The sequence below is a fragment of the Rosa chinensis genome, chromosome 3 (genome assembly GCF_002994745.2).
Source record: "Rosa chinensis cultivar Old Blush chromosome 3, RchiOBHm-V2, whole genome shotgun sequence".
Lineage (NCBI taxonomy): Eukaryota > Viridiplantae > Streptophyta > Magnoliopsida > Rosales > Rosaceae > Rosa > Rosa chinensis.
Genome location: NC_037090.1, coordinates 46,857,864 through 46,926,560, shown reverse-complemented (window position 1 = coordinate 46,926,560; position 68,697 = coordinate 46,857,864). Strand labels below are relative to the sequence as shown.

At 37.5% G+C, this 68,697-nt stretch overlaps 1 protein-coding gene across 3 annotated transcripts; it reads left to right on the top strand.

Annotated features, from left to right (window-relative positions):
- The first annotated feature begins 27,628 nt into the window (after positions 1 to 27,628).
- Positions 27,629 to 35,926, top strand: LOC112191718. 3 transcript variants are annotated; one of them, XM_040516065.1, is made up of 10 exons: positions 27,629 to 27,776; positions 28,130 to 28,358; positions 28,539 to 28,666; positions 28,760 to 28,905; positions 29,952 to 30,017; positions 30,094 to 30,186; positions 32,302 to 32,463; positions 33,194 to 33,285; positions 33,670 to 33,827; positions 34,620 to 35,926. In XM_040516065.1, exons 1-10 carry the CDS (start codon positions 27,689 to 27,691, stop codon positions 34,919 to 34,921), a joined length of 1,464 nt encoding a protein of 487 aa, XP_040371999.1. In that variant the 5' UTR covers positions 27,629 to 27,688; the 3' UTR covers positions 34,922 to 35,926. The 3 variants fall into 3 exon arrangements, with proteins under 3 accessions (XP_040371999.1, XP_024186888.1, XP_040372000.1); XM_024331120.2 differs by having other exon boundaries at positions 28,509 to 28,666; positions 34,620 to 35,925; XM_040516066.1 differs by lacking the exon at positions 28,130 to 28,358 and having other exon boundaries at positions 28,534 to 28,666; positions 34,620 to 35,925.
- Positions 35,927 to 68,697: the final 32,771 nt, after the last annotated feature.

The window sequence follows — 68,697 nt, the reverse complement described above, 5'->3', positions numbered from 1 at the left end:
ATACCACCTTATGAAGGCGATGCAAGAAACCAGAATAATCTTTTCTGACTTCTTTGTCAAGGTGTTCCATCGTGCTTTACCCAGGATGTCGATATGCATTTCTTATTAATTCAAGGAGGTCCCTTGCACTTTGACCATCATACAATCTAGCTATACCCTTATCATCTTTGTGCTCAAAGACACTTCCCAAATTAGGACCCATCTTAGTATTTCAATATAAAGTGAAATTCGAACACTTTGGATAATCCCTTTGTGTTTCTAGCGTGCACTATGTTAAATAAAGATTTCATCCTCTCATTAGCGGTAGTCATAAAAAATGAATGTGTCATGAGTTTTTGATGAATTCATTGTACTTGAGAAAAAAGATCAACATATGTATATGAAATCATTTTCATACAATAAGGATAGTTATATTCATATTATGTTCTAATATAAAATTTAATCATACCCCACTACAGCAATCAAATCGAAGAAAGAAAGGACCATATCTCGTTCACTCCAATCCACCTCTGGCTACAATATATGCATCTTTAATAGGTCTTTCAATGCCATAAAGTCATTCATCCTTAGGGTATTTATTGTTGCATCATCTCTTGGCATCGGAAAGTCCTTAAAACTGTGCGTGCCGATATTGATAATTTTGACTTTGCCTAATGAAACAACGTAGTTTTCGGTTTGGTCTAAATTATGACAAAGGCCATGCTCAGGCACGTATATTATGGCTTTTAAAAGGTGCCTACATCAATAAGTCATAGATTATTTTTTTTCTTCTCCTCATACATAAATTTCTAATACAAAACTTTAGAATTGATTTGGTGATGACAAGATCTTACAGTATCAAATTGCTACGGTAGGGGAGCAGAAGATCATCGCGTCTCATCTTCTTTTGAATATCTAATTTTTTTTACCCAATCATCTAGAAGATAATCAAATCAATCATAACACAAAATCCAACTCTCTATTGCATCCCAGTAAGTGGCAAACCACATTTTCAATATTGCCTCATTATGTAAATCATCAGTTGCGGAAAATAATTTCTTTACTACTTCTTCTTCTGATTTCAAAAATCGAACCTCCCTCTCTTCACCATATTCAAAGACTATTTTCCCATTAAATAAGGTTTGAGATGGTCCATCACAGAGGAATTCATATATGGTAATATTTGCACCTATAAGCTGCGAACGAAATTTCAGTCAGAGAAAACTGAAATAGATTCATAATACTCGCAAACACAGAAGAGAAAACTCAAGTGAAAAGTCAAAACTGTTTAATAATTGCATATCGTATTCTTGTTGAGTCTATCCTTGATTTTCTCTTTGGTATCAGTTAAAAATTGTCTCTGACGCTGCATATAATTTTTATCATCAGCCATGTGTGTTGTTATCATCAAACAACACAAAGTAGTAGAGATTAGTTTTTGCAACCCTCAAATTAAGATGAATACACACAGTACTAGTTAAAAAATTTGTATCAAGCAAAAAATGAGGTTAATTATAAGGCAACTAATCAATACAGGCAGACAAATTAATATGCCCTAGAATTAAACAATTACCAACACATCAATGGAAAATCTTATTTCAAGAAACACATAGGACAAAAAAGCTAAAGGTGAACTTATAAAACAAACAACCTTGAAAGTCATCCTTCTTTTCTACCTTCAGATCCAAATCCACAACTTTCTCTTTTCCTTTGTTATGCAAAGATGGAGTATTATTATATTAATACAAAACCAGTAAATTCAATGAAATGGGAGAAGATATGTGGGTACAAGAAAGCACAAAAGCAACAAACTGACCAGCCATTGTAGAATAACAAACAGATCTAGGAACATATACATACAGACACACACACACACACACATACTTATATGCAGACAAAAAAAATATTTAAATTAATAAATTTATAGCGATCACATTCAGTCTTCTTGTCGAGGTTGAGCTCAATTTCCTCCTTAGCTTGGTTTAGAAAAAGGATCAATCACTACTCTTCACTTTCTTCTTTTCATGTATCAAAGCATTAACAACTCCATAAGTAACTTCTACACAATACTTACTGCATAAAAAACCATATTCCTACAACCATTTCTGAAACAAATAAACAAGCACCCCACACATGCATCACAACAGGTCAAGATCAGAACAAATTTAACAGAGCATAATCACAAGTAGTAGCTAAATTATTTAATCAGAATCAAAGCATTTAAATACAAACTCAGTTTCATTGATAACTCAGTGAACCATTTCTGAAACAAAAAACAAGCACCCCACACATGCATCACAACAGGTCAAGATCAGAACAAATTTAATAGATCATAATCAAAAGTAGTAGCTAAATTATTTAATCAGAATCAAAGCATTTAAATACAAACTCAGTTTCATTGATAACTTAGTGAACCATTTCTGAAACAAACAAAAAAAGCACCCCACACATGCATCACAACAGGTCAAGATCAGAACAAATTTAACAGATCATAATCAAAAGTAGTAGCTAAATTATTTAATCAGAATCAAAGCATTTAAATACAAACTTGGTTTCACTGATAACTCAGATTTTATCTATATGAAGAAACACTTAAATAGTTGATTAGCTTTAGTGTGTTCATACAATTGCAAACTTTAATTTGAAATCAAAGTTCATTTAATGTTTGCTACAAGGACAATTAGAATTGATCTGTTATCACATTATACAGAAACTTGATTGGTAAACAGTGGCCAGTTTCTTGATTGTTGGTTAAAGTTAGCAGTTTACATATTGGTTTTCAAATTATTGTAGATAAGCATTAGAAGTTCAACTAATATGCGTTTTTCAATATAGTTATGGCTTATGATATGAGGTATAGAAGAGTGAAAAGATTGTTACAGCAACATGATGCTGAAAGTTTTGATAGTGAAGCAGAAATACAAGGAATCCACAATGGTCAAAACTTTGGTGCCATAGTAGCTGAAACTAAAAATATTGGTTTTAGTGTACAGGAAATGCATCAAGCTGAATCAAGGAGATCAAGAGAAGGTAAGCAGATATTATGAAATTTTCAAATTTCATCTAACTAAATATTTTTACCTGAATCTATTTATTGTTTACAGTAGTTCTGTCTGCAATGACAAAGAAGAATTACAAATTTGAACATTTGAACAAATGATTTCGAAGTGATCAACAAAATCATACTTTAATGGTGGATCAAAGTTCAGTTAGTTATGCAAATTCAAATATCAATAATACATGTATAATATAGAGGTTTCAGTACTGATTTCATGTTTAAAAACGTTGGATAGTTTGTATATAAGCTTTGTTCATTCGTTCTGATTTTTGTTGCAGCAACACTAGATCATTTTGAGGGAAACATTTTATCTGAAATGTTACAAACTGATTAGATAAGAGGTCCAATCTTTCCAATTAATGATAATTTGAAATTTAAACAGTTTAACTAATTTTTATGACCAGTAGTACTAATCTTTGTGGAATTTTACGTTCAGGACAACGTTTGCATGCAATTGGTCAGGCATCATATCAAAAACGTAGAGAAGGTTATTTATCCAAAATTTTAGCTATCATTTTGATAAAACAATATGCGTAAAAAGTTATTTATCAAATGTAATATTATTGTTGTAGGATTGACTGTGAGATATCAAGATTTAGGTGATAACATACATGTATGTGATCATTGCAATGCAAATTTTTGGTGTGGAGAAGCTATTAAACAATCATCTTCAAATGCACCTCTTATTTATACAAATTGTTGCAAAAAAAATGCCAAATCAAACTTGAACAGTTGAAACCAGCTCCAAATTTTCTTGAAAAAATATTAGATCAGAATAATGGCTCAGATAGTAAGCTTTTTAGAGAAAATATTAGAGCTTATAATTTACTGTTTTGTTTTACATCAATGGGAGTAACAATTGATAAAAATATCAATATTGGATCAGGTCCTTATGTTTTTAAAATCAGTGGTCAAATACATCATGTAATAGGTTCTATACTACCTTCTGATAGAGAATGTCCCAAATATGCCCAATTGTATATATATAATGCAAAAAATGAAATTTCAAATCATATTAATGCTATTGATCCTACCCATATTAACACAAATATTAAGCCAGATATTGTAGAAAGACTTATTAAAATGTCTGACGAACATAATAAATTAGTAAAAGAATTTCAAACAGTGAGAGATAAATTTGAAACTCATTCTTTACCTTCGTTAAATATGACTATACTTGATCGTGAACCTACTAATAGTAATGTATAATACCCCGAAAATTCATATTAATTTTCAATGACTTTCTGGAAATTATTTTGTGGTTGTGAGCACAAGTACGAAGTTAGGAGATGATGTGGAATTATTTTCAGACGATTAATTTTTAGAAAATATCATTTAGGAGGTCGCGAAAGTTGACTTTTTATTCATTGGGTTTCTCCGAAAACTTCCTTCACGAAAGTTGTAGAGTGTGTCGATACAAGTTCGTGGACTTACGGAACACGAAAATCAGAGCTCGTATGAAAAAGTTATGGCTTTCTGAAAAAGTTTCCATTTTTGTATAAAGCCCTAAACTTTTCTGAAATTGCAAAAAAAAAAACCAGATTTCCAAATTTGGAAACCGGTCTCTCTTTCTCTTACCCCGAGCCTGAATCTTCCTCTCCACTTCGCCGGTCAATTTCTTTGATGTACGGCCACCATAGGACGTCAATCAACTTGGGTTCTCTTCGTCTCGTCCTCATCTACAAGTTTGTGGAAGAATTGCATCAAAATTTGAGCTGTGGAGGGCGTGGCACGGCTGGGAAGCTCTGCAGCGGCGCTGCAAATCGCTTTCATCGGAACTCTCAAGTCCGGCCACCATAGCCGGTGATTCTTGAGGGCTTTTGGAGCCCAGAGGACGTAGATGCATTTCCCCAGGGTGGCTGGCAACGATTCAAAGTGTGGAGGTTGAATTTTGGAATTGAAATTCTAGGGTTTCACCTGATTTCTGGGCTTTCGAGGTAAATTCTGGCCATATGGCTTTGATTCAGACTTTGTGCAGGTTATGAATATTAATGGGTATGTTGAGAGGAAGAGTTTAGCATAGGTCTCATCGCTCAATTTAGAGGTCAGCGGCGGCGTTTTTCGGCCACATCCGGCCACCTCTGGGGCAATTTCTGCTCTTCATTGTGATCTACTCATCAATACGAGCATTTCGATACATAGTTTGTAATTTTCAGAAATTGTATGAGCAAGTTATGAATTTTAGTGTTTTAGGGTTTTCGGTTCGATCAATTTTCAAACCGTGAGGATTTTCAGCTTTAGACTTTTAATTTTGATATATTGATCATATAAGTATTTTGGAGAGCTCAGGTGGTCTCGGATATAGTTTCGTCTCGATTGGCATTACTTCGAGATTTTAGTGCAAACGGGGTTCGAACTTTAATCTTTTTCGATTCATGTACTGAGTGAAGATCGTATTATACTTAGGTGATTGACGGGGAGCATTTGAGGCCTTATCCGCTGTAAGAGAAGACGCAGCGGGAGTTAGAAGTGAGTAAATCTCACATGGTTCATTTACGAACAAATTTACTTAATATTCGGAATAAATTGGTAATTGTAAATCGTTTTCGGAAATGAATATTTGTTTAAATAATATGAACTCGATTTACTACGGTTCATAGGACTGCGGTTCACAGGTATGGAAAATGAATTTTTATTATAACAATGAATTTCTCGGTTTTTGGTGCATGCGAACTATAGTTGGTATTAGTGGCATTCCTGTATATATATATATATATATATTTACGTGAAATATATATGTTGATGGAGTGACATTGTGATGTGTGTATGAACTGTGAATTATTCATAATGTTGATTTCTGCGTTTACTCTTTATGGAAATACGTTATATCTTGGAATTGTTGATTTTGTTGTGTTGAAAGAGTAATCGCATTTTGGTAACATTGAGTCATGTGGACTTTTAAATGTTCAGTCTGAGGACCTTATGTCACATTAGTGATCGAGGACATTATTATCGTAAGGCTGAACCTCGGCCGAGGTGACAGGTTACGATTTAGTTAGAGGTCTAGTCTGTCTGCCATAGTATGACATGAGATGTAGCATGTGGTTACTTATGACTCATGAATACGCATTTTTGAAAGAGAGTTTCAAGTGGTTTCTTTCTTTTATTGTCCAAGAGGGACTTGATTTTCATATTATGGGTGAGTGGAAATAATATGATTTTTATCACTTTAATGATGTATATTACCTTATGGGGTAAGGATGTCGAGTTTTGAAAACGAGTCATGTTGTGAGATCATTTATTTGGAGTTGATAGGTGATCATCGACTTTAGCTTGAGTTGTTTGACTTCTTTATCTATTTTCCGTTTCATTCTAATTGTTTGATTTTAAATGTAATCTCCTGAACTAAACTATATGCAGGGATTACTATAATTTTGGTTTGTATACTGTTGGTGATTTCCTGAACTCAATTTCTATGAAGGGATTACCGGTTTTCATTTAGAATGATTTGATTTGTCACAGTTGTGACATGTGTGTTCCTAAAAAGAAAAGGAAAAGGATTTTTTTGTTGGAATTAATCATTGTGTTGATTTATTGTTCTTGAGTCGGAAAGGTGTTTTTGGGGTCATTTAGGTTTACTCACACGAGCTTGCAAAAGCTTACTGGGTTTGTTGTTTCAACCCGGTGCACTATTCCATGGTGTAGGGTTTATTGTGCAGGTCAGAGCAACAGTCATCGAAGCTGAGGGTTGGTTGTTGTTGTAGCTTGGACGTTGAAGTGTACGTTAGTTGTATTCTTCCAATGTGTAGTGAATGTATTTACTTATTGAATTGTCGTTCAGTTTAATTTGTAAACTTTTTGAACATTAATATGTGACTCTAAAGAACGAGTCCGTATTTGATGTTAGTGAGCTCGGTTTGTTTTATCGCTTAATTTAAATGAAGAATTTTCTATGTGTTTTCTTGTGCTTGTTAAGTTATCGCATTTCGGATTCGAATTTCTTTATTCGAAATTCAGGACGTGACAAGTAAATAATATGAACGACCAATAAGTGAAGAAATAGATGGTTTAATAGTTGGTGACATTGGAGAATATGATTCAAATAAAGATATATGTTGAGACTAATATTGACTATATTTTTAGTGCATTTCTCTCTACATTTTGCTTAGTTATTTCCTTAACAATGTCATTTCTAACTTATTTTGTGTTTTTAGGTAATTTTGAGTCTGGAAATGGAAGGCAAGGAGTAAAGAGTGCAGAAATGAGAAGAAATGGAGAAATGGAGTTTTCCCAGTTCTTCCAGGAAAAGGAATCTCAGTTGAAGTGTCACGCCCCTGATTTTATACACAATAAATCGATATATAAGCCCATAATTATATATGCGTGAAATGTTCAGCCATCAATACAAAATACTTAGAAACTTATTCCCTTTTAACCCAAGTACATATTGATGCCCTGAACCCACAAATTCTATATTGACTCGCCCCACAGAGTCACACAGCGCACAAGTTTACGAATTAAATTGTCAACAACAAAATAAAACGTAAATACTCCTCAGAGCTCACTACAAACGGAAGTCTCTATAACGGTAAGGTCACAAAATTAACGCTACCTCAGCATCAGCCACGATCAACCTGACCTGCAGAAATAACCCCTACACCGTTGGAATTGTGTACCGGGTTGCCACACAACAAACCCGGTAAGCTTTTGCAAGCCCGTATGAGTAACTCAAAACAACTCACACCAATTCACGGGATGAAAGCCCGCACAACTCACGCCAAACACGAGGAAAACCTTTCAACTCGAGAATAAGGAAAACATACCATATTTTCCCAAAACAGTACATTCTTTTCCCAAAAGAAACAATAAAGGTCACACCGTGACCAAATCATATAAATTGAAACTCTGACAATTTATTATGATAAACAAGTCCTCCAGGACATTTAAAAGAAAGAATCCCCGAAACTCCCTTTTAAAACACGTTCTCAAATCAACACAAGTCACCCCGTGACAAAATCATAATAATTGAAACTCTGACAATTAAATATGATAAACAAGTCCTCCCAGGACATTTAAAAGAAAGAATCCCCGAAACTCCCTTTTAAAAACACGCACTCATGAGCATCAGATAGCTCCCCGCTACCCCCCATGATGTACCAACAACAAATCAGTCCAACCTAGACACACAACACAACAACACAGATTTACCACGAAGCCACCAATACATGAATACATATGTATATATATATATATATATCCCATAATATATATACACACACACATAGTCAATCACTCAGAAATGCCACCAATACATGAATACATATGTATATATATATATATATATCCCATAATATATATATATATATATATGCACACACGTAATCAGTCACTCAGAAGTGCCACAATACATCTATAGTCACAGTTAATTCCATAACTAAAAGACAACATGGTAACTAGACTCATAACGCAGATAAATCATTGGTCACCATCTGCAACCTATCACCGTCTGTGACTCTTGGTTTTCATACCCTGTCTGGTCTTAGAACCAACCGTTGGTCACCATCTACGACCCATGCTTTTCAGACCCCATCTGGTCTCAAGTCAACGTCAAGTAAGTCACACCTGACCTAAAAACGTTACGACCATCTAGTTCTGGCTTTCCCCATCCCTGCTCACCATCTGTGACCCTTGGTACAAGGACCAATACATTTAAAATGAGTCACGCTTGACTCCAAAATGTAACATCAAACTCAATACTTTTCAAACAATAGAAAACATCTTTTTCCACTATATTGTTTATATGAAAAGTCCCATTCAACAATAATATGAACCTATCATGCATATTATTCATCACACATCATCCACAAGAATATATATATTTCACGTAAATATATATATACGTAGTCATTCGCTCAGGAATGCCTACTAATACCAACTATAGTTTGCAGTTAAATAATTAACGCCAAAACGATAATGGTAAATCTGTTCATTAATGAACCTTGTGAGATTACTCACCTCAAAACTCCCGCTGCGCCTTCACACCACTAGACTGCTTACAGAACGTCCTCTGTCAAGCACCTAAGGAAGTACAGCCTTGATTCAGTCAATGAAACACAAGGAATAACATTCGAAAACCCTAAATCGAACCAAAATTCCCAAAGTAACGCCAATCGAGGCAAAACCACATCCGAGACCACCCAATGTCTCCGGAATACTTCCACGATCGATATATCAAATTCACAAGTCAATCGGACGCTCAATTCCTCACGGATCGAATCATCGAACGGTCCGAAACCGTAAAAATCACAACATATTCATACAATCTCCAAAAATTACAAACAATATATCGAAATGCTCGTATCGACGAGTAGATCGAACTTAGGAACAGAAACTATCCCTGAGGTGGCCGGAAACCGCCGGAAAACACTACCACCGTGGCGGCACCGCCGCCGGACCAAAGTCAGAATTTGACAAAACTCCCAACACCAAAGTTCTTCATCTCAACCCCAATTTCAACTTTCATAACTACAACAAAGTCCAAATATGAACCAATCGATCGAATTTTACCTTAGAACAAAACGGCTCGATTGAAACCCTAGAATTTCAATTCCAAAATTCGACCTCCACGAGTTGAATCGATGCAAGCCATCTTGTGGGAAGCATCAACGTCCTCCAAGCTCCAAAAGCCCTCAAGAATCACCGGCAAAGGTGGCCGGAATCTCCGACTCTGATCAAGGCGATTTCATCCCCGAAGCGGCCACTTCCAGTCGATGTAGCTCCCTCCACAGCTCGAATCTCTCTTCAATCCTTCCACAGACCTCAAGAGGGGGAGACGAGCAAAACCCACTCTTGAATCGAAGCAAACGGTGGCCGGAGGAGCGAGAACGACGCCGGCGAAGTGGAGGCCGCGCGCGGGCTCAGGAGAGGGCTGGGTTTCCGTTTTTGGAAATCTGGCCTTCTTTGCAATTTCCGGAAAATTTCGTCCTTTTATACCAAAATGGACAGTTTTTCCGAAGCCCATAACTTCTTCATACGAACTCCGATTATCGCGTTCCACATGTCCACGAACTCGTATCGACGCGCTTTACAACTTTCGTGAAAGAAGTTTTTGGAGAATCTCAATGTATCAAAAGTCAACCTTGAAACACCCCCCCCCCCCCCCCCCAATTCCACACTTTACGAATAAAAATTCGTCCAAAACACTTCCGCTCCGTCCACGAGCCACGAAACCGTCCGATACCCACAATTTAAATTTCGGAAAATAAATACGAATTTCCGGGGCATCACATGAAGTAGGAATCCTAACTCAACTAGGAAAGCGCTCGGAAAAATGCTGCTCGGAAATGAAGAAATGATAGAGTCCCAGTTGGACTAGGAAACCTGATTAGACTAGGAGTCCTGATGCTGCCAGGAGACCTGGTGAGACTAGGAGATGCTGTGTCTTGAAGATGACTTAAGATAGTTCAAGAATGTTCTAAATACTACTACAAAAATTGAATCAGACGACGCATTATAGTTTTTCGTCGTGTGATAGATTTTTATTTTTTTAGACGTTGTTTTTTAAAAATCTGTCGTCTGATATAGAATTATAGATTAGTTCAGAAGAAGTATAAGGATAGAACCGTTCTATGACCCTAAAAAAAATTAAGCGGCAACTTTTCCACCATGTCATGTGGTGCCAAACCCTAAATTTTCCCCAACATGTATTAATCATACGACAAGAAACAATAAAAATGTGGTCTGATTAATCTGTTTGACAGAAAGGAGGGAGATTTTCCACCACAATTTTTCTCCAACTTCCGAGGGAGGGAAATCCAAATATTAGGAGACAACCCCCAAATTTAAATGGCTGCATTCAGACCACTTTCTTACACAAATCTGTTGTGTGAATCCTTTTCCAAATTGATAGGTCCTCACAAATCCGGCTGAAACCCTAACACTTGGAGCAAAAAACATAACAAAATAGCAAAACCCTCTCTCGACAGCTAGCGCCTCCTTCAATCTTGACTCGTCTCTGTCGACAGACCTAAAAACAAAAGCCAAAATAGGAAACGCAACACAAATCCTAACTCGTCTCCTTTCTTGGTCGCCTCACTGTCGACATACCCAAACCAGAACCAAAATCCTCACTTGATCTCTACCCGAAACCTCACTGTCCTGAACCCTCGTTCTTCTCTCTATCTCGACAGACCCATACCAAAACGAAAATCCTCACTCTCTAGCCAAAACCTCACTCTCCCAAACCCTCATTCTTCTCTCTAGCCAACCTCATCTCTCTGCGAATTGGATTGAGCCGAATCCCTTGGAGCAAAGCACCGTTGGCCAGTTCAGCCGGACTTTTTCCCGTCGCCTCAGATATCACAGTTTCAATTGGGCACATACTTATTCTACCTGGGAATTTTTGTGGGTGGCTTGATGTCGTTTCCACTCGATGGCATGAAACTTTATTTTTCTTCTTTTTTTTATTTCTTTTTTTGCCCGAGTGATTTCTTTGATAAAGTTTTGGATTGGCAACAGATTGCAGGGCATGTTCAAGAGGTTGGGGCACTACGGGTTCCCCACTTCCATATTTTCTTTCACTTGGGTCTTCTCAAGTTTTTATCTTTTTGTTGTAATTATCATGGGCTAAGCTTTTAGCTTTTTAATAATCTGTGAATATGTTTGATTATGTTCCTTCACGTTGATTTTGTTGAATTATCTTATGGGTTGCTTAAATTTTTGTTTATATGTATATACATGGGGTGATGATAATGAGAAGCAGATTTGAATATTTGATTTCATGGGGTGCTATGTATATTGAGGAATTGAAAGGTGGGGAAGGTGGAGAGGAAGTGGATTCAAGGCATGGACGTGATGGCAGGGGCATCGTGGGTTCAGATGCGAAACTGGTCTTGATCGGCGCAGGCTCGTGCGCTGTTTTACCCGACTCTGCTTTACAATGTCATAAGGAATAAGCTTCAGGCTAAGTTTCGCTAGTGGGATAAGGTCGATGAGGTACAATCTGCTCTTTCTGCTCTTTCTCATAGTTTTTTGTGTATCGTTGATTTGAATTTTGATCGAATGTGAATTTATTTCTCTAATGCTTTTTCTGGAATTGTGAATTGCTTTGTAAATATGGGAGCTTTACACATGGGTTAGCTGATGTTATTGTGAAAATCTTTTGCATATTAGTCGATTGGACATGTAATGGAGATGCGCTACCTGTGAATAAACCGAATTTTTTTGGTATGAAATGTATGTGGCTTTTGCATGCTGAGTGTGTTATGTGACTGATGAGGTGTTTTGTTGATTAAACTGCTGTTCTTTTGTATTAGACCTGCAGCATCTTATTTAGTTTAATTTTATGTCAGTCTTTATGTGAGTGTGAACTATTGGACTATCTAGATTTTGTTTAAATTCTAACAATTCTGTTTTCAGTTTGTATTGTTAGGTGCAGTTCCATTCCCTACTGATGTGCCTCGCTTAAAGGAGGTCGGAATTCATGGAGTCATCACACTGAATGAGTATTCAAATTGCATCTTTATTTTAATTTACCATGTTGATCTTCCAAGCAATCTGTTTTATTATTTTTATTATTATTACATATCAATACTTTTGTTTGTTATAGTCTTCTGAGAGTAAGGCATTCAAAGATAAACTTGTTATGCTTCTCTATAAATGATACGAGTGAGAGGGAAATATGGACAGATAATAATGGAAGCCATACTATAACCCAATCTAAGTTTGGTTCTTGTATTAAAGGTTTCAAAACATCTTCGACAAATTCAAAAACATACATAGGATTACATAGTTTGTTACAATTTGCAGTGTCATTTGCTTTTTAAGTTTGAGTGCCCATGGTAAATCATATTAAGTATAGTGTTTACCATTTGTTTTTTCTAACTTGTCTTTTCCATGTATATGTAATCCTGAGCATGGAGTTACTTTCTATCCAAAGAACTTGGTATCGCTTGTAAATTCTCAGCCATGGTGAGTATTTTCATAACATCCTTCATGTTGAGAATCTTGCACCTATGCACTTTTGTTATGGAATTAAATTTACTTATTCTTCTGATGTGTTTATATATTTTTATAGGATGACACCAAGAATGAGAGTGAAGATTTTTTGTGCTGTTGGGGAAAGGTACATAGTGCACGCCTTGGAACAAAATCTAAGGTTCAAAAGTATTTAGAGTTCTGCAATTAAGAGAAAAATACTCTAAAAATCCAAGAATGCCTTATAAGTTGGGTAAAGAATAACATTGCAACTTTGTAATAGTACTACCTAGTGCTTGTACATTATTCTATAGGAAAACATATTTTCATTAAAGTTTGTAAAATCTTTTGGCTGCTAATATTTCATTTGTTATTTCTTCAACTTCTAGAAAATGACATACTGTTCTTTGGTCATTCATCGTATTAAAGTGAGCTTGCCTTGATGTGCAATTTTTTTCTTCAGAACCTGGCTGATACTATTAAACAAGAACCTTCCAAGGTAATGACTTTCAATAGTTTGGGCCTCTTTTTTTCCCTTTCATTTATATGGTGCTGATCTATGACATTTCATTGAGTAATACTTAGGTTGCTCGTGGAAGTATGCCGCTTGAAGCTTGCAACTGCATCGCATCATCTTTCATTGTAAGTTTTCAAATCTTTTTTTATCTGACATTCATGAGTGGATGTTAATATATTTTTTCAGTTTAAATGTTACAACGCCAATGTATAAGGACTTGTCTTTGCATGTGTATAGCTTGCATCAATCAAAATTGACAAACATAACACCTTCAGCAAGCTTAAAAGCAGATGATGAAATCAACGACATAGTATACATATGCAGGCACCAAACAGGGTAGCATTCTTATTAATGAACAACAAAATGAGTCAATTTATTTTATCAAATAGTTGGTATATCCATCAACATTATCGATCAGGATGAATCATGATTGAATGCATGATCCTGTTGGGTCTTTTTTTTTTTTTTTCTTTTGGGAAACAGATTTTATTGACAACCTAACATGCCAAATACTCCAGATTACCAGCTGGTTTGACTTTGCCTGGTCAGAGTTTTTCTGCCTTGCTACCTGCAATGCTTTTTTTTTTTTCTCTTTCCTGTTGTGGATGTATAATATTCCTTTTCATTGCATGTAGTACCAGTTGAAGATCCATGTAAAAGAAAGAGAGGTGACACAAGATCATCCCCTGACCTAGTGGTTCATGAATTTTTTAGAAGCTGATGAGCTTCTACAACTAGTTGCAACTCATCAGCAGGTGAGCATTACTTAGTCTGAAATTTCTGGATAAATAATATGGAACTTTGACCTGATTTATGTTATAAATTTTGTTGCATTTTTGTGAGCATCACTAGTTTTACTGCTGCATGTATTCTTAGATTAGTATGTAATTGCTGAATTTTTTTTGTTTGTAGAAAATCCTTTGCCATGGAATGCATGTTAGTGCCTATGATTTACCCCTTTTTTTTTTTTTCGAGAGTCCTTGGGGTGAGCTCTCTGTTCATACTTCTTTTCCAGTAAAAAATAACATTGGTTAGACCTTAAGGCCTGCATTGAATAATTTGAATTTTGGAAGTAATTCATGCTTCTCATTTATGTATCTAATGCATCCTACTCACACCTCAGTGGTTATATCTTTTGGGCAATATGAGAATGTATATTTGAGAATTATGAATTTTAAGATTGTCCTTGATACGTTAATAGAGAAAGCACATAAGCTTGGTCTTAAACCAATTTGATTACTTGCTCATGTTAAAGGCTGTGAAACCGATGATGGATTGTAAAAGATATGGAAATGCTCTATTGAACATTGTGCAATTCTTAGACTAGATATTGAAATCACAAGCAACTCTTTCCATATATGTTGAACATATACACAATAACTACTAGTTTTTGAGTGCTTAAATCTGTCGGCCGTATTCTTGGGGCGTATGCTACTTCTTCAATGCAATTTTCACTATATAATTTTTTAGGGTTATTAGTGTTTTTGTCCACTTTGCTTTGTTGAAACTAGATCTCCTGATCACTTAACACTGGTCAGATGCTTACGGATGTTGAAATTAAAACTAGAGCCCCCTTAATTATGTACTTGAGACTCTGTCCATCATTGATTCTCATTTTTCTTCTTTTGTTCTCTCCTACCCCTTACAGGCTTTGGATAAATCGAAGTATATGGATGGCCTTCGAGCAGTAAGGAAGCACATTCAGAAGCTGGAACAAGACCTTGAGTTGCTTAAAGCACATGCTAAAAGAAAAGTTGAATCTAGTTATGATGCTATTGAAGAAACTCTAGAAGATATTGAGAGTGTTGAGTCTGGGAGCTCCTCAAACTTCAAGATCCTCAGACCCCAATGAGGCAAAGGTAGACACTCTTTTAAGTAAATTTCTGGATGTATTTTGCTATGAGAGTACTATTAGATATACTCCTTTTGTGGATAAAATATTATCTTTGTACAATCCATTTTGGTGTATGATGTGGATTATAACAATTTCTTCTACATATATATTGATCAGTTAATTTGGTCATTTTTGATTCCACATCCAACAAATATAATGCATTGAATCATTCTATTAGGGCAACAATAACCACACGAAAAACTGTCGTATGTACACAATATTCACAACAATCTCAAAATAAAACTGTCGTCTGAACTCAAAACAGATAACGGATGCTATGAAAAAACAATTGTGTGACTAAAACTCACACAACGGCCATAAAATAAAGCGACATCTGAATTGCAATCACACAACAATTTCTAAAGTTGCCCGTTGTCTGAAGAACAGTCACACAATAGCTAATGTTGTCGCTAGGCTATTGGCATGCTGCCGAGCCCTTCACACTATGGTTCCCTACAATTGATCTTCATCAGACGGTGCCTCGATATACGACAGTTTGCCTTCATATTAGACGACGGTTTTTAGCCGTCGTCTAATTCAATTTTTGTAGTAGTGAAAAGAAGCAAAATAGCTTCACATTTGAAGATAGGCTTTCGAATTGGATCATTTTGAGAAGCCTGGCTTGAAGATTGAAGCATGTGACTTGCACATGAGTCTCTAGAATCATCCATGACGTCTTGAGGAGTCCATGACCCATTTATATTGCTTTTTGCTGTGACAATTAAAGAAAAATATTCAAGGAATTTCGGCAAGACCATTTTGGGATAGTTTTGGATTTTTATGGAATTTTGGAGAAGAAAATAAAGGAATAAATATTGAATTCGGATTCCTGATTCCATTCTACATATAAGGAGGCTGAAATATGGTCTAGGTACATGGAAGATTTCGGCAATGATAAAGGTTACTTGCTCTCCAATTCTCATGGAATATTTTCATTGGCCGAATGACGTCACAAGTAGATTTCGACCTAGATACACTAGCCCTTGTCATGCACTATATATAGGGGGTTTGTGAAGACATTCTACACACCACAAAATTCAAAATCAAAAGCCACAAACACTTCCCCTTCTCTTCCAAGTTTTGGCAACAATCCAAGCATTCTCAGTTCAAGGCCATGAAGCATCCTCCTCTCCATTCAAGCATCCTTGCCGTGATCCTCATCCCTTCCACCACCTTTTGAAGCTTCTTGCGTCCTTGAAGATCAAAAAGTATAACCATGAACGCTCTATCTTGTTTTCTGTTTTGCTATGTAAAACTATTTAGGGTTTCTAATAAATTGCGATTTTGTTTTATGTTTTCGGATTGTGTTTTGCGATTTCTTGTGTGGATGAAGTGTTGATTTTAGATATGTGATTTTTGAATACTATGAAGCATGTTTTGGGTTTTCAAGTTGAAAATTGCGATTTCTATATGTTCTTGCATGATTGTTAATTTCGAGCTTCAATCCCATCTTTTATGTGTTAATTGATCTTTGGATGCATACTTTGATTGATGAACAGATAATTGAATCCATATTAAGGTGCTAACGTTCTAGGCTTTAATAACTTAAGTGGAAAACCTAAAATTAATTAGGTAAATTAACAATGAGTCTTGCATGCTTGATTAGCATTCTAACTTGTGTTCTTGGCTTGAATTGATCAAACTTTCGATATGTTTAATGCGTTAAAAGTGTTTTTGTTAGTGATTAGCTGCCACTAGTAATTGTATGTTTAATAGGGTTAACTATGGTGCATTCATCTAGTTAATTTAATTAAGGGAAGTAAAAAGAACTCTGTATGCGTTCATCTTTGTTCTTGATTGATTCTATGCTATAACATATTTTGATTCATGATTTGATGTTTGAAACCTTGCCAACGTGTTAATAGTAGTTAATTCTATCTAAAAATCGTTCCATTCATTAATTCTACTTGATTCTATGTTTTGATGTGTCACATGTATATATTTAATTAGTTGTTAAATTAGAAAATAAAAATCATAAATCCCCGTACTTGTATTTTTCGTAAATAATGTGTATAATATATAGTTTTATTTGGTCTAACGTTTTATTTTTCAGGAATTAATAGATCCCTAATCCCCGGTTGAGAACGATCCCTACTTATTCTTACTACATTGATAGGGTTCTAAATTGAGCATTAATTTTGTGCATGTTAATTTTTGGCGCCATTGCCTGGGATTAAAAAATCTTTTTAATTCTTGATTAATGGCGTCGGATACTTTAATATGTAAATTAAATTGTTTTTGAGATTTGTGTTTTGATGGTGATTTATTTGAGTTTAAGTTTAATTATGAGTTGAAGTTGATTGGAATAGGTGAAGTCTTTTTTGTTAATATTGGCCTAAACCCTTTAAGGGCACCTAGTTCAGGTCCCTTAAGGTTGAGGACGGCTTTTATTAACACTTGTTGAACTATCTTCACACTTGTGAAATTTCTTATCTAAGTAAGTATAGCCTATGTGGAATGGTGTCTAGAAAGGGGACAACGTCCATGATGGGTTCTGAATTCAGAAGTGCATACAATTGGGCCTAAACCACTATGTGGGAGTAGCTCAAGCCAAAATGAATTCTGCCTCTTATGTTCGTCCTCCCCCACCTGGCCATTTCAGTAAGGTTGCCCAAAGGATTTGAAAGGAAACTTGTGTTATTTTTCTCGGGGACTTCCAACCTCCCTTCTTCTACCCCCCTTTCTTCATCATAGGGGAGACCAAATTAAGCCGAACTATGGGGGTTCGTGCTCACTCCAAGCTTAGAGCTTGTTGAGATCTCCAAACTTAGAGCTTGTAGAGAATTTATGATCGACCACTTATGTCATTGTTTCGATCTAATCCAATACCTCTTGGAATTTAATTTCTTGGAAGCGATTACGCTAAAAAATTCCTAATTTCTTGGAAGCGTTTACGCTCAGGAATTTTATATGTTTTCGTGGTAGCCTTTTACGCTCCAAAACTAACCCTTTTTTCTTGTTCTCTTTCAGGATGAGTAATCTGAACAAATTGGACTTTGCTCCATTGGGAACAACTGGCTCTGGATATCACAGGTGGGTTCATGATGTCCGCCAGCATCTCAAGGCCAATGGAATTCTGGATACGATTCTCGAGCCTAGCCAGGACGTGCTAACTATTGAGCAAGCTCAAGCTTTGGAAGCAAATAGAGCAGCCTTAGAGGCAAATAAGGTGAAAGCCATCATCCAAATGACTCATCATATGGATGATTCACTCCAGTACGAGTGTATGAATGAAGAAGAGCCCAGAAGGTTGTGGGTCTCACTCGAAGAAAGATTTGGCAACGTCCGTGACTCCCTGCTTCCTGACCTAGAAGTGAGATGGCATAGCCTTCGCTTCTGTGATTTCAAGTCAGTTCTTGATTGCAACTCGGAAGCACTTCGCATTAAATCCTTAATGGAATTCTGTGGTAAAGAGATCACAAATGCGATGTTGATTTAGAAGACTCTCTCTACCTTCCCCGTCTCTGCATTGATGGTTGCTAAGAACTATCGAATCGATGTTACTGCAAGACGGATCACAAGATTTCATGAGCTCATTGGAGCTATGAATGTCGCTGAAAAGCATGACAACATCCTTGTGAAGAACTATAATTCGAGATCCGTGGGAACAGAGCATATTCCGGAATCCAATTATAATCACGCCCCAAAGAGAGGGAGCCAAGAGCAAAACCCTAATCTTAGGGATACATTTGGACGTTCTGGTCCATATAATCGCTCTACTTGGGAAGGTAACCGCCAAAATAGGTGAACACAGAACCGAAGAGGCCAACGTGGAAAGAGAGAGGGAGGCAACGCCTCTGGCCATGTTGGTGGCGCCACCAACACTAAGAGCCATCAAAATGACGCTTTCAAAGCACCTCAATCAATGGAGTTTGAGCAAAGAGATGTATGTTCTCGATGTGGAGTGTCTGATCATTGGGCACACATTTGTAGAGCTCGTGAAGAAATTGTCACCGCCTACAAAGCATATTGTGAAGCAAGAGAAGTCACTATATGGAACAAGAAGATCAAGAAGATGATTTTGAGTGAAGGGTTGAAGACTACAAATATGGCTGGGATCAATAGATCGCCAATTCTGTTTAAGTCTTTATTTTTCCAAGAGATGTAATAGGCAATTGCTATATATTTTTGTAGTAGATGCCAATGGTTTAGTCTTTCTTCAAAGTAGGCTCACCCAAAGTAAGTGTGATGTCTAGGAAGGTTATGAGATTAGTGGTACTTGAGCGAGCTTATGGAATAGCCTAAGTTCCCCCTGCCAAATGGCACCTTGATTACTGTCGCAAAAACTCTCTACGCTCCTAGGGCAAATCGCACATATGAATTGCTAACGGATTCCATGCTAAAACGCATGTAGAGAACGGAAATGAGTTCCTTTATAATATGTCTAATGATTGCGAACAAAGGCGCATCTTAGAGAAGTTTATGTGTCTCTCTAGTGAACTTTATGTCACTATTCGACCTATTAAATCCAATAAAGTTATGAGAGAAGATCTCTTGGATTGAGACACATATTGGCTTTGTCATGACAGGATAGGTCATCCTGGTCATGATATGATGATCCGTCTACTAAAGACTTCACATGGACATCTTTTCTATCGAGTGAAATGAAGCATGAATCAAAAGTTCATGGACTAAGTGTGACCAACACTGCTGCCTAGGGCACTGCTGCCTAGGGCACCGCCTCCGTCCACCACCAGCCTAGGGCTGGCACAGTCCCTATCCATGATGCCATGGATGGCGCCCCAGGTGATGTTGCGATCACCAACTTGCTTCAAATAGCATTTCAGACGCTCAGGTCTAACAAAAAATTCTCATTGGTTGCTTTTAAAGCCTCTCGCTCGTTTTACAAAACCTGTTCCTTAGGGAAATTAGAACTGAGACCGTCCTATGCAAATGATATAAAAATACTCATTCTATTCTTGCATAGAATCTGTAGGGATTCTGTGGACTAGTTCAACCAACTTGCGGACATTTAAATATCTCATGATATTGGTTAACACGCAAACACGCTGGTCACTTGTTGTGCCATTGTCCACCTGTAAATGCTGCTTATGCTACACTTCTAGCACATATCATATGACAACGGGCTCACTCCCCAGATCATCCTCTTCCTTCAATTGGACTTGACAATGCTAGAGAGTTTACATCAAAGACTTTCGATAGTTATTGCATTGGGACTAATGTTGGACATTATATTCCAATGAATACACCCAATTGGTCTCGCGGAAACGACTACGATGGTAGTCCGAACATTGATAATGCACACTAATTTCCTTATATCCGCTTGGGGTGATGCAATATCACATGCAGCTATGCTGATTCGTCTACGACCCACCACCACTTAATGTACCTCTGTGTTACAGCTAGTGACTAGGTACAAGTATTGTACTTACGCAAATTTGAGTGTGCCTTTATGTGCCAATTGCGCTACCACAGCGCTCTATAATGGGTCCTTACAGACGAATGGGCAACTACGTTAGATTTAAGACTCCAACAATCGTCTGCTGCTTAATGCCCTTGCAAGGCGATCTCATTACCGCTAGATTTGCAGGTTGTCACTTTGATGAGACAGTCTTCCCATCGTTAGGGGAAGATAAGAACACAGATGTTCAACAGGAACGATAGGAATTGTCGTGATCTCTCCCCACTATGTCTCATCTCGATCCTGTTAAAGTGACGAGATCACACAAATATGCTGTAAACAAGCCTGCAAGGAAGGACGTCCCTACGAGAAGACGTAACGCCACCCTACATGGAGGTAGTCAGGGTGCCAACGCCAAAAAGAGTGGCACTTTGGCGTTATAGGCCATGACCCCAACTAGGATGCGTGGGAGGCCCGTGGGTTCGAATGATACTTTGGCACATTTCAATCCTTTGATCATCGACACTCAAAATCTGTCTCATGAGTATCTTCCGGATTAAGGTTATCGTTGGGGGACGCCTCAACGTCAGAACCTATTCTTGAGAATATAGAGCTCTATGAAAATTACACTAGTGTACATGAGACGTGAAATAGAAACTCCATCATAATTGATGATGTAGTCGTGCATTTTGTTGCGCATGAGTTTGTTCAGTCCGATACTATCGAACCACGCTTCGTTGATGAATGAATGCCAACATAGAAAGATTTAGCCTAAATGGAAAGATGCGATCCAGGTTAACATGGATTCTCTAATGAAGAGGAAGGTTTTCGAGCTAGTGATGCCAACACCTCCTAACATAAAACCTGTTAACTAATGGGTCTTCGTTAGAAAGCGTGATGAGAAAAAGAGATGGTAATCTTGCCTTATGGCGCAAGGCTTCTCATAAAACGCCCTGGAATCGACTACGATGAGACATATTCTCTCATAATGGATGTCGTTGCACTCCACTACCCTGTCAGTTTGGTAGTTTCCGAATAACTGATCATGCAGCTTATAAATGTGGTCACTACATATCTCTATGCGATCTAGATATGGAATATACATGAAGGTTCATGGTGAACTTCATTTACCCAAGTCAAGTGGCTCTAGACCATGGAGCCCGTTTACATAGAGGTTGAAACACTCGCTAAAATGACTACTTGATTGGGAAGGGATATGCCCACGCGTTTCCATAACAAGTTTCGGATTCCATCGCGGTTGATGTTGGACATGATCTTCATTAGAAGCCCATAAAGAGTTAAGGGAAATCGCTGAACACTTGAAATCCGAGTTTGCGATGAAGGATTTTGGGAGAACACGATATGTCTCGGTTTGGAACTTGAGCATCGTGTTGATAGATGCTTAGGTATTTTGACAAGGTCAAACCTTCAAGCACCCCCATGATCGTCTGTAGTCTTGATCCTGAAAAAGATTTTCTTCGTTCAAAGGACGATGACGAAGAGGTGCTAGAGGCAAGAGTGCCTTACTTAAGTACAATAGGCGCATTATTGTACTTAGCTAAAGGCACTAGACCGGACATCTCATATGTTGTGAACTTGTTAGCTAAGGTATAATTGTGCACCAATGCGGCGCCATTAGATTGGTGAAAAAAAAAGAAGATATCTTTCAGTACTTGAGATGTACGATTAATATAGACTTGTTTTATCCCTATAGAGAGATGATGGATTCGGACCTATCACACACCAGGATCGCCGCCAACACTGGTCTGCGTCCAACATCCCCATCCCAAAATGACATGTGTTTTGGAAGGTTTTGCTGATGTTAGGTATCTCTCTGACCCATACAAAGGTCATTTCTAAACTGGTTAAGAGTTCATCATGGGAAAAGACCGTGATATCTTGGAGGTCTACAGAACAGACCTTAGTCGCTATATCTTCGAACCATGCAGAGATTATTGCTCTTCATGAAGTGGTTCGTGAATGTATATGGATTGGATCCGTAGTTACGCATGTTAGAACAATTGTGGTTTGAAGTTTACCACAGATGAGCCTACGAGCATTTAGGATAATGCTGCTTACTTTGAATAAATGAAGCAAAGACTACATCAAAAGCGACAACACCAAGTATAATCAGCGATAACAAACTCTCCTCAAGATCAAAGTGAACTAGGTTCGATCTGAGGACAGTATGATAGACTTGCTCACTAAGTCATTGCCTAAATTCCACTTTCGAGAAACATGTTGGTAGCATCGTTTGTCGAAGTTATCCGAACTCCAATTACCGTAGTCATCAGGGGGAGATGCAGACATCAGGGGGAGGTGTCTACATGTATGATCTCGAAACGTGAAGGGTGTGTTGTGCTCTTTTTCCCCTTCGACTAAGGTTATTTTTGTCCCATTGGGTTTTTGTTACTCGGCAAGGTTTTTAATGAGGCAACGAGAGGAGCACCACGTTTGGGCGACACAAGGGGGAGTGTTCAAGTAAATCCCTATTTGTGTGTCTGGCCCAAATTCTAAGTTACTTGACCTAATGGTAATAGGGTTTTAATTAGAGAGAATCTCGGAGAATATCTTAGAGATATCCATTCATTGTATGATTATCTTTCCTTGTACAACTCAGATTCTATGCATTGTAATCTTCTATATAAAGAGGCCCCTATTATCAATGAGAACACACATAAATTTTCTCTCAATTTCTGATTCTCTAAAACAAAAACCAAATAATATCCGAAACTAAATAATATACTCAAAGAATAATATGATAATTAAATAAAGTATTAATTAATTTAAGAAAAAACGCATGCATCATTGTTTAAAACAAAAGTCCATTCACAATGCAATTTAGGCGATCATGCATACTAGTTCATTCATCGAGCAATAGCTCAGTACGTCGCCCTGTACACAATTATATTCCTGGAATACACTATTCAACAATTAAATACGATTCCCAAAATCAAATCCTCATAAATCATCTCTCCACTCCTTCTCGGATTCAACCCACATTTTACCACTAATGCCAATTCGTTAATTTAAAGGTTCCAAGGCAGAACTGAGAGATATCCAACGGTCGGATTCTCGTAAGTCGATAATTGAATTCTAAATTCCGGAAATTAATAATGAACACAAAACTTCTTCAAATTTTCAACCAAAATCACATCTACAAATTCTACAACAATTATAGGATTTAAATAGGCTAAAACAAGAACTAAAAACCTACCCTACGCGCCTCCATGCACCATCTACAGTGGCAGCGCGTGGACCCCACATGCCGCCGGCCACCAAAATTTGGCAACACCACCTACTCAACAAACCCAACATTTTTCCCAACTACAACGAGTTCCAATTTTACCTTGAAGGCCTCCAATTTGGCCGGTGAACACAAGCCCAGAAATTTCAAAACCCTAGTTTCGAAATTTCTTCGATTCTCTCTCCACACTTCAAATCGAGGCAAGAGGCTAAGGGGGAAATGATCCACGACTCAAGGTGCTCTGATTAGACCCAATTTCATCGCCGGAGATGGCCAGAATTGGGAGAATTGCCGGAAATCGACGAACTACTACAATGATCTTCCATAGCTTGTATCTCTCTTCTCCGGCCAAATCGTTGTGAACCACTACTACTAGCGTGTGCGGGAGGAGGAGGCGCGTCGATGACGACTGGTGGCTCGTCGTTTGGTCGCTAGACGGCGGAGAATCGACGGAAACAAAGGAGGAGGCTGAAGGGAAGGAGAGAGAGATCGGGGGAGAGGAGAGACAAAGTGCTCAGTAAGTTTCCGAAAATGGAAACTTACCATAGTAGTTCCCACCTTTTATAGAAACTTACTATGAACAGTAACTTTTGTATTTCGCTCATAACTTTCTCATACAAACTCCGATTTTTACGTACCATATATGCACACGCTCGGTATAATGTCCTCTACGATTTTCATGAAGAAAATTTCCTCAAATTCTGACCCGAACAAAAAATCAACTTTTAGGTCCACTAAAAGTATCGAAACAAAGTAAAAGTGAAAATAATTGCCGTTTACTGTCTAAATGACTAGTAAACCGGTAAATTCAAGTTCGGGACATTACAAATATTGTATTTTATTTATAACTTCATTAAACTATATACATCAAGTTTGATTTGAATTATGAATCATGTGGAGAAATTTGTGTAACATATACTAATCATCCAGTTAAAGAATTGAAAAGCTATACCGACCTCAATGACTACGTATATACCTTTTCAATTATTTAACGGTATGATTAGCACATGTTACACAAATTCCTCCACATAGTCATAAATTCAAGTCAATCAAAATAATGTACATCAATCCTGCCTTGTCATCATGTTCGATTATAACATCAATCATATTATCATCTACTAAACTAATTCCTAACCTAAACAACTTCCACAAATTTGTGTCTATGATCATACATTAGTAATTCTTGCAGCAAAGCACGGGCAAATATTTCTAGTTGATTTAAGAGGTAAAAGCAAGGAATATAAAATAAAATTAGATGGAGTCTAGGCCTCATCAAAAAGCCCGCGGATCAAGTGGGCCGATGGAGGCCCGCCGGCCCTAAGGGCTAAAAGCCCAGCCTGGCCCGTTAAAAAGCCCGCCTCGGTGGGTAGTGGGCAGGCCCGCCAAAACCCGGCCGGCCTGAAGGCCGGTAAAATATTATATATATGTGTGTGTGTGTGTGTGTGTGTTTATATATATATATATATATATATGTATATGTGTGTGTGTGCTTATATATATATATATAGAGAGAGAGATATATATATATATATATATATATGTGTGTGTGTGTGTGTGTGTGTGTGTGTGTGGAAGTTCTTATACTTCTATATAGAATATGTGCATTAGTGCATATATATATATTCTACATATCCGTTGACCAATTCGATCGGATTCGAAAATATGGTGGAATTGGCTAAATTTTTTACTACACTCATAATTTATTGTAATAAACTCATCCAACGGTCGGTTTTTCCTTTTTTTTTGAATTGATAGGGGTTGCTCTTTGGAGTGTATGATATATAAATATAAGTTTATTAGAGTAACTAAGTTTGACCTAGTGGATCGAATTCGAAACTAGAACCAAATTGGCTGAATTTTCTACAACCACCAGTCCACCATAAAACATTACAATCTCTCCATCGAGCGGTTGGTTTCTCCGAATTCATTTTCCACTTCATAGTTGCTTTAGAATGAACCTCAACAATTTAAATGTAATGTATAAGTCATACAACTTTAGGAGGAAAATTGGTATAGGCCAATGTGTTTGTAATTAAAAATATTTTTTTTTTATCTCATATCCACACACATCCATCAATGGAATATTTACAAACGTGATGTGAAAAAATAAGCACTTTTCGCGGTCGTGATGCCATCGGTTAACCAAGAAAACATACAAGTGACGACGGTTGACCAATTCGATCGGATTCGAAAATATGGTGGAATTGGCTAAATTTTTTACCACACTCATAATTTATTGTAATAATGTCATCCAACGGTCCATTTTTCCATTTTCTTTGAATTGATAGGGGTTGCTCTTTGGAGTGTATGATATATAGATATAGGTTTATAAGAGTAACTAAATTTGACCTAGTTGATCGAATTCAAAACGAGAATCAAATTAGCTGAATTTTACAATCACCATAAAACATTACAATCTCTCAATCGAGCAGTTGATTTCTCTAAATTCATTTTCCACTTCATGGTTGCTTTAGAATGAACCTCAACAATTTAAATGCAATATACAAGTCATACAACTTTAGGAGGCAAATTAATATGGGCCAACATCTTTGTCATTAAAATTGAAATTTTTATCTTATGTCCACGCACATCCATCGATGAAATATTTACAGACGTGATGTGAAAAAATAAGCACGTTTCGCGGTTGTCATGCCATCGGTCAACCAAGAAAACATACAAGTGACAACGGTTGACCAATTCGATCGGATTCGAAAATATGGTGAAATTGACTAAATTTTTTACCACACTCATAATTTATTGTAATAATGTCATCCAACGGTCCCATTTTCCATTTTCTTTGAATTGATAGGGGTTGCTCTTTGGAGTGCATGATATATATATATATATATATATATATATATATATATAGGTTTATAAGAGTAACTAAATTTGACCTAATTGATCGAATTCGAAATGAGAATCAAATTAGCTGAATTTTTATAATCACCATAAAACATTACAATCTCTCAATCGAGCGGTTGATTTCTCCAAATTCATTTTCCACTTCATGGTTGCTTTAGAATGAACCTCAACAATTTAAATGCAATATACAAGTTATACGACTTTAGGAGGCAAATTAATATAGGCCAACATCTTTGCAATTAAAATTGAAATTTTTATCTTATGTCCACGCACATCCATCGATGAAATATTTACAGACGTGATGTGAAAAAATAAGCACGTTTCGCGGTTGTCATACCATCGGTCAACCAACAAAACATACAAGTAACGACGGTTGACCAATTCGGTCGGATTCGAAAATATGGTGAAATTGACTAAATTTTTTACCACACTCATAATTTATTATAATAATCTCATCCAACGGTCGGTTTTCCCATTTTATTTAAGTTGATAGAGGTTTCTCTTTGGAGTGTATGATATATAAATATAAGTTTATAAAAAATATTATCTTTAAGATTTATTTGTAAATAAAGTCCGCAAGGCCCGCCCTCAAAAAGCCCGCAAGGCTTAGCCCGGCCAGGCCTGAAAAAACCCGCATTAAATGGATGAGGTTGGATCATTTAATTTACAATAAAGACCAGCCCAAGCCTGGAGCCCGGCCTGGCCCGTTGATGAGGCCTAGATGGAGAGAGAAGACATTTAAATATATAGCAGAGTCGAACGCCGCGCTAATCAAAAAAGGGCTGCACCAGCCATACAGCCATAGCTTCTGTTGAGACTTGAGAGAGAACTACTGAGACTAGTTGTGGGATGCAATGGCTACCCTTCCTCTCTTCGTTTTCTCTCTCTTTCTTTCGACCATCTCATTCTTATGTTCCACTACCCCTACCCCTACCGGGAAAGGTATCCATCCACTTTTTTCTTCAATTTTCTAGTTGCGTTTTCTTAATATGATACGGACGTTATTACTGCATAACTCTTTGTTTGGTTTCGCAACCAGACTAGAGGGTGTGTTTGGTTTCTTAACCAGACTAGAGGGACTGTTGGGTTTTCAGTGTTTGGCTTGCTGTGTTGCTTCAATAACTGTCAGATTAAAGGAATCAATTTTTAATTAGATTATTCATTTTTAGATTTGTTCTCTGTGGATCACTAATCTGTACACTTGTTCAGCTCCTAAATATATTTTGAGACCTTTCAGAGTCTTTGTTGCTACTTTGTAGGGTTTCAATATATAACGTGGCAATATGAAATTACAGGCATTGATCTTGAAAACCCAGTACTAAATGTCAACCCAGCACCGCTTTCTCTTTCTGGGCACTTGCCTACCGCTGGTTCTAAAGATGTTTTATTTTGTGAACGGGTTCGAGTTTCTGGTATACCTAGATCAAAAATTGGGAGTTATGCAAATTCCTTTCGGATTACTCTCTCTCCATCTGTCGTAATCCCAGAGAGGTTGCATAGCAAAATTGAGGTCTGTTTTCACCGGTGAGTGAAATGCCTTAACTATGCTGTTTTGCAGTTCAGTCCCTTCTTTCTATACTCCTTCCTCCCCCGCGCGCGCACACACACAGAGGACATGATATAATGTATATTTTTTCTGTGGTTTGTTTTGCTTGACCCGTGGATTATTTGCAGTAATGATTCGCTTGGACTCTGTCAGTGTAGAAATGATGAATGGAAAAATCTCGAGAAAGGGCTATGGGAATCTGTCATGTCCCCTTATGAGGAGAAATATGTTGATGTCAAGTACATTGGCAATTTACTTGGGTCTTCTAGCATCACTGTTGAAGAAGGTCTCTCAAAAATAAAATGATAGCCAGCTCAATTTGTTCTCTTTATGCTAAAATTTGTAGGCTTTGATAATTTTCTTAATTTTATCTATGCAGTTTCTCAGCAATGGCGCCTTTGGTTTCTAGCAGTGGGATTCATTTTACTGTTGCTGGCACCAAGCATCAGTAGTTGGGTTCATTTTTATTATAGCACTTCAATGGTCATAGGAGTTTTTATGGTCATTATATTCCTTCTCTTCCAGGTACTTTTTCTGTTCTAGATGGTTTTAGTGTCAGAATTAGTTTTATTTTCCTTTTATTTTATTTTCAGCTTTAAACTCTTCTTTGCTATACGATTCATGACTGGCAGACAGACAAAACACATGCACAACCACATAACTTTTGACTTTGTCCCCACTATATTGTATATACTTTGTAAGTTTTAGCTAAGAAACATAACTCACTATAACTGAGATGCTAGTAAACTGGATTGGATAGACAGATAGGATGGGAGAGTTATAAAAAGAAAAAAGTGTACTGCTTGATGGTCCTAAAATAACTAAGAAAAGCAGACAAGAAATTCTTTATTAGTTAACCAAATCATTTTTACACATAAATAACTTATACTCCATGCACATTACTCAAGTTGATAATTAAAAGGGAATACTGTCCATTTCTTTCCTTGCCTCGGTTGCACTTTGACCAACTTCTACCCTTATAGGTTATGTCCTCCTCCTCTTAAAATATGGTGGTAACATAGTACCAGGAATTATTTTATTTGTGTTGTTTTTTTGCGGAGCATGTGTACTTCTGCAGTAACAAGGATGCTGTAATTTTAGAGGTCATCAGATCCTGTCTGTATTCCCAACAGACTCCAACTTCACATTCCATTTGTCCTTGAGCATTCATGCATTCTCTTTGTCTGTTTAATATCAACTAGGTGAAGAGCTTTGAAATACAGTGAAGTTTTTGGCAGCGTCGTAGGCTTCTGTTTCAAGATCTTGTTCAGGATTAATTTTAGATAAATTGTTTTTGGTTTTTTCTCATATACTTTTATTTCATGTAATTCATGATCTTTCCTCTCCGAAGAAACTTTTCTTTCCCTGACGACTTCATTAACTATGAGGAGTTTGATTTGCATTGCTTTTTTTTTTTTTTGGTAGTTTGAATGTTAATTTGAGGTTTACTGCCAACAAGCACAAGAGGAATAGGAATTTCTGGTTTTTGTGATTTTCATCTTTATCTACGATTTTAGCTTGAAGATTTTTAGGTAGTGCTTTTCATAATCCTTTTTCATTGATCCATGTAGGGAATGAAATTGCTGCCATTTGGAAGAAAAAATTTCTTCTATCTTGTTACTGTATATGGATCAGTGGTAAGAGTTGTCTCAAATCTTCTGTTGCTTCAAAGTAACTTCTTTGGTTGTGTAAAACTTTAAATTCCGTTTTCAGCTTGGAGCCGGATCTTATCTCTTTCATCACTTCTCTGCCATGGTAAATTCAATTCTTGTAAATTTTGGGATTAGTGAAGACATGCACAATCTGGTAAGAATTTCTCCCAATTTGTTTTAATTTTAATAACTGTTTCTATTGGCAGTACTCTTGTAAATGTTTTTGATCCTGGTGGTTACCATTCCAATAGTGTGTATCCTTTCCATTATTATTCTAAAAATCAGTGAAATGTCTAAATATGGACAAATGGATATGTTTCAGCATTATTGTGTTTTTCCTAAATATTGGCTGCTTCGCAACCTATCCCTTCCTAATTGCTGAATAATCTTCCACCACTTATTGAGAGTTTCTAAACCTGCTCTCTCTCTCTCTCTCTCTCTCTCTCTCTCTCTCTCTATATATATATATATATATATATATATATATATTGAGATTGGAAAAACTCCAGTTCATTCATCATAGAACTCAAGAGAATGAGATTTATACTGGTTCACCCAATTTGGGCTACTTCCCCTAAAGAGAATACAAAGAGACCACAAGGTGTTTGATCACTCACAAGCAATTCCAGTTACACCCACAGCCCCCATAATAATAATAGAGAAAAAAGGGATAGAGAGAATTTAAATTGCGAAGGTGTGAGAGAAGTCATTATAGAATTAAAGCTTCATTGTCCGTTTCCTTGTAATATTAAGTTTTTTTTTTTTTTTTTTGAATGGGTGAATTAAGCTTCTTTGTTCTTCTCGAATTAGTTCTTCTTGGAGTAGGACCAAGTTAGACTAATTCTCCAAGTACCATCCAAACTCAAGTGCCTTTAGGACTCCAGGCCCATTTAGGGCTTCTTGCCTAGGGGCTAAGGTCAGGTCCAGGTAAATAAGGTTACCTCGGCTTATGTGGTAGATTCGTGGCACAGAGACTACAATTAGGAAGGAGGGTTAGTTTTTGGCACCAATTGAAGGGTGGATGAGGTAACATCAAAATGAAATGGTTCATGATGCCTACACAGATATCAGAAATTTTGTTAGAAGAATAGAAGAGTGAGTTTCTTGAGTTATTACAGAGAGGAATAGTTGGTAAGAGACAAGAAATCAAGAGGATGAAACTGTGAAAGACAGTTTAATTCATGAGCTTATGGCCCTGGAAGACTGTTAAGCATCCGAATTTTTATTTGAGATCTGTCTCTTTAGGAACAAAGGCATAGTTGGGTTCAATTTGGCATATAGTCATAAAAGCTCATTATGTATTTTTTTGGGCAAATAACATATTGCAAACATCTTTGTTCCACTTCCAAAAGGTCCAAGTTTTGTTCAGAGTGCTGAAATGTAACATTCGAGTCCTTCTGCCTGGAACGATACTTAAGCTGACTTAGACATGCTTAAGTGAATAAGCTAGGGTACTTTGGAGATGAAAATTTCAGAAACTTATTTGTAAAAGAAATAAATAAGTGAAAGCCTCTGCCCATTCTTTCCTGGCCAAGGAAGATCTGCCATGTCTCTTAGACCTAGCCTCTCTTCCCTCTTTATTTGATTTCACCATTCATATTTACGAAAACAACAAAGAAGCACAAATGCACAAACCCATGTGAATAACCCTTTTTAGTAAGGGGTAGGGCAAGCAAATTAAATCTCCCATAAACAGGTTTGGTGTCTTAAAAGGCAATTTCACATTTAATTTCAAGCACATTGACGAACTAATCAAAACAGAGCAACTTCTTATACTTCAGTTTACAACTGCCACATTTTTTTTAGTCATAATCCAAACAAAAGAATATAAAACAGAGACCTATTCAGCAAATTTAATTTTAAAAAAAAACTTTATTTTGGTTCCAGTCTCTTTAAGAAACAACATAAAGTTGGAAATTGTATCGTCTTCCTTTTATTTTTTTAGCAAGTTTCAGCACCAAATAGCCCACTAACTTAAAATGACACGAAACCATATCACCTGAGTCCCTGATAGCCCCCATGAAGCTGAACCTTTGCTCTGCTTTCTGAGCACCTTGGTGTTTCTAATCAATAATGCTTTCAGGATGTCTTGTGCAACATGTTTGCAAATCAATAGTTTTGAATGAGAGAATCATATCAATATGATAATATTTATTATACAACTGGACAGAATAATGGTTAAGATTAATTACCCTGCATCTGTTACTTCTTCTCCAATTACATGATAGTATATTGCCTTGGTTATCTTGTCGTTGTTGTTTTCTTGCAGATCTCTAAATTTTTACTGGTGGCGATTATCCTTATGGGTGCTGCACTAGGTTACTGGATTGGGAGGAAGCTTTTCATCTCAAAGGATGGAACAGTAGATGTTGTTGTAGCCCAATTTGCTATGTGGGCAATCCGCTTTTTTGGAATCACATTCATCTCTCAGGTTTTCTATTGCATTCATTTTGGCTGAATACTTGGTAATTAAGTAGAAAGAATTCCAGGGTTATTTTGCCGAGTTTGGGCACCCTGGCACTTACATAAATAGTGTGGGATAATACATGGACCCTTAGAAGCGAAGTACCCATCTGTAGACACAAACATTGTTTGTGTATTTGCTATAGATGAAAGAATCCTATAATCCTGCCTGTATGTGCCTAGATAAAAGTGCAAACAAAGTTTCCGAGCAATTTTCGTGTAAAGCTTGTCAAAGGAGAATAATTGAAATAACCTTAATATATGATCATGTCTTTGTGTTCTAAGATTTAGCTATTATATAAAATTTATTCTCAGACATAAAATACTTGTCTCTTTGAGGATCAGTGTTGGACTGTACACAAATGACTTGTTTCTGGCCTACACCATGAGGAGAAAGTCACTGCAAACCTGTCTTTATTTGCATTTGTCTTATGTCCACATGATCCCGGAGTTGTTTTATATACTGGCGCAATGTCCATGGTTGCGTTTAAAATGAAGACTCCATGATGTCTTTCAAATTAAAGGTTGAGGACTTGTATGTTGAATAAAATAATATTTCAACTATCAACACTTATCCAACTGTTGATTTGAAAGTCCTCATGGAGTTGTCATTTTTAGGTCCTCCTTAGAAACTCTCACTGATTTCTGTTGCATTTTCTCATCTGTTATTCCCTTTTGTATTATTTGTTTTTTTATAGAGCACTCTCGATACTCCTTTGGCTATTGGAGCGTTGGTTTCCTGCTTGGTTATCTGCAAACTTATCACTTCTGTGAAGTGGCATGGTAGAATGTAAGTCAGTGCATTCTTTTGCATAAGTAATTGGCATTGAAGAAATGAATGCATCTCACCAGGAATAGTTTTAAACTATGTTTTAGGTATAATTCGTTGCTGATTCATCATTCAATTAATGTTCTTCATAACAATATAGATTCCTTGAAATGAATTTGTGAAATCTAATTATCTTTTGTATCTGAAAGATAAATAGTAACTCCTCTATAAACTTATGCTAGAACAATGGATTATCATTTATTCAGATATTCTTTGAATTTTCAATGGACTATGGTCTTTATGTTATTTGGATTAGATGATACAACATTTTAGCCAGATTTATTTGCAGCTGGTCATTTTTGTTTGTATGCTTTCACACCAAGACATAAAATTGATTTTGTGCAGGAATCAGTCAAATGGTGCGAGTGGGAGTCCTTTACAGCAGAAAGGAAGACACGTCACAGGAAGACACAGTCGTCCAGAGTTCCTTTGCAGGTCAAGCGCACTAGAGGCATGGAACAGTACAAGGGGTGCATCTGCTTGGTCTGATTCTCCTGTTAAAGGTATGACTTTTTGGTTATGGATTTTTTTTGCTGTTGTGCTTTATGTAAATTTTGATTTAGTACTGACAATGCAGTCATAGATGCACTTCTAAAATGGTTTGGAAAAGAGTTAGGGTTATTATTTCTTTTGCCACAGTTTATTTGGCCTCATAAGAGTTCAATGAAATTGAGTTCATTTGACATGGTGAAGTTTTGTAGTGTGTTACTTACTGCATAATATTCTATCACATACACAAAGTTCTGGGCTGCCGTATCACACTTCGATCCAGTAGAATAAGTGATTGGCATAATCCAGATTATGCTTTATCCACTTACTAAATAGTATAGAAATGTATTCATTTCCTCTGCATTGACTCGATTTATGTATGATACTATCGGAGTGAAACAAGGGATCTAAAGAAGAACAGAGGCTCGACTATATTAGTAACAAGTAAATCCTTTCGATAGGGGGATAAAGGCCAATTGCAAGGTCTGAGACGACCCATAAAGCACTTGATTATAATCAACGTTGTAAGCCTACTTAGGTATTGAGCATTTATCTGTAAGGTCCGAATTCCTTGCAAGGGTAGTTGTACTTACACCTGAGAAAAAGGGAATCTGATGAATTTTTTCTTACATAGAATCATTCATATATGTGTGGATAACATATCCATTTTTTTATATGGATCCGATCCATTTGGTTCCGTTGATTCATGCTCGAGCTAGATGATGAAAAATGATCATGTCCGGTTCTTTCGGGGGATGGATATAGAATAATTCACCTATTGATATGTTCTTGTTTGTTTATTGCAGGTGTTGTGTCGCCATCTTTTAGGACATGTGATCAACAGGAGTACTATTCAACCTTCCACAAGATGCGAAACCGAAAGAAGTTCACAAAGAAAGAGTGGGATGATTTTACAAAGGAATCAACACGGCATGCTCTAGCAGAATGGGCAGCATCTCCTGAATTCACCGATTGGATTATCGAGCATGCCGACCGCATACAACTCCTTCCAAGCGATAGTTCAGATGAAACTGTGGGTAGTGAATCTGATTCTACTGATGAGAATGTCGTGGGGAGCACGGATAGGTGTGGTTTTCTCAAATGGTAGTGGTCGGCATATAATATTTTGCCGACTGCAGCTTAGGTTGTCTTTAGTACCTGCGGAAAGACATGTAAAGTTGTATAGAACTGGGTAGGAATGACTCAAATTTTTTTCCACCATTTAGCGTTACGGTGAGAAATACGGAGGATTCTTGCAAGTCTCAGACCAAAATAAAGACCCCAAGCCTCAAGCATCAAGGACAGCACCAACACCCAAGTTAACTTGAAAGCCAGTAACCCAATTACCAAAATGATCTCTAATGACACCACCAGCACCAATTTTTCCAAACAGAGAAGCTCTAGTGCCATCAACATTAAGCTTATAGTAATTTTCAGGAGGCCTCGTCCAAGCAAGCATAGAGAAATCATAAGTTCTAGAAACTCTAGAAACTCTAGTCTTAAGAACAGCGAGTTTCCATTCCTCAATAGAACTCAAAATAATTTTTCCAGGATTAAGATAGGCATAGTGAAGGTAGGATCAAATATTTGTTTATTCCTCCATTTCCAAATGTGCCAACAAACACAAACAAACAGTAAATATTTGTTTTTACCTGAGATATTAGCCTTTTAACAACGTGAGTGTGCCTGCTCTTGAAAGTGTATTGGCTTTCCAGCCAGAAATTTTTTTCTGGATTTTAAGCAGTAACTCATTTCGATTGAGAGGATCTTTCCAAAAAACAATGTTATGTACTCCCAGGTATTTTCCAATCGAAGCTTTATGTTGTATACCAATATGGTCTGAAATGTCTCTTTTAGCAGAAGCAGAAACATTAGAAGAAAAATAAATGGTAGACTTATGGAAATTAATATATTGACCAGAGGCTGAAGAGAAATTCTTTAAGATAGCAAGTACATTTTTTGTGACGAAGTTATGGGTTCGAGTCACCATGTGGGCAGGAGTGAAACCCTTTGATCCTCTTTTTAATAAAATAGAATTTTTTTTTTTAAAAGTACATTTTTTGCAGCAGAATGATTAGTCTTAGCAAAAATTAAACAATCATCAGCAAACGTAAGATTTGATATTTTAAAACCATGAGGTGACGTGAGTAAACCAATCTGAGTTCTTGGTTTTGCAGCTAGTAAATTTAGATTTCTAATAAAAGGTTCCATGGAAAGAATGAATAAATAGGGTGATAAGGGATCACCCTGTCTAATACGTCTAGAAGGAGAAAAAGAACCATGAGAATTACCATTGAGGATAATGGAAAAAGAGACTGATTTTAGACAAGAATGAATTAGTTGAATGGAAAGCCGAAAGCCTGTAAACAAAGTAAAAGATAACCCTAGTTCAAGTAATCATAAGCCTTCTCAAGATCCAACTTACTTGCCATGCAACCAATTCTCTTATGTTTCTTGTTGAAAGTAGAAAACATTTCATGAGCAATCAAAATGTTGTCATAAATAGACTTACCTGGAGCAAAAGCACCTTGATTAAGAGATATACATTTAGGTAACAAGGGTCTAAGTCTTGCGATCATAACTTTAGTAATAACCTTATAAACAACATTACAAAGACTAATCGGTCGAAAATAATGAACAGTTTCAAGTTCCTCGACTTTAGGGATTAAGACTATATTAGTACGGTTAATAAGAGATAAATCCAAATTATGATTGAAGAAATCAGACACGAGCTTAAACAAAGGTTCCCTCACCTTGTCCCAGTAAGTCTGATAGAAGAAGGCTGGAACACCATCCGACCCTGGTGCCTTTAAGGGGCCAATTTGCTTAATAGCATTATAAACTTCTTCCATAGAAATGGGGGATAATAAACGTTGGTTATCTGTAGAAGTAATTACAGGAGATATGGAAGAAATAAAGTTATAAGTATCCTCCTCCGAAGGAGCAGAACTATTAGTGAACCTCTGTCTAAAAGAGTTTACTAGAATACGAGCAATATGATCTTGGTCAGTGGACCAAAAATCATGATCATCTTTAAGCTTAACAATTTGATTCTTTTTATGTATAATAGAAGCTTGAGTCTCAAAAAATTTATTATTTCTATCACCTAGTTGAAGTGATATGCTAAAAGAAAGCGCGTAATTTAACCCTGAAATGTCATCACTAGTATATAGTAAATAGGGATCGTTCTATTCCGGGGATTGAGGGTACACCTGTTATTGTAAAACAATTAAAGAATTAAAATAAAAACAAAGTATAATATTTACAAAAATATTTACAAGTAACGAAATAAAGGGGGTTTTTAGAATTTGGGTTTCGAAAATTAAAATAAATAAAAGAAAGAAAATACAAAAATACATATACAAGGGTGGAACGCAAGGAACAAAGATCAAATCCACAATCATATGAATGTGATCAATTCCTATAGTTGATCTTCTATGTCATGAGAAAGAAGTTGACCATGTGAAACGTTAGAAAGCAAACGATTTCCCATTTTTTACTTTCCTTGAATAATTAATCTAAGTGAAAGCACCTAAATCAATCCTATTGAACATGCAATCATAGTCTAGAAAGCTAGCTACTCAAGAACACATTCAATGCATGAAGCATAGAGAAAGGATGTCAACCAAAGTGCACAACCTAGTTATGAATAAGTTCACCTATTTGCAATCCTCCTTAATTGATTTCGACTTTTGTCCAAATCCTTCACTACTTAAATCTAGCTCCAATTACATGCATATATCCTAAGTTGGCCACCAAAGAACACATACATATAAAAGTTTTCTGTAATCCAAAATCAATCAAGCATCTCACATAAGCAACATATAAATCAATAAAAAGAAATCACAACTTTATTTCAAAACATATAAATGGGCTTTAAACTTTGCCCTTAACGTCATGTTAACTAGAATTCATAACTCTACGAATCAAACAAAGAAAAACAAAAGAAAGTATGAAATACACCGTGAAAGATGGATGACATGGCCTTGAGACGAAGAACTCGAAGATCCTTGAAAGCAAGCAATCTTCTAGGGACGACACAAGGGTGGATAGCGGATAGGATCTTGATGTATTGCATGACTTCTTCTCCTCCTTGGTTGAGACACAGAGCTTCTGAAGACTAGAGAATGGAGAGAATTTTTCTAATGTTTATTTTCTAATGGAGAGAGGTGTGTTGTGGTCTGATGGCGTGTTGTGGTGTGATGGTGTTGTGGTGTGGTCAAAACGTCTAGAGAGGAGGCTATATATAGGGGAAGGCAAGGCTTCATGAATTTAATTTCTAAGGAATTTTCTGGTTGCACCACACAGCTCCAACCAATGAATTAATGCCACGTCAGCTCTGCCTTGTCACTCAACCAATCAAAAAGCTCCAAAATCAATCCCTAATATTTTGTTGCTGATTTTCCCATGATTTAATCTGATTTTATTCACAATTTTCGGCCAAATATCTAGGCATGAACCTAGACAATGTATCCGGACTCATTTTGGACCTTTTGTCCCTTAAATCTTTCCATGGCTTTATCCTTAACATCCTCCCCTTGATTTTCTCTTGATTTTCACATTAAAATTGCAGATTTTATTCTCTAATTTAAGCCAACATATCTTGAGGGAATTAAGGAACGAATCTGGACTTGTTTTGAGCCATTTCTTGTTGCACAATCCCATGAAACTTTCCCAAGATTTTCTCAACGTAATCTCCTTGATTTTCTCCTTGCAAAAATCAGATTTAATCTCCCATAATATCTCCCACTTCATCTTCAAGCCATGTGGTTTTCTAGTGCTATTAGGTTTCCTAGCTTCATCAGGATTCCTGCGTTGACTGGGATTCCTAGTTGGACCAAGAAAACTCCATTTCTTCATTTCAGCTCATTTCTTCTCCATTTATTCCAATGTACCTAGAAAATAGAAACTAAATTAAAAATGATTAAGTAAAGGAAATAACTAAGTAAAATATGAGGAAATAACTATTAAAATATCGCATTAAAATGCTCCTATCATGAAGCCATCTAGTTTTTGCTCTCTATGCCCAAAAAACTTCTTCATCTTTGAACAAGTTCTCAAGAGCATCAGTCAAGTAGAGTTCTTGTTGGACATTTTGATGAGAAAAATTAGAAGAAGATTGAACATTCTGTAATTGTGCATGCAGATTTCTTATGCATTGATGTGAGTTACCAAAAACAGTAAAATTTCAATTCCAAGCAAGAGCTTGAAAGACATTAATTTAACTTAGCAACCAAACTTTCAACAGCATTACCAAAAGTATCAGTCTGCCAAGCAGCATCAACTATAGGTGCAAACTCATTGTGATGTAACCAATTTCTGAAACTAAATTTTGATGGTTTAGTCAAGAACGGAAAGGCTTCTATTGGTTTTATTACTAGGAACTCGGATGGCAATCCTTTAGTTGTAGCTTGCAGAGTTTTAGGTGACACAAATACTCTCGTTGCTAAGGCTACGGCTCTACATGAGGGGCTTCATAAAGCGTATCTTCAAGGGTTCTCTCATCTTATTGTTGAAGGAGACTCAAAGCTTTTAATTGACTTTATCAAAGGCTCTTCGACGACTCCATGGATTTTACGGACTCTCATTAAGGACATTAAGCAGTTGGCTACTAAGTTTTAGGATATTATCTTTAGGCATACTCAAGGTTCTAAAAAACGCTAGGCGCTAGTCGGGCGGTGACCCAGGGACTAGGTGGTTTTTTTTTTTAAAAAGAATTTTTAAATTATTTTAATGACATATAATAATATAAATGACAATATTTAAAATCTAAAAATTAATTATAAATATAAAAATAGTCAAAATATAGAATAAATTAGGGTTTATGACCGCCTAGGCTCCGCCTAGAACCGCCTAGCACCGCCTAGTCCCCGCCTAGCTCCACCGCCTAGCCCGCCTAGTCCCCGCCTAGTAGCCCAACGCCTAAGGGAAACGCCTAGCCTAGGCCGTTTTTTAGAACATTGGGCATACTTATCGAGAAGCTAACTTTGTAGCTGATCACTTAGCAAATTTAGCCTATAATAATTCTCATCCTAGAATTTGGTTTTACTGTTTACCCCTTGTGTGCCCAGCGTTCCATTTCGATCAGCTGGGAAGGGGTGTTTGTCGTGGTTTTTCTTTCTCGTTGTAACTTTTTCTGTCATAAAAATAAAAAATAAAAAATATTTAAAAAAAACACAAACAAACATATTGCACTATTTGATGCCCTTAGATCATTGCTAATGGAGTAGTCAAATCCACGTGGAGGCTTCTAATAGTAATAAAAGACGTATGAAATCACTCCAACCCATATGCCAAATCTGATGTGGAAATGACCTCTTCACTTGGGCTGTCAAATTTGACAACACCAAACTCATCTGTCTTTTATTATTTCTCTCCTTCTCTCTCTCTCTCTCTCTCTCTCTCTTCCTACCCACACTGTAACTTTCAGATTCCTACTCAGATCTCTTCTCTCTAGAGATTGGTTTTCCCATCTTTTCTCTCACAACTCCTCCTTCTTCATCTATGACCTCACCGCTGCACCTCTTCTCCACCGTCATCTCTCCAATAGACTCTAGCCCTCACCACCATCCCAATGGGCATGTTTCACCGCCGGCCAAGACCCACCGATCACCGCCCATCAATTCACCTCCCAAAAGCACTAATCTTTCTGGGCATCTGAAATTTCTCGTCAAAAAAAAAAAAAAAAAAAAAAAGACCTAGAAGAAGAGGATAAATAAGGAATTAAGAAGGAGAAGTGGTGAAGGAGATGAAGAACCATAAGGAGAAGAAAGAGATTAAAAAGTCAATTATTTGTAGATAAAATAATTTTAAAAAGAAATAAAATATTGATATTATTTGATACATCTATTGGAGAAGAAGTTGAACAAAAATAACATTCCCAGGTCTTCCTTTAAATTCAATTTTGACACACTTCATTTGAATACTCCATTGGAGATGCAAGTCAGAGCAGTGCAATGCAATTGAGCAGCAAGCCAACCATTCCAATCAAGTATAAAAGAGTTAAGGATAGAACTGGGTTTGGGAATAGCATACCAGATGCATTTCACTCGAGGACAATCTCTAAAAAGATGGAGGAGTGTTTCATCTGCAGAGTTGCATATGGAGTAGGTACTAGAAGTAGCAAAGCCTCGTCTAACTCTCTGAACATTGGTCAACAATTTCATATGAAGAGTAGTCCATAGAAAGGTCTTCTGTTTGGGGGGAATATTAAGATGCCAAACAATTTTGCAGTAAGGGTTGATGGGAGGGGAGAAATCAAATATCAAGTTGTAGGCAGATTTAACACTAAAACAGCCATTAGAGGTGGCAGCCCAAATTTGGACATCATCTCCACACCCCTCAAAGCCAGTAGGTAAGTTAATTGCTAGACTAACCAAGTGAGCAGGCAAGACAGGAGATAGAAGATCAAAGTTCTAACCAGAATCATCCCAAAAATCACAAACAATGGTAGTGTCATCAATTACAACATTAGGAAGAGCATGAGAGATAAGAGCCGTAGGAAGCAGCCAAGTATCATACCAGAATTTTATGGTTTTGCCATCTCCCACACGCCATTTGAGACCTTTCCTGAGAGTAATAGAACCATGAGCAATACTTCTCCAAGTAAAAGAGCAGTCAGGAGGGGGTTTATAGTCATTCTGAGTTAAATAACAATTTCAAAGATATTTTTCCTTGTAAATAGCAACTCATAAACCAGAATCTTGTTGGAAAAGTCTCCAACTAGCCTTTGCAAGCATGGCTTAATTCATGTCAAAGGTTTTCTTGATGCCTAAACCACCAAGTTGTTTAGGTTGACAAATGGTGTCCCAGTTAACTAAGTGGACTTTTTTCATCTCATTAGTATCCCCCCAGATAAAGTCTCTATTAAGTTTGTCCAGCTTATCACATAGGCTGACAGGGAGCCTAGCAGTTTGCATGTCATAGATTGGGATGGCAGAAGAGATGGATTGAACAAAAGTCAGTCTGCCGAGCATGCTCAAGACTTTACTCTTCTAGCTAGAAAGCCTGCATTGAACCTTGTCAAAATCCCTGCATAGGTGTGCTTGTTGACCCTTGAATGAATGAGTGGCATTCCAAGATACTTGCCAAGATCATAGGTTAGAGGGGATCCACAAATTCTACTGATATTAGAGGCAACATAATTGCAAGTATTTGGAGAACAAAAAATAAGAGATTTCTCATAACTAACAGCTTGGCCAGATAAGAAACAAAATATATATATATATATATATATATATATATATATATCAAGGCAATTTTTAATAGTAGCAGCTTGCCTAGAAGAAGCTTCAGCAAAAAACATAAGATCATCAGTAAAGAAGAGGTGTGAAATCTTGGGACCAAATTGGGAGGCATGAATAGGTTTCCAAATGCGAACACCAATAGCAGACTGAATAAGATGGGAAAGCTTTTCCACGCACAAAACAAAAATATAGGGAGATAAGGGATCTCCTTGTTGATCTTATGCCTCTTTCAGTCAATTCACCATTGAAGTAGATTTGATAACTAACAAAAAATTTACAATGCATGATGACCAGTGAAGGAGGAAATTTAGCTTCGTATAACACCATTTCAATAAAGCCCTAACTCAACCTATCATAAGCTTTAGAAAGATCAACTTTCCAAGCAAAGAAACACAAATTGCCACAGGATTTCTTAAATTAAAAAAAGAGCTCTTGAGCAATCATGATATTGTCAGTAATATGCCTACCAGGAGCATAACTAACTTGATTAGGGCTAATCAAGCACTCCATCAATGGTCTGATGCATGCAACAATAGTTTTAGAGATTACCTTATAGATTGTGGTGCATAAACTGATAGGTCTAAAATTTGCCATATTTTGAGGTCCCTCAATCTAAGGAATTAGAGAAATTATGGTATGGTTCAGACCAGAAGGGATGATACCAGAATTGAAGGCACATTTAATAGTTTGGAAAATTTTAGAAGCATACAATTGCCAATGATGTTGAAAGAAAATTGCAGGGAAACCATCATGTCAGGTGCCTTGAGAACTCCAATAAAAAAAAGAGACTGTTTGACTTCCAGTAAGGTAATGGGGCTACACAGATTATCCAAACTGTTCTGATCAATATCAGGAAAAAGCCCAGGAATGGAGAATCTAATATCATCAAAATTGTGAAAAGAGAAGAGATCAATGAAAAAATTCACAGCAATTTGTTTCATGACAATATAATTAGTAGACCAGTCTCCCTGTGAGTCATAGAGGCCCTCAATTTTATTTCTTCTTCTAAGTGGAAGAATTTAGTATTTCTATCTCCACCTTGAAGCCACTTGGCCTCTAGATTTCTGCCTCCAAAACATATTTTGTTGATCACAGATGGCTTCACATTGTTTAATTAGCTTAGCTTCAAGATTGATCAAAAAATGGTTCTCATGTATGTCCCTTGCCATCTAGATTCCATCAATTCTAACAAGGATCTGCTTCTTCCTATGAAACAAGTGACCAAAGACATCTTTGTTCCAATTAGGCAAAGCAGTATAAAGTTGTTTAACCTTAGAGCAGAACTCACCATCTAAAGATTCCCAAGTATTTGAGACAAAATCAGAGTAAGAATCACGGCTGAACCACATGGCTTGAAATCTGAAAGGGGTGGCATTTCTATTAACATTATTATTTGGGAAGAGCTACAGTAAAATAGGGCATTAATCAGATCTTGTCTTAGGCAAATGTCGAATGAAAGCATGCTTCATGCATCAACAAATATGGACTGCCAAGAACAACAGCAAAAACCTCTATCAAGTCTTTCTTTCACTCTATTATTGCTCTAGCAAGAACCATGAAAACCCATATCAATCATTCCATTCCTATTTATCCAATCTCTAAGACCACCAAATCTACCAGATAAAGTGCCACAACTTTTATCAGCACCTAGAGACAAGTTCATTGAAATCACTCATGAGCATCCAAGGTAAATTAGTTGAAGCCACAAGATTATCAAAGTACTCCCATTGAGAAGCTCTAATAGAATGAGTAGGGCTAACATACACAACAGTAAATAACCAAGCAGTTTTTCTAGGTATAGAAATTTTAATAGAGATAGATTGTCACGCCCCGAATTTTGAATAAATAAATTCAAATCCGAAACGCGAAAACACACAAGGAAACATATAGAAAATTTTTCATTTAAATTAAGCAACTAAACAATTGAGCTTACAAATTAAACTGAATGTAAATTCAACATGTAACCACACTCACCAACTCACTACACAGCGGAAGACTACAAGTATAAGCGCCCTTCTACACCCACGTGATGGAAAGTCTACCTTAGCTTCGATAACGATCACTCGATAATCTAACCTGCACAATAACCCTACACCATAGAAATAGTGCACCGGGATTGCAAACCACAAACCCGGTAAGCTTTCAAGCCCATATGAGTAAACTCAATTAAAGTGACTCACGTCACGCATGCTTATAATTCCTCAATTCGTGAGACAATTAAAACATTAACATTTAATTCCACAAAAACATGCTTTCACTATCTCAGTCTAACAAAATCAATATGCAATTATCACAACAAAAACGTCGAGTTCATATCAATCAATATCATGCTCAATAATTCCAACCTAACTAAAACCCACATGCTCTGTCTCTCAAATCATTTTATCTCTTTTCCCACAAACTCCAATTACACAATTAACTCCAAATATATTAAACACTCTACGTCCCCACAATCTATTAGATCACCAATCATTTGCCGCAACAGAACAACCACAAAATCACACTTACTCCCCTCAACATAAAGCGTTTGCCAAAATCATGACATCTCAACTCATTTCACAATCGCTACGGATCACAACCCACAACCGTACACACAATAAGAATTAAACAAAATCAGTAATCCCTGCATAGAAACTTAGTTCAGGAGATCACATTAAACAAACAAAAGAAATCATAGTAATCCCTGCATATAGTTTAGTTAAGGAGATTACATTAAAATCAAACAAAAGAAATCATAGTAATCCCTGCATATAGTTTACTTCAGGAGATTACATTAAAATCAAACAAACGAAATGAAAAAGAAAGTAGATAAAGAAATCACACGATAGAAATGAAAAAGAAATATATATAAATAAATCAACCAACTCACGTGAAAATCAAGAATTCACCCTTCGACTCCACATACACAATCTCAAAAAATAACGCGTTTCAATTGTAGCCCGTCACCGCCCAGGGTTATGGCATCCAATATAAACACCTCAATCGTAGCCAGTTATCCACCCAGGATTATGGCGTCCGACTCACTTACTCAATCGTAGCCCGTCATCCACTCAGGATTATGGCGTCCGACTCACTTACTCAATCGTAGCCCGTCATCCACCTAGGATTATGGCGTCCGATCCATACCCTCACATTAGTCACCACACAGGTATTCACACAGATCACCGCACATGTACTCACACAGATCGTCACATAATATTGTTTCCTCATCTCTCACCACCTCAACAAATAGCAAAACCAATTCCAAATAATATGTTCTCGTCTCCAAGCCATTATCAAAATCGACTCCCACATGCTTAATAAATTCCCCAAATCATGAATCAATCAAGTCATACAAATCGACACCACAATCAATAATGATTCAAGTCTCTCATGGACAATAAATGAAAGGATCACACTTTACTCAATTACTCTTTATCAACATCAACTCAACAATATATGATAATTTGAGAAATGCTCGGAATGATAAATCAATCAATCAAATCAGTACTTCACCCAATGCCATATCATCCAATATATATATTCCACGTAAATATATATATGTAGTCACCCACACAGGAATGACTACCAATACCAACTATAGTTCACACGTAGTAAAAACCGAGAAATTCATTTTTATATACTTAAAAACTCATTTTCTTAAAATCATTTTTCAAACATAACAATTAAATGTAATTAATGAAATTCCGTTCGTAAATGAACCATGTGAGGTTTACTCACCTCTAATCCTGCTGCGTCTTCTTAACAGCTCAAAATACGGTTCACAATCGTCTGCCAACTCAAACAGTCAATCACCTAACCAAATACGATAATTAACTTAAGTACAATTCAAATATGAAGATCCAATGGTCGGATCTTCACCAGCGACCACATAAAGTCATCGGGACAGTCCTACAATCATCATATCAAACCATAAGTCTAACAGACAGTCCAATCTTCACAGATCACAAATCGAACGATCGAAATCGATCGAAATTGTAAAATTCATAACTTAATCATACGATCTCCAAAATTTACATGCTATACATCGATATGGTCGTATCCCCATGTAGAACATAAAAATGGGCAGAAACTGCCCTTGGGACCCCTGGAAGTGGCCGGAAATGTCCGCCGGAGTTAGAGGCAGAGTAGTCGCCGACCACCGCCAATGGCGTCGGGGTCAGGCTAATCCTCTTTGCTTCATCATTTTGAGCAACTTTCATAACTATCACGAAGTCAGAAAACGAGTGGAAGTGATCGAAAATTACCAAAACTTTCCAGTTTGGCCGGAAAATCTACAGAAAACGGCAAGGCCTCCAACGAGCATGAAATCGATCACTTCAGGTGCTGTCCTTCTTGGGTATTGATCAGGGGGTTGAGATGAGTTCAACAAGATAAGAACCTCAAGTTTTGGTGGCCTAGAACTCGAGATATTCACTTCGTACTCAAAACGGCCGGAAATGGAAACAAGCTTCCTGCCGCCTCTACAAACCGTTCCACGGTGCAAGGCTGCCACTGGCAGCTGCACAAGGTCGAGGTGAAGATAAGGGAAGAAGTTGTGTGAGGATTGGTGGCCGGAGGAGTGAAAACGACGCCGGAGAAGAAATGCTCTGTTTTTCGGCTCGGGGAGAGGAGAGAGAGAGAGAGAGACATTAGGGCCGGCTGCCAAAAATGGAAACTGACACTTTTGGAAAATTTCCAAAAATAGTTAAGTATTTATACCCGAAATGGAAACTTTTCCAAACGCGATAACTTCTTCATACGAACTCTGATTCTTGCGTTCCGCATATGCCAGAACTTGTATCGACGAGCTCTACAACTTTCATGAAGGAAGTTTCCTCAAATTCCTTACGTAAAAAATAGTCGATTTTCACGACCCCCCCAAAACGTTCCTTTTTTCGAAATAAAATCATTCGAACTAACTCCACCACATCTCCAAGCTTCGTACTCGCACCCATGGCCACGAAATCATTTCTAAAAGTCAATGGAAAAATAATTTGGGTTTTTAGGGTTTTACATAGATTGAGAGTTTGAATCAACAAAGTCAACCTGAATTTTATTTTTGTCCCACACAAGCCAAATACCTCCATAGGAACCCGCAGCTTTAACAATTCTAGAATTAGGAAAATCAATATGCCTTAAAGAATTACTAACTCTTATAAATTGAACTCGTGGCTCATAGATAGCTAACATATCAACAGAATGTAACTTAGCTAAAGAAGAGAGCGAAAATAGTTCTAGGATTTTATTTTGGGAGTCAGTTCTCGTCTGACGGCTTACCATGCTTATAGGCTCAGTTGCAGTTGTTGTTTAGGTGAGGGTCTGACTTTGCGGAGGGTGGTTCTGTTCATGGAGAGCTAGTTACTAGTGATGATCCAAAAGAAAGAAAAGCTTTACAAGAATACTTAGCCAGAGAATTTGAAATGAAATACCTTGGCCAGTTGAAATACTTCCTTGGCATTGAAGTTGCTAGATCTAAATAAGCAATTTCCTTGTCCCAAAGGTGATAATGCTATGAGTAAGCACACAATTTAACCTTGCAAAATATAGTTGTCAGTATAGAATAAGTAGGGATCGTTCTAGCCGGGGTTTGAGGGTACACCTGTAATTGCAAAAACAATCAAATAATTAATTTAAGTTATTATTTACAAAAATAAAACTAACAATAAAAATATATACAAGTTAATGTAAAAAGGGGTTTTTAGGATTATTAAATCAAAAAGTAAAATAAATAAACCGTAAAAAAATATATACAAGGGTGGAACGAAAGGAACAAAGATCAAAACCATATCCATATGCAAGAAATCCAATTACAATTCCTATAGTTGATTTTCTATGTCATGAGAAAGAAGTTGACCCTGTGAAACGTTAATAAGCAAACGATTTCTCATATTTTACTTTCCTTGAATATTTAATCTAAGTGAAAGCACCTAAATCAATCCTATTGAACATTCAATCATAGTCTAGAAAGCTAGCTAATCAAGAACACATTCAATGCATAAAGAACAAAGAAATGATGTCAACCAAAGTACACAACCTAGTATGAAAAAGTCCATCTATTTGCAATCCTCCTTAATTGATTTCGACTTTTGTCCAAATCCTTTACTACTTATGAAATAGGTTCACAAAACTATTAGGTGAATTGTTTACCTAAATCTAGCACCAATTACATGCATATATCCTAAGTTGGCCACCAAAGAACACATACATATAAAAGTTTTCTGTAATTCAAAATCAATTAAGCAATCTCACATAAGCAACATATAAAGAAATTACAACTGTATTTCAAAACATATAAACGGGCTTTAAACTTTGCCCTTAACGTCATGTTAACTAGAATTCATAACTCTACGAATCAAACAAAGGAAAACAAAAGAAAGTATAAAATACACCGTGAAAGATGGATGACAAAGCCTTGAGATGAAGAACTTGAAGATCCTTGAAAGCAAGCAATCTTCTAGGAACGACACAAGGGTGGATGGTGGCTAGGATCTTGATGTATTGCATGACTTCTTCTCCTCCTTGATTGTGACGTAGAGCTTCTGAAGACTAGAGAATGGAGAGAATTTTTCTGATGTTTATTTTCTGAGGGAGAGAGGTGTCTTGTGTTGTGGATGATGCTCCTATTTATAGGAGGATGACAACTTGGTCTCCAAGTCTTGAAGATTCTTCTATTAATTTCCTAGGAATTATCCGCTCATGCCATACAGCTTCAACCAATCAAATAATGCCACGTCAGCTCAGCTATGTCATCCAACCAATCAGAAGCCTTCAATTTAACACCTTGATTCTAGGGAGAATATTTTTGAATTAATTACATGATTATTTTCTTATTTATCTCCTCAATTTTGGCTAAGAATGAATGTGGATATAAAGGAATGTATCTGGACCTGTTTTCAACCTTTCTGCTTGTTGCAATCCCTTGAAATTCTCCTTCCTTATCTGTCGAAGTCTCCCTTTGGCCATAATCATGTCTAGATGCATTTAGGATTTAATTGAGATGTCATTATCCACATATATTCTTGAAATTCGGCCAAAATCAGTTTGTGTTTAAGACAGACCCAAAATCTGATTTTTAACCATCGTTTCTTGCCAAAATTGACTCCCAATCCATATCACCTTTGTAGAGGACGTTTTGAGTTTGTTCTTGGGCTCTCCTAGTCCACCCAGGAATCTTATTATCATCAGGACTCCTAGTCCAACGAGGACTCTTCACATGAAATGTTCTTAAACCTTTCGGAATCTTCTTTTGCTTTCCTAGTTCAACTGGGACTCCTTGTGTCATTAGGATTCCTTTTCCTCGCAGGAGTAGGTTTCCTAGTCGGACTAGGATTTCCTGGCTGGACCAGAAAAACTTCATTTCTTCATTTCAGCTCATTTCTTGTAAGGCCCCGTACCTTAATATTTTTTTATGATGTACGTTTTTATCGGGTTTGACCGAGGAGTTGACTTTTTAATTTGTCTGTTATGTCGGATTTTTCCTTGAGTACGTCGTAGGTTATGAAAAAAAATTTAGTTGGTGGACACACACTTTGAATCGATCGGAGTTTATAAGGGGAAGTTGTGATTTAAGTGTTTAAGGTACTATTCCTTATTAAAATTATTGGTTTTGTTTAAAGAAAAGGGAATAGGAATTATTTTTAAAAGGAGAGAGAGAGAGTGAAATCGGGAGAACCCGATTCCAACCCCCCTGTTTTTCTTCTCTTCCGTTTCTTTGCAACCGGAACTGATTTCCGGCTGATCCTCCGCCGCCGTTCCTCATTGGACTCACCTCCGGCCACCGTAGCCTCCTCTCTTCATCCTCTTTCATCTCAGTACGCAATTTTAGCTGGGTAGCTTCAATTTGAATGATCTTAGGGGAAGTTGCCGATCGGGTTTGAGAACCCCCGGCTGGGTTTTCGATTTCCAGCGGTCTCCGGCCGGAAATCCTTGTGTTTTTGGTTCACTGGGAAGGATTGAACACTTTTCTGACCTCCTTGTGGCTTGTTTTGGCCGGAGGAGATGTTAGGGATGATGAACAGTGGCAGTTGGGTTTTTCTGATTTTGGGTTGAATTTTCGACCCCTTCTGCCTAGTTTTAGTTGTTGTTGCAGGTATAAAGATTGTTGGGCCTGTTGAGGAGATTTTGTTGATGAATTTTGGGTGACCGGATTTGAGTGTTGGAGCGCTGCTGATGGTGGTGATGCTGAGGAGGCTCTGTCAGCCCCTCCAAAACCCATTAATGTGATTTTGAGTGTTATTTCAAACTTGAGGTTAATTGTTTGGAGTTTCTTGGAAATTAAATGTGGGATTTGGATGTTTTGAATTTTATAGTTGATGAATCTTTTGGCTAAATCTCTTGATAGATTACTATTAATGTTATTGCGAAATTGTTCTATTTTGTTGAGGAGTTTGGAGTTGAGTTTGTGGTTTGGAAAAGAAAATTTTAGAGAGGATTTGAGATTTAGAGATGGATTGGTGAATGGAAATAGGGAAAGTTAAGAAGGAATTCGGAAATTTTGGAAAGAATATTATGTTTATTTTGGTGTTTGATTTTGGTCAAGGAATCGAGTTTAAATTGTTTAGATTATCGGAAGATCCTTGTGAGGTTAAAGATTAGTCTTGGACGTTAAATTGTAAGGAAATTTCCGTATTCAAGAATGTAAATTCCAAATTGAAGAGTGAGATTTCTTTAATAGAGTGAATACTAATCCTCAAAGGAAGGAGTTTTGATCTTGAGATTGTTTCCGCTTTAAGGCTAATTATTATGTCCATCTATTTTAGGACGTACTGAGCCCTCGAGCGAGGAGGACACGGGCAGGCAGCAAGTTTAGCTGCGGGACTACTTGTGAGTGGACCTTTATTTTTATTTAAATAATGCATGCATCATGGTCTTAAGCTTTGAAATAGATTGTTATTTGAGTAAATGTAATTTTATGGAAAGAAAAGGATTTAAAAAGGAAGCAGTTGACAAGGAGGCCAGTTTTGGCGCATGCGTATCTTACCTAGTTGGCAGTCCCTTCTAGGTAATAGTCTGATTGGCAGTCCCTTCCAGACTACAGCTCGGTTGGCAGTCCCATCCGATGCGTCATCTGGTTGGCAGTCCCTTCCAGATGACATGAGGTAGTTAGTCGGCAATCCCGTCTACTACTTGTGGATAGTTGGCAGTCCCAACTAACCACCGCCTCCTATTCCGGTTGGCAGTCCCTTTCGATGCGTCATCTGGTGGCAGTCCCTCCCAGATGGCATGAGATGCCTAGGAAGCAGTCCTTCCTAGTCATCAAATAAATTTTCTTGGAAAAAGGATTGTGTTGGAAAATTTGTGGAGTCTCGCTGCATGTTGGTTTTGTTGAAAAGAGAAATGGGGAAGCATTTCATGAATTGTTTCAGATTTTGTTTCAGTTTCGTCCACTCACTCTAATGGATTTTATATGTTTTCCCCTGGGCCCTTCGTTTTCAAATGCCCAGATTTCAGATTTGCCGAGATCGCGTCCAGACTCTAGAGACTTTGGAATCAGCGCTTCCGTTTTTGTCCGTAGGTTATTACTTAACCTACCTTGTATGATATCGGCTTAGTTACTAGTGTTGCTCTGATAACTTTTTTTGTAATTTGATGGATGTTTTTGTTCGGATTGATGTTGTTACGGAGGTTATGATGGGATTTGAATTTTCCGAATGTAAGATATGTACTTGGATTGTAAATATGGTATTGTGGGTTGAGTAGAAGTTAAAGTTTTAATCATGTCCAGGTTTGTGAACTTTTGGGTAGCCCATATTTAGGGGAGGTTCTGCAGAATTTTCGGTAGATTTCACTTAACGTGGGCCCCGCAGGCTCGTATCCAGGACTTCTGGGTGTTCTTGGGTCGGGTCCTCTCATTTCTGCAGCCCTCGTGCCTTTAAGCTCATTTCTTCTCCATTCTCTCCAAGGTACCTAAAAATAGAAACTTTATTAAAATTGACTCATTTAAGAAAATAATTAAGTAAAATATGAGGAAATAACTATTAAAACATTGCATTAAAATGCTCCTATCAAAAGGAAATATGGGCTTGACTTATTGATTGAGACTAGAATGCTTACATGTAATCCAACAATTGAAACTCATATAGAAATGAATCATAAGTTATGAGAGTATATTGATCAAGTTTTCACTAGTAATCAGCGTTATCAGCATCTTATGGGAAGGCTAATCTACTTATCACACATTAGACCAAACATTATTACCTATGCAGTAAGTGTAGTGAGTCAGTTTATGCATGCTTCAAGTGTGGAACATATGAATGTCGTGTACAAAATATGAAAGTATTTGAAGAATGCTCTAGGTAAACGGGTAATTTAAGTACGGGGTGTAACAGCCGATTCAAGGCTCGTTGTTTGCCAGATCCTTAAAACAGCACAGAAAATGATCATTAGAGCATTGCCAAAGTGTCACCATCCCCTTGACCCGCCAGAGATACGCTAGAGCTGCCATGAAAGGATTTGCATCAAGTGTTGTTGTATCCGAGGAGGCAAGCCACGAGACCAGAAATACTCCAGCGCGATCCTCCTCAGTTTCTGTTCAGCCCGATGTGTTATGTCCTGTACCTAAACTTACCTATTTACCAGTCATTTGGAAGGTAAATAATTAAGAATCTTACTTTTTAACTTAATTTCGATCATTTACGGGAACAAAAGTTGACTTTTTATTTGGCTCAATTTTTTAGGAAACTTTCTTCACGAAAGTTGTAGATGACGTTAAACCAAATTCGTGGATATGCGAAATGCAAAAATCGAAGTTTGCATGAAATAGTTGCGATCAGAAAGTTGAAAGTTACTATTTCAGAAAACCTACTATAAATAGCAGTTTCATCTTTCTATTTCCGGAACTTTCCATTTTAGTCAAATACCCAAATTCCAAATTCTCTCACCACCTCCGGACGTCGCACCGACCTCATTCAACATGTCTCCTCACGCCGGTGACGTTTCTGGCCTCACCCTCCACAGATGATCACCCACTGCGGCAAATCAAAGGAAAAAGGTGTTGCGAACCCGCAATGGCTGACCTGATCGGAACTTTTGATTTCAGCCACCTATGGTGACAAGACCACCCGCGTTTTGAAGCTCATGCACTGCAGCGCAAACTCCTCCAAACAACTTTAAGTGATTTGCAGTAAGGAGTAAGAATTGAATGCTTGAAGAATTTAGATTTACGTTTTGTTTTGAGGTAAATTCCAGCTTCAATGTTTGTTTTTCAAACTTGTTGTACTTGAAAAAGTTGTTTGGTTGGTTGAGGGGAAGATTTTGGCATAGGTCTTGTAGCCTAATTGGGTGGTTGGATTTGTGGCGGCACGTGGGGGCGACACCTGCCACTTCTGGTCTTCTGTTTTGGTTTGTTATGGAGAGCTCATCATTACAAGCATGTGGATATAGTTTGGTATCCATAAAATGGGCTTTAGGATCGATAAGGATTTTTGAAGTTTCAAAAATTTGGATTTCGATGCGGGAAGATCCGACCATTAGATCAACCCCATATTTCGATAGATTGTTTGAATTATTGAGTTAACGTGATCTATGAAGTTTGAACTCATTATGATGTAAATTCAATTTTTCAACGGATTATTGTTTAGGGTTTTGGTCTTGTTATCGTTAATTTAACTTCGATTCTCAAAATCAATTATTCATGATATCAATTTGTTCAGGATGACGTGTAGATCGAGGTCAAAGAGGAATTGGTTGGACAGCCGTCATAGCCATAATTCTATCAGTGGACATTTACTTTTTAAATTAAATATGCATGCAGTATTATATTTTCGAGTATCGAATTTTTGTATTGATTTGAAGTTGATAATGTTTGAAACTTGACATTAATTTTATGAGATTTATTTATAATTTATCTGAATATCTTAATATTATGTTTTCGATGACATGGAGATAAATTTCGACGTTGCTTGAAATTTGATATTGATTTTCCTTTTATGGATGTTATTATCGGCCGGTTTTGAGTTATGAGTATTCTTGGAGTTTTTGTTGATACTCTAATTATTGAAAAGTTTGTTTTTGTTTAAGGAAAACTAAAATTGGGAGATAATTGGATCGTGCTTTCATTGATAATAGGGGTCTCTTTATATAGAGGACTACAAGGCATAAAATCAGAGTTGTACAAGAAAAGATAATCGTACAATTAATCGGATATCTATGAATATCTCCGAGAATATCTCTAATTCCTAACCTTATTACAACTAGGTCAAGTACCTTAGAGTTTAGGCCAGACACATATTATGGATTTACTTGAACAGTTTTCAGAAAGTTAATAATTTAAATCTTATAGGAATTAATGAGTTTTGATTTATGGTTGAATTATGGAGATTTCATAAATTGTTAAAGGAAAAACATATTGTGTGCCTTCGTCAAAGCAACTGACGGAGAGGGAATCAAGGAATCAGTGATTACCATCAATCAGCACAATTATAGATCAATCATCATTCAATGTATTTAATGTAATTAATGTTTCCGTTGTAACTCTATCCCTATATAAAGGGACTACGAAATGAAATGAGTAGACCATTCCAATCTCCATTTACTTTTACACGTTATCAGCACGCTCAGAGCAAATAGCCAAGAAAAAAAAAAAATCCAAACCCTAAAGAAGAAAAAGTTTTTCTTTTCTGCCGCTTTCAAAAAAAAAAAAAAAAACTCTGCAGAAGCAGATCGAAAACCCCATCCTCCATCCTCCAAAATCCCGATTTCTCCTCCCCACCTCCTGCTCGCCCATCACTGCACCGATCCAAACCGGCCAGCAGCACCGACTCGACCACCGGATAGGCCCCAACTCATCCCAGTCGCTCCGGCATCCCCAGACCGGCCTCACCTCCGCCTCTCCGGCCGAGCACCACAAGCCACCACCGGCCTCCACCGAATTACTAAGGGCACCCAGACGAAACCGATCACTGGTCTCCTGCTGCTGCGTCGTCCACACTTGTGACCTCCAGATCAGAAGCAGAAGCAGGCTGCAGGCGCTCCACCCAGACCTTGAGACCCTCCGGCAGAGTTTGCCGGACTTTCCAACCCCTGCCTCCGCCTCCAGACTTGAGCGCAAGACTCCGGTCTCCCACCTGCAGCGCACGACTTCGGCCTCCCACCTGCAGCCATCTTGCTCTTTCGCGCCGCCTTCGACCAGCCTCCTCACCTTGCTCGCCGGCGCTGCCTCCACACCCAAGCAGACGAAGACGCGAAGAAGACGTCGAAGAAAAAAAAAAAGGGTGACCGGGCCAAAGTAAAGACCCGGCCCAAAGAATACCCGGCTCATCCAATCTCCAAAAAAAAAAAAAAAAAAAAAGTGAAAAAAAAGGCCCAGAGAAGAAAAACAGAAAAAGAAAAAGAAAAAAGAAGAAGAAAGCTCATTGCTGAAAAGAAAGACGAAGCAGTCCAGTTTTCTCAAGTCCAAAAACATCGCTACGCACGCCTGCATCAACACGCGCGTGTGCTAGGATCGTTTTATTTTCTCGAAATCAAGTATGTTTTCTTTATTTTATTTTATTTTTAACTAAGCATGCTCTATACCATATTGTTTATGCCTTTATTTTATTTTGTTATTAAGCATGTTTAATTAGATAATTTTGATTGTTTTAAGCATGCCTTATTATTTATGTTTTATATCATTATATTTAAGCATGATTTATAATTATGTTGAAGCATGTTTTATATTTTATTGCTTATGTTTTTATTATGCAATTGTGAGCATGTTTTGTGAATTTTATTTACTCTTATATAATTATTCCTAAGCATGCCTTTATATTATGCTATTATTTATATTTTATTTTACGCATGATATATTATCGCTATTATTATATGTGGCATATATTTTGGTATATATTTGTGACATTTGAGCATGCCATGTAATTTATTATATGCTATGTTTTTTTATTATTTATTATTAAATGTGCTATTATTAATTTTAGAATGCAACATATACAATCCGCTTTGCCATGATAATGAAAATTCATGAGCATTATACATACTCACCGTGATAATGCATTTTCACGTAGCATCGAAAAAAAAAATGTGTGACCATTACGAATCTTGGTCTTGAAATCTAACTCATATTTTTGGAAAATAATTCACGTGGATGTCTTTATGACTGCGTAATTTATATCTTCTCTCTTGTTTTATGTAGATGGCTGATCCAACTCGACCTGAGTTTGACATCTTGGACTCAGAAGGACTTGAGTACCATCGTTGGGTTTCCGATATGGAAACTGCCTTTGTGGCAAAAGACTACACTGCCACCATTACTGATCCCAAAGATGATGAACTATCTAATAAGGTGAAAGCAGATGCCTTAATTTTTCTGAGGCGACATATTGATCCTAGCCTACGCTGGGAGTACCTTCAGTTGAAGACACCCAAAGCACTGTGGGATGCCCTTAAAAGACGTTTTGGGAACATTCACGATACTTTGCTCCCAGGACTGGCTGTTCAGTGGAATGGAATCCGCTTGCTTGACTATAAAAAGGTCAATGACTTCAACAAGGACATGTTGCGCTTAAAGGCACGTCTCAATTTCTGTGGAAGGGAAATCACAGAAGATGATATGATCTACAAGACTCTTACCACCTTTCCTAATTCAGCTTTTATACTAGCGAACCAGTATCAGTTGGATTATGACAACAAAAGAATCACAACCTTCAATAAGTTGATAAGCCTACTGCAAGTGGTTGAGAGACAAAATAAGATTCTCTTGAATAACAATGCCAGGCCCACTGGGACAAAGAAAATTTCCGAGGCTAATTATGGAAAAATGAAAGGTGGAAATAACTCCAATGCAAGGGGGTTTAGACGTGTTGATCCCTACCCACGTGGCAACAATGCACCACGTGGAAAGGGACATGGGGATCATGGAAACAAGATGCCAAAGGAAAGAGTTGACAATGAACCATGCTATAGGTGTGGATTCATTGGGCATTGGTACAAGAACTGCCAAGCAAACAACAGAGTAGTAGCCAATTACAAGAGGTATAGAGAGTCTAAAGAACAAGTGGCTCACTATATGGAAGAAGGAGGTCATGACCTAGACGTCAACCTTACAGTTGCAGACTCCAATGGCAAAGAGGAACTTGCTAAGTCAATGGATGCTCTCAATCTTGACTGATCTGCTTTATTCATTTTATTTTCCAAAGACAGTTGTGAAGGCATAATGCCTCATTTTTAATTAGACTATTGTTTGGTCTTAAAGTTTATTTTCAATCATGGATTGATGAATAAGATTTCTGAACAAGACCTTGATTTGATTATCGTTGGCTTATTAATAAATTTTGAATTTTATTCTGAAGCACTGAATTTATTCAAATTTATTTACTACACATATTTACATGGTTCGACATAACACTATAAAGATGTAAAGCAATACATCTAGAGAAAAATTATTAGAATGAAAAGAATACCATTCTACGCAAATAGAAATACTCTAAAGAATATGAGTTATATTTTCTAAATACCTCCCATTTATTTATAGGAATGAATGGAGGAGAACTTGAGTGCTTAGATCATAGTGGGACTACCCACACAATATTAAGTAATAGGCAATTATTCATTGAACTAATAGCCTATAATTCCTCTGTGACTACGATGATTGGATTATCAAAACTAATAAAATGGCGAGGAACTGTCAAATTTTTGCTGCCTAATGGCGCAACATTTCAAGTCACAGACGCTCTATATGCACCAAGAGCTAACCGAACCTTGTTAATGTTTCAAAGCAATTTGTGCCAACGGTTATCACGTAAAAACACACCGTGAGAATGGAACTGAATACCTTGATATTACATCTAATGACTGTGGAAGGAAACACATCTTAGAGAAACTTATGAGTCAATTTAGTGGACTGTACCTCACTACGATTCGGATCATTGAATCCTATACTGTCACCAACAATGAATTGTGGGACACTGACTCATACAGGCTTTTGCATGACCGCCTATGGCACTGAGGTCGTGACATGATGATCCGTATTTTTCAAGAACTCACACGGACATCCCTTCTTTCGAGTGAAAAATGAGAGAAAAATCCGCCACACTGCAAGGTGTCGGTTCTAGTATTGCTCAAATGCAGTCATTGCCTTCTGAAGTACCAGAAGCACTACCTCTCTCTCATTATGCCTCATTGACTATTTCAAAGGCACATCACTCGTTTTGCAAAGCCTGCTATTTAGCAAAAACAGGATCGAGACCTTCCTATGCTAAAGATACAAAACAAAACATTCCATTCTTACAAAGAATACAAAGAAATGTCTGTGGACCTATCCATCCAGAATGCGGACCATTCAAGTACTTTATGGTTCTGGTGGATGCTTCGACAATCTGGTCACATGTCGTTTTATTGTCCACAAGAAATGCTGCAATACTCCTAGCAGAGATTATACGTTTGAGGGCTCACCACCCTGATCACCCTATCAAGTCTATAAGGCTTGATAATGCTGGAGAGTTTTACATCAAAAGAATTTGATGATTATTGCATATCTATTTGGATCGATGTAGAGCATCCTGTACCCCATGTGCATACACAAAATGGTCTCGCAGAAGCCACCATCAAAAGGATACAGATGATGGCTAGGGCATTGGTTATGCGCACCAACCTGCCTATATCTGCATGGGGTTATGCAAAATTGCACGCAGCTTTACTTATTCGTTTAAGACCCACAGCTAGCCAACCATTTTCTGCGTACCAGTTGGTAACTGGATATGAGCCTGACACTCCACACTTACGCATATTTGGTTGAGCAGTATATGTGCCTTTTGCGCCCCCACAGCGCACCAAAATGGGTCCTCAGAGACGATTAAGTATTTATGTTGGATACGAATCCCCAACAATTATCCACTATTTGGAACCCTTGACAGGCGATCTCTCTACCGCTAGATTTGCGGATTGTCACTTTGATGAGACAGTCTTCCCGTCGTTAGGGGGAGATAGGAAAAAGGATTTTCCAAGGGAACGACAGGAATTGTCGTGGTTTGTCCCCACTCTGTCTCATCTTGATCCCCGCACTTCATAAAGAGAAAGTGAAGTGAAAAGAATAATTGATCTTCAGAACGTAGCAGATTCGATGCCTGATGCGTTTACTGATATCGTAAAAGTGACGAGATCATATATACCAGCTGCAAATGTGCCTGCAAGGTTAGAAATCCCCAACAAGGGGCACGGTGCCGCAGATAGAGGCACTGCAACCCCACTTAGTGGAGGTGTGGTTGAGGCCGTGGCTCCCCAAGGAAGAGGGGGAGGCCACTTGGTTCGATTGACACTCACCCAAGGAAGAAGAGGGTGAGTAAGGCACAAACCAATCATCAATGTATAGAATCCCTCTCATGAGATTGTCTCTGATTATAGTTATGTCCATGAATCAATACTGGAGGACGCTCCGATGTTTGAAATGATTCCAGAGAACAAAGAAATCTCAAAGGATTACGAGAGTACGTATGAGTTGATAGAAAGATCTTCCATACACATTGATGATATATACTGTTGCTCAAGGAATCATAGAGCACGATGATATCGAACCCCGCTCTGTTGAAAAAAGTCAATAAAGAGCAGATTGGCCTAAATGGAAAGAATCAATCCAGGTAGAATTAGATTCTCTGACAAAGAGACAGGTATTTGGTCAGGTAGTGCTAACCCCACTAAGTGTAAAGCCTGTAGGACAGAAATGAGTCTTTGTCAGAAAGCGTAATGAGAAGAATGAAGTCCTAAGGTACAAGGCTCGCCTTGTGGCGCAAGGTTTCTCACAACGCCCTGGAATTGACTACGAGGAGACATACTCTCTCGTAATGGACGTTATAACGTTCCGCTACTTAGTTAGCTTAGTAGTTTCCAAAGGAATGGAAATGCAGCTCATAGATGTGGTTACTGCATATCTCTATGGGGATCTAGATTCAGAGATATATAAGAAAGTGTCTGATGGCCTTACATTACCCAAGCCAAGTGACTCTAAACCACGGAGTGCGTTTGTAACTAGGTTGAAACGCTCACTTTACGGATTGAAACAATCCAGACGGATGTGGTATACCCGTCTAAGTGACTACTTGATTGGGAAGGGATATAAGAACGATGAATTATGCCCCTGCGTATTCATAAAGAAAACAAGTTCCGGATTTGCAAATTGTAGTAGTATATGTCATAACTGGTACTCTTGATGAAATAAGAGAAACCGCGAGCTACTTGAAATCTGAATTTGAGATGAAGGATCTTGGGAAAACTCGATTCTATCTAGGTCTTGAACTAGAACACCGAGTTTGTGGAATATTAATCCACCAGTCTGCATATGTCCAAAAGTCAGGCGATATAACATGGACAAAGCACATCCTGCTAGCACTCCCATGATCGGTCGAAGTTTGGATGCAAGGAAAGATCCATTTCGTCCAAAGGAAGATGACGAACAAGTGTTGGGAGCTGAAATTCCCTATCTAAGTGCAATAGGCGCATTATTGTACTTAGTCCAATTTACTCGACCAGACATTGCATTCTCAGTGAACTTGTTAGCTAGATTTAGCTCAGCGCCAACGCAGCGTCATTGGAATGGTATCAAGAACATTTTCGATACCTAAAAGGAACCATTGACTTGGGACTGTTCTTTCCCTACAGAGAGACAAGAGGGACCGCAGATGGAACTGCAATCCCTAAAGGAAATGTTGATGGCGAAAACGCCACTCACTACACTAAAACGCCAAATGACGTTTTGGTCGGTTTTGCTGATGCTGGATACGTATCTGACCCACATATCGTTCCCAAACTAGTTATGTATTTACCAATGGGAACACAGCGATATCTTGGAGATCAACCAAGCAAACCTTTATGGCTACCTCCTCGAACCACTCAGAGATCATTGTTCTACATGAGGCGATTCTTGAGTGTGTATGGTTAAGAACTATCATTGCACATATTCAAGGGACTAGTGGTTTGAGTTCTACCACTGAAGAGCCTACTTGCATTTACGAACACAATGCAGCTTGCATCGAACAGATGAAGCTAGGTTATATTAAGGGTGATAACACAAAACACATATCGCCAAAGTTGTCCTACAATCAGCAACAACAGACTCTCCTCAAGATTCAAATGAATCAAGTAAGGTCTGAGGAGAATGTGGCAGATTTGTTCACCAAATCATTGCCTAAGGACACATTTGAGAAACATGTGAAAAGCATAGGAATGCGAAGACTTTCCAAGCTCCCTAGATTAATGTAAGTATCAGGGGGAGGTGTAGACGTCAGGGGGAGTCTAACACACACATGTCATACTCAAATGTAAAAGGTGCGTTGTGCTCTTTTCCTTCGACCAAGTTTTATTTTTGTCCCACAGGGTTTTTATTGTTACTTGGCAAGGTTTTTAGTGAGGCAACAACTCATGCACCATTTCGTCTTTGACTTGGCACAAGGGGGAGTGTTAAAGGAAAAACATATTGTGTGCCTTCGTCAAAGCAACTGACGGAGAGGGAATCAAGGAATCAGTGATCACCATCAATCAGCACAATTATAGATCAATCAGCATTCAATGTATTTAATGTAATTAATGTTTCCGTTGTAACTCTATCCCTATATAAAGGGACTACGAAATGAAATGAGTAGACCATTCCAATCTCCATTTACTTTTACATAAATCATATTTTTGAGGATTTCTTTTGAAAAATGGAGGTTTCCATATTATGAGTTGATAAGTTAAATGTGAAATGAGAAATTAATGAGCTTGAGTTTAGAATTATGTATGTGAGGTGGCAAATTATGAAAGATGATGATGTTAGCGCATGCATGCATTACCTAGAACGCAGTACCCTTTAGGTAGTAGTCTGTTCAATAATACCCTCTAGAATATGTATTCCGGTCTACAGTACCCTTTGATGCTTCATTTGGTTGGTAGTACCTTCCAAAAAGCATGATATAGTTAGTTGGCAGTACCAGTTAACCATCGCCTCATAGTATTTCGGTCAGTAACCCTTTGATGTATCATCTGATCGGCAGTTGCCTCCAGATGGCATGAGATGGTTAGTTGACAGTACCCTCTAGTCATCACCTCCTAGTATTCCGGTCAGCAGTACCCTCCGATGCTTTACATGGTTAGCAATACCCTCTAGTCATCACATATTTTAAATGTGATGAGTTACAATATATTTTGAGATATTGTTGATAGAGGATTTGAAATAGATTTTGAGTGTTTTACAGAACTTTTGGAGATATTGTTATCAGAGGATTTGAAACGGATTTTGAGTTGTTTTACAAAATCTTTTGGTCGGGATATCACTATCAGAGCATGATTAAGAGTATTTTCACGAGATTTGAAATGGTTTTGAGATGCTCATTTCAGTTAATGGTTAAAAGTATTTTCAAGAAACGTTACTGCATGCTTTGCTTTTATATGAGAATAATTGTTACGTCCCGAACCTAGATTTATTGATTTACTCACCATTTAGTCGGTAAGGGTCCACTATTATCAATTTCAACTTTTACCGATACTTTAGTGGCCCTAAAATATTGACTTTTGTTCGGGTCAATTTATGAGAAAATTTCCTTCATGAAAGTTGTAGAGGACTTTAAACTGAGCGCGTGTATATGTAGTACGTAAAAATTGGGGTTCGTATGTGAAAGTTATGTGTAGAATACAGAAGTTACTGTTCATGGTAACAATTGGGTATAAATGAGGAATTTACTGTGGTAGGTTTCCAAAACCGGAAACCCACCCTTTTCTCTCTCTTCTCCCCCGAACTCTCTCTTTCCCCTTTCAGTTACTTCACCTCCCCCTTCGATTCCTCGCCGTCCGGCCACCAACCGGCGTGTAGCCGGCCACCACAGGAGCGCCACCCTCCTCTCTTTACCCTAGTGGCCTTTGATTGAGACGATTTGGCCGAGAAATCTTGGATCGAAGCAAAGTTCTTCATAGCTACAGTTTGGAGTTTCATGGATTTCCGGCGATTCCGACTGTCTCCGGCCACCAAACCGGCGTCGAAGGTTGGGTTTTTGACAAAGATCATTTCCCCTAAGGTCTTTCATTCCAATTTGCAGTGTGGAGGCCGGATTGACAATTGCAATTTCTAGGGTTCTTGAAAATTTCTGGGTTTTCTTCACCGGTCGGTTTCGACTGTTTCAAGGTAAAATTGGGTTGTGTTGTAGTTGAGAAAAATGATCAGTGTGTCGAGTTGTTGTTGTACATGAATTTTGGTTGCCGGTTGTGGGGGGTTGTTACCGGCGCGTGGGCGCCACTCGCCGCCACTGTGGTGGCGCGTGAGATGGTGTAGAGCAGGTGTTTAACTTCTGTTGTTTAGCTAGATATTCACTCGTGCATTGTAGTTGCTATATTTACGTCTTTGGGAAGAATTGGAGACGTGAGAGTACGGATTTTGGTATATTGTTCCAAGGGTGGAATTGGTTAATTTAAGTACGAGGAATCCATTCATCAGATTTCCTTGATTCTGCCCTAGAGCCTTAACTTAAGGGAATGACGTTAGTGGAGAAGATTTGGAGGTTTTGGGCATATAAAGTTAATGTTGGGGTTCGGTTTTTTTTTTATTTGTTGTAATTTAATTTTCCATCCAGTAATTATGGGTTTACGAACGTTATATTGTACAGGACGCGAGGAGGATTCCCTCGAGGAGGGTTCGGATCGACAGCAGGCTTAGCCGTACACTGTGAGTGGACGCTTGATTTTTAAATAATGCATGCAATTAATTTCTTAAGCAAGAATCGTGTTATTTATCATTAAATTATCGAGCATTTTATTTTGGTCTTGATTACTTGATATAATTGACTTGGACTTTTGAATCGAGAATTTTTATGCTTGATTTGAGACTCATAATTTATGCTGAAACTTTTGGTTGAGTTATTATGCCTTGGTAATTTTCGAAAATGTTATTAGATTTGAATATCAATTCTTGAGCTTTTAAGAGAAATCCGGAAATGGAATTTCCTTCAAGAGATTTACGTCTATTTATTATTTCCGCTTAATTTACTTATGGATTGAGAATATTCTTGGGTGTGCGGGGTCACACCATTAGCTCTTATATCCTCCTTGAGAAGTATTGGGGAAGCCCTTCTATTTTCGATTTTTCATGATTTTAACCCCCCATACTTGGGTCGCTATATTATATTGCTAGCTAGCCTATTAGTACTCCTCCCCACTTACTATGTGTTTGTGGGTGAGTAGAACAGAGCATGGGATGCTCAAGAGTGTAAGACACTCCAACCCGAGCCTGGGAGGCTCCCTTTTTATTCGTATGGTGAAAACGCTTTCCCCATACTCTTTATTGATTTTCGACTAGCAGGGCTAGTCCAGTTTTCACTTATACCAGCGGGGCTAGTTTGGTTTTACGAAATGCTTGTTTCTAAAGATAATTGTCTTTATTCACATTGCATGCATCAGATTTTATTGAAATAAATGTGGGAAAGTATAAACTCTTTTTCCGTTGTGCTTATTTATTTTGTCCACTCACGCTAATATTTTGATGTACTTTCCCCTGAGCCCTTTGGTTTCAATTGCTCAGATCGCAGAGTTGCTGTCCAGCTTAGGAGTTAAGGCCTAGCACCGACATTGCCATCTATCTTTAGTAGGTTATCTATTAACCTACCTTATGTAACATATTTCTATTGTGTCCTATAGTTTGCTCTGATGACCTTGGGAGGATTGTTTTAAACATTTGTATAATTATGAGTGTATTGGAGTTGTATAATGTGGAGGAAGTAGAAAGATTTGACTTGCCGGGTTGTAATTTGTATAAGTGGTTATGTTTGTGTATTACGGTGTTTATACTTGAGAATTTGCGGATTGTTGCTGGGAAGCAGGGTGGCTTCAAGAATTAAACTGTAATTATACCTAGAAGTGTTTTTCAGCAGGTTTTAGGGTTGTCCACTTTTAAGGGAAGTTCTGTCGAATTTTTTCGAAAAGTGGGCCCCGTAGGTCCATCTTGGAGTTATGGGGTAATTCCGGGGTGGGTCCTGACAATAAAGTTGTGGGAATTCATTAAATTTTATTTTATTTCCTTGAAATTGTTTATTTTTTGTCCGCTTATTCTTAACTACCCTTTTCTAAATGCTTTTCCCTGGCTTTTTCGGTTTTTCGTGCCTAGTTTACAGATTAGTTGAGGTCGGGCATGCATAGGAGTCAAGGCATAATGTCCACCACCTTCATTCTTATTGTGGGTTATACGTTTAACCTACTTGTACCTTATTTCAATTTTGATTCAGATTTCTCTGATTAGCATAATAATATGATGTTAAAGATTTGAGTTTAGTTTTATTTTATACTACTTAGTGGAAGTTGAATCTTTGAGAAGAGTATGTAGGCTCACTGAAGTTGGAGTTGTGGTTGGCAGTTGTGGAAGTGTTTATTTTGTTTCTACAAGTTTGGGTAGTCCATTTTTAGGGGTAAGTCTGCCAAATTTTTGATAAGATTTCTCCTATGGTGGGCCCTATAGGGCCATTTCAGATTTCAGAGTAAAATCCGGGACGGGTCCTCTCACGACGCCACCCGAGCTCTGTGCCCTGCATTGCGCCTGTTGCTAAGAGCCAACGCCTCGCCAACCCTAGAAGTGATGGCGTCAACTGCTGCCATTTGAATTTAGGGAGGAACATCACCATGAAGGAGAAAACAGAAGAAAATCACTAAGGGTGGGTGCGGTGCAGTGCGGATCAGTGTTAGGCTGAAACCGCAACTGAACCGCTTCAGTTACACAGTTTTTCGGTGCGGTGTGGATCGATTTTGGTTATGTTCAGTTTTCTTTTTTCCTCATATTTTCTACCAAAGTTCACAAATTTAGCTGTCTTAAAATGAGTAAAATCAACTAACATCAAAATATCAACAAAATCAGCACTTCAAATAATCTCTTCATTAAATCAACATTTCAAATAACCTATTCATGAAATGATCAACATCTCAACTATTCAAATAACATCAACAATCTATCAAAGCTACACATCAACTATCAAGTATCAACAATTTGCTCCAACAGTCCAACATTCCAAACCAAACAGCAATTTTCAAAAGTAAATCAAAGTTCCAAGTGTCCAACAATCTGTTTCCAAGCATCAGGTTTCCAAACCAAACATCTAACATGTAGCAATAAATCAAAGTTCCAAGCAGCAAGTTTTCAAGCCAAATCAGTACATCAAAGTTCCAAAGTCCCAAACATCAAGTTCAAAGTATCAAACATAAATTTAAAAAGTATGACAAACCAAAGTTAAAGGCAGTTCATACTTGAATAAAATAGGGAAAAAAAAAAAACTTTGAAGCAAGAAAAGCTTGTTCCAGCAGCACAACAATCTGTTTCAAAAGCTTGTTCTATTAGTCCACTTCACAGCAGTTGCAACATACTTCATCCCTCTAGTGTCAGATACTTGGGTGACAACAGACTCTAGTGAAAATAAAAAACAATAGTCACAAACTAACAAACTATAACACATAAATATACAAAGTCACTATTACTATAAAGTCAAAAATTACCTGACTCAAGTTTCTCAAGTTCACCATAAAGCTCCAACTCAGTCTTCTTCGGCTCTTTGTACTCATTAAAAGCACTACCTCTTAACCAATCATTGAGACAAACGAACCCCTCAACCATCTTAGGAGTCAATGAAGCTCTAAATGAGTCAACAACCAACCCTTTTTCCTAGGCTAAAAGCAGCCTTCGAAGCCACTGTTAAAGTTGGAACATCAAAGACATCCTTTGCAATTTTAGACAAAACTGGAAACCTAGCATAATTCTCCTTCCACCAATCTAAAACTTGAAATTTTCTATTGGCAGGGTTTTCGGCAGCTTCAAGCAAGTACTTGTCCACTTCATTCCTTATCTCAACCCTATCTTTTTGCTTCCTAAACCTCAAGAACTTGTTCATTGATGTAACATGACTATCCTCATCATCGGCATTAGAAATTGATTGAGTAAGTCGCTGTGTAACTTCAAATGATGCTCGTGCAGACACAGGGTCAGAATTAGCATACTCATGATAAAGTTGTAACAATTGACTCTTAACTTCATCTATCATCTCAGGGACCAGGCTCATGTCTTGCTGCAGCAAAGGAAAAAAGAACGCAAGATACAATATAATATTTTGTATCTTAGATCTAATACCACAGCAAGCAACAAAATAGGGTTCAAGTCCTCTAACTTCAACCAATACTTATCGAATTTTTTCCTCATTAATGCCCCGATGTTAACCATCAAAGGATCAACGCTTTGTCTGCATTTTTTCAATTCTTCAATGATAGTACACATCCACACAACAGGCTGGTTTGTAGTTACCACTTTAATGCCACTAAATGCCAAAGTTGCATCATAAAAAATCTTGAGAAACTTAACCAACCTAGCAGCCTTCTCCTAATCCTCATTTCTAGGCGACCCCACCCTTTTTCCTCCCCCACCTCTTTCCTAAAAGTAGTTTTCATACTGCTGGTCCTTATCTTCCAACCACACGAAGGTCTGCCTATACTTGACAGCTATGTCTAACATGAAATAGGTGGAGTTCCACCTTGTGCACACATCTAAAGGCACAATGCCCCTTGTGTTCAACCTTTTCTCTAGATGCACACTTCCTAGATTTCTCAAGCCGTACAGGTGAACTCCGAATAAACTTAATAGGGTTCCTAATTGCATCAATGGAGGAATCAAGCTCCTCCATCACATCCCTCACAATAAGATTCAAAACATGGCAGCAACACCTAACATGCAAAAAACTCCCGGCTGCCTAATACTAACTGCTTCCAATTCCAAATCTTCTCCTTCACGTTCTCAAGTGCAACTTGATTACTATGCACAACTACAATGCTGAAAACTCTCTCAATACCCCAATTAATCAAGCATGACTCCACCAGTTTCCCTATTGTCTTACCATTGTGATATGGAATAATAGTGAAGTTTATTATTCTCTTGTGCAATGCCCAAGTCTCATCTATGAATTGAGCTGTCAAGACAAGGTAATTAATATTCTGGACCGAAGTCCAGGTATCGATGGTAAGAGAAACCTTTAGATTGTTCCTAGCTACAAACTCTCGAATTTTTTCCTTCTCAAATTGGTAGATATCCCAGATATCTCTATCAATTGTCCTCAGAGAGGGAGGATCAAATTTTTGTGATGCAATTTTCATAAAATCAATAAAACCCTGCCCCTCTACATGACTAAACGGCAGCTCATCCCTCACAATCATTTTAGCACAAGCTCTTCTACATTCATCTGGGTCCCAAGCCCTAGCAACTAATTTACCAACAGTTTGAGTCTTGTTTATTATAGTGAAGCCTTAAACTGTTTGCTTGGTCAAATGAATGCACCAATCTAGTGACAAGATGAAACAATGTGTCATTTGAGTTCTTTTTTGTTGGGTCAACAACATGGTGAGAAAGCTAGTTTAATTGTTTATACCAATGCCTTTGTTTTTGGTTATGTCACTTTTATTGTAAAATTAATGATACTCGTATTTCACGTTTTACTAATTGATGCATGTTCAAACACGTGTAGAGTTAACAGATATGCTATTGTTATTATTTAGAAAATCTTGTCAACATTTCTTAAAGTTAACTCAGTGTCCCTCTTTCTTTTTTACTTTGGTAATGGAGGTTTTGATTAGGGTAATGTAGCATCGAGTTTTGACCTCTGCGCTCTTTTGATCTCACTTAAAATGTGGAGTTGAACCTGGACATCTTTGCGTGGGTATTTGCTGATTGGTTTCAAAAAAGACATCTCAA

What these genes read in the sequence shown, in the direction of transcription:
- LOC112191718 (XM_024331120.2), top strand. Translation starts at nt 27,689, where the DNA reads ATGGCTACCCTTCCTCTCTTCGTTTTCTCTCTCTTTCTTTCGACCATC. An exon ending in CCCTACCCCTACCGGGAAAG is followed by an intron (nt 27,777 to 28,129) that starts GTATCCATCCAC and finishes ATGAAATTACAG; the next exon opens with GCATTGATCTTGAAAACCCA. An exon ending in GTGAAGTGGCATGGTAGAAT is followed by an intron (nt 33,286 to 33,669) that starts GTAAGTCAGTGC and finishes GATTTTGTGCAG; the next exon opens with GAATCAGTCAAATGGTGCGA.